At 45.8% G+C, this 72089-nt stretch overlaps 1 long non-coding RNA gene across 1 annotated transcript; it reads right to left on the reverse strand.

Moving 5' to 3' along the window:
• Positions 1-9149: 9149 nt before the first annotated feature.
• Positions 9150-49705, reverse strand: LOC141052572 (uncharacterized). The gene is made up of 4 exons (XR_012220841.1): positions 49577-49705; positions 23644-23757; positions 23044-23098; positions 9150-9727 (listed from the first exon to the last, which is right to left on the reverse strand). It is a non-coding gene; the product is annotated as an uncharacterized lncRNA (long non-coding RNA).
• Positions 49706-72089: the final 22384 nt, after the last annotated feature.

The following is a 72089-nucleotide window of genomic DNA, read 5'->3' on the forward strand; positions in this document are numbered from 1 at the left end:
CTGATGGAAGTAAAAAGGCCCAAGATTGACAATCTCCTTGAAGAAGATAAATAACAATCCCAACCCGCTGCTCCTCACTCTCAGATGAATGAGGACGAAGCTTAAAATACAGCATTCAAGCTTCACAGAACACCATGAATTTGTCCTGTCCCCCAGAAAACCTATCCGGGAGGGCCACCTTAGGTTGTGGTTCAGCCTGGCTGCCTGCCAGACCAACAGTCTGCTAAGAGACCCTAGATGGCAGGTGTGACTCATTAAACAACAGGCCTTGTAATTTTTTGGCAAGGACTATAATGGGATCCATATAAAATGTGGGGCCATTGAAAATGTCATGCTGTGACAGTCTTAGGTAGGGTAGGTGTGCCTTAAATTGACCCTGGAACTGGGACCCTAAGTATCCATGTCCCTGGGGCACTCTTGATGGCAGAGATCCCAGAGTCTCTGACCTCACTATGATCCAGTGGGATCGGAGGTCTGTCCTCTCCTCCACCCCATGGAGTCTGGGACATTACAGAAATGTAATTTGAACAAGACAGAAAAGACAAAACAGAGATACCTGAAATCTCTGTCATATAAAAGCACAAGCCAACAATAGGGAGGAGGATAGGGACAGGGAGGAGATAAACACACTCGTATTACAGAACACCTCCACAACAACTTCTCTCCAAACACATAGCTTAAGCACACAGCACAGGAAGACAAATCTCCAATAGCAACAACAAATTCCTATTCGGCACAGCATCTTCTAAGAGCAAGGAAACAGAGCTTTCAGGTTTAATGGAAAGAGTTAATTGCCAGATCAGAAGCAGCTGAAATGGAGCTACAAGTTTCTGACCAGCATAGAAAATGTCATTAACCATTTCAGCACCAAAGGAAACCAAGCTCAATTACTATGGGATCCAAACACATAGGTTAAATTTAAGATATACATTTTACAATAAGCAGTGATCTTCTACGACACATCTCCCAGATTGACTTGACACACTCGTGACAACAACCTGCACCCCCCCTGAAAAGTTGGGAAGGAAGCTAGGTCTCGTGAATGAGCATGTTTTTTGCTCTCCTGCAGCAGACCCAATTTCACCTGGACTACAGCCACGACCTCTGTGTGCATGCACCATCAGCAGCACATTCACTTTCCCTTCAGTTACGACATGCCTAGCGCATTTTAAAATATCTGTGCAGCTAAGAGCAGTATTATTACAGAATAGTGACTGTTTGATGTTTGAATTGTCCCTGAAATAATTTTTTTTTGTTTGTTGGAGCACATAAGTATGTAACACAATCAAAACGTGAAAAAATGTGTTATGTGATAATCCCTACTCCACCACTGAACCCAAAATTATTTTCAGATATGAGGGGTATTAGGAGAGAATAAAAGAATTCATATATTTATATGCTGTAGGCCATGTAGACACCTTGATAGTTTTTTGGTACTATCACTATAGGTATCTGTGATTTACGGTATAGATTGGTTACCTCTATAGTTTGAGCACCCTTAGGTGTATTAGACTATTCGCAATTAGAAATAGGCTCTTCATATTGAGCTTTAAAAAGCTTATGTACCCTTTCTTTTATTATGTATCAACATATTTTATCTGTATAAACTATTAAATCTTTTATTTCTCATGAACCTCAAGGTGTAGGATCCTCCAGAGTCTTGCAATTGTGCATAAACCATCTATTCGGTCATCCATAAACAGTGTTCACAAGCAGAAATGGTTGCAATGGGCCCAGACATACTTGAACGCTAATTATAAAACAGTCTTGCTTACTGATGAGTGCTGTGCAACCCTGGATGGTCCATATAGATTGAATAGTGGATGGTTGGTGGATGGCCATCATGTCCCTACAAACCTGCGACATCAGTAAAGAGCTGGTGGAGTCATGTTTTGGGCCATAATAATTGTGAGAAGATGTGAAAATGATCATGACAAAGTATATACACACGTTGTCAAAATTGTTGGTACTCATTTAATAACAGAAAAACCCACATTGGTCAAGAAATAACTTGGTTCTTACAAAAGTAATAATAAATCAAAAATCTATGAAAATGAACAAATGAAAGTAAGGCATTGCTTTTCAACCATGCTTCCACAAAATTTTATAAAAAATAAACACATGAAATAGGCCTGGACAGAAATGATGGCACCCATAACTTAATATTTGTTGCACAAACTTTTGAGGCAATCACTGCAATCAAATGATTCCTGTAACTGTCAGTGAGACTTCTGCACCTCTCAACAGGTATTTTGACCCACTCCTCAAGACCAAACTGCTCCAGTTGTCTCGTGTTTGAAGGTTGCCTTTTCCAGATGGCATGTTTCATCTCTTTCCAAAGTTTCTCAATAGGATTTAGGTCAGGGCTCATAGAACGCCACTTCAGAATAGTCCAATGTTTTCCTCTTAGCCATTCTTGGGTGACTTTAGCTGTGCGTTTTGGGTCATTATCCTGTTACAAGACCCATGACCTGTGACTGAGACCAAGCTTTCTGACACTGAGCAGCACATTTCTCTCTAGAATCCCTTGATAGTCCTGAGATTTCACTGTGCAATGGAGATTCTAGGCACCCTATGCCAGATGCAGCAAAGCAGCCCCAGAACATAACAGATCCATCTCCATGTTTCACAGTAGGGACAGTGTTCTTTTCTTGATATGCTTCAATTGGAGGCTTACCAGTTCATTGATGTATCTTCCTTGATCTGGGTTAACCCCTTCACCTTGAAGCCTGTTTTCACTTTCCTGACTAACCAGGCCAATTTTTAGAATTCTGACCAGTGTCATATTATGAGGGCATAACTCTACAACGCTTCAATGGATCCTGGTGATTCTGAAAATGTTTTCTCGGGACATACTGTACTTTATGATACTGGTAACATTTCTTTGATATGACTTGCGTTAATTTGTAAAAAAAAAAATGGACATTTCGAGAAAATTTAGAAAATTTTGAAATTTTTCTGCCCTTAAATTAGAGAGTCATATTGCACAAAATAGTTAATAATTAACATTTCCCACATGTCTACTTTACATCACAAATTTGGAAAAAAACATTTTTTTTGTTAGGAGTTATAAGGATTAAAAGTTAACCAGTGATTTCTAATTTTTACAACAAAATTTGCAAAACCATTTTTTAGGGACCACCTCACATTTGAAGTGACTTTGAGGGGCTTATATGGCAGAAAATACCCCGAAATGACACCATTCTAAAAATTACACACTTCAAGGTACTCAAAACCACATTCAAGAAGTTTATTAACACTTCAAGTGCTTCACGGGAATTTTTGGAATGTGGAAGAAAAAAAATAAACATTTACTTTTCTTTCACAAAAATTTTCCTTTAGACCTATTTTTTTTTTTACTTTTGCAAGGAAAACAGGAGAAATGGACCATACATTTTGTTGTGCAATTTCTCCTGAGCATGCTGATACCTCATATCAAATCTATTGTTTGGGTACAAGGCAGGGCTCGGAAAGGAAGGCGCGCCATTTCACTTTTTGAATGTAAAATTTGCTGACATAATTAGCAGTCGCAATGTCACGTTTGGAGAGCCCCTGATGTGCCTAAACAGTGGAAACCCCAAATAAATGGCAACATTTTGGAAATTAGACCATTTAGGGAACTTATCAGGATGTCTATTGAGCACTTTGAATCCCCAGGTGCTTCACAGAAGTTTATAATGTTATGCCATGAGAATAGAAAATCACATTTTTCCCAGATATATCTTTTTTAGCTCCAAATTTTGCATTTTCATAAGGGTAGCAAGAGAAATTGCTTCATACAATTTGTTGTGCAATTTCTCCTGAGTGCACAGATACCAAATATGTGGAGGAAAACAAATGTTTGGGTGCATGGTAGGCCTTGGAAGGAAGGAGCACCATTTGACTTTTTGAATGAAAAATATGCTGGAATAATTAGCGGATGCCATGTTGTGTTTGGAGAGACCCTGATGTGCCTACACAGTGGAAACCCCCAACAAGTGATATAATTTTGGAAACTAGACCCCTTATGGAACTTATCTAGATGTGTATTGAGCACCTTGAACCCACAGGTGCTTCACAGAAGTTTATAACATAGAGCCGTGGAAATAAAAAAATAACATTTTTCCTAAATAAATCTTTTTTAGTTCCATATTTTGCATTTTCATAAGGGTAGCAGGAGAAATTGATCCATACAATTTGTTGTGCAATTTCTCCTGAGTACACCGATACCCCATTTGAGGGGGAATACTACAGTTTGGGTGCACGACAGAGCTTGGAATGGAAGGAGCACTATTTGACTTTTTGAATGTAAAATTTACTGGAATAATTAGTAGATGCCATGTCGTGTTTGAAGAGCCCCTGATGTGCCTAAACAGTGGAGACCCCCCCAAGTGACACCATTTTGGAAACTAGACCCCTTTGGGACCTTATCTAGATGCATATAGAGCACCTTGAACTCCCAGGTGCTTCACAGAAGTTTATCCTATTATGTCGTGAAAATAAAAAAAGATCAAATTTTTCCCACAAAAATCTTCTTTTAGCTACACATTTTGCATTTTCACGAGGGTAAAAGGGGAAAATGGATCCCAAAGGTTGCCATACAATTTCTCCTGAGTTCACAAATACCCCTTCTGTGGTCAAAAACTACTTTTAAGACACAGTGTAAAGCTCAGAAGGGAAGAAATGTCACATTACAGTGCAGATTTTGCTGCACTTGTTTGAAGGTGCCATGTTACATTGGCAAAGCCCCTGTGGTGCAGGAACAGCAGTGCCCCCATAAGTGACCCCATTTTACACACTAAACCTCTCAATGAATTCATCTAGCTGTGCAGTGATTCTATTGACACCACAGGCGTGTCACAGACTTTACACCATTGGGCAGTGAGATAATAATTTACATTTTTACCACCAAGATTGTGTGTTAGCCCCAAGTTTTAAATTTTCATTCTGAGAAATGGGTAACAATGGCACCAAAACTTATCCCTCAATTTCTGCTCAATGTAGAAATAGCCCATAAGTGGATGTACAATACTGCTTAGCCATACGGAGAGACTCTGGTAGGAAGGACCACCGTTTGCCTTCTGAAGCGCAGATTTTCCTAGACTAGTTTGCGGATTACATATAAAGAGCCCCTAAGTGGTAGAAAAGCAGAATCACCCTCAAGTGACCCCATTTTGCAAATTATAACTCTTTGGGAATTTATCTTCAGACGTAGTGACAATTTTGACTCCATGGGTGTTTTCCAGAAACAAGCAGCTGTGGATGTTGCTGAGTGAAAATTGAAAACTGCCATTGTATTGAACAGTATGCTGTAGTGGGTTGCAGTCACCAGTATGTTATGCTTAGCCCGGGCTTCTGGAGACACGCACCTGTAAATTAGGCGGGCTCTCATCACTACAGAAATGCCAAACATGTGGGCGCTAAATGTTGTTTAGGCACACTCGGCCTCAGAAGGGAGGGTGGCATTTGGATTTGGGAGTGCCGAATTTGCTGAATTTCTTTTGGGGAGCATGAAGTCATTTAGCTTTTTCAGAGCCTCGGTGCTACCAGTAAAGTGGAAGCCCCCTATATTTCCATTAACAGATGATGGACCTGAGTGGGGACTTGCTTTTTTTGTGGATTCAGTTGAAGCATTTGTTGGGAACATTTTACATAACTTTAGGGATCATATTTATCTGGCAGTCTACGCTGAGCACTTACTTTGGGGTTTCCATCTAAATCTCTGAGTGACGTGAGAGATGAAACCCCCAAGGGATCCATTCACTATAATGAGATAGCAGATTTACTCTGGACTCTATCTGGCCTCTGTTCAGTGGTGTCCTTTTCAGAAGTGCACAAAACTGTGGCCGACAGCACTTTTATGCAATCCTAAAAAGATAGAAAAAGCCAGATCACAGGTCAAAAGGTGTCCACAGTGCCTACATCTGCCTCATTATAGGGAATCTTAAACCGGGTTCTGTCTGAATCATATATTTCAGAGATTTACACAGAATCCCTGGTGTAAGCACTCAGCACAGAGTGCAGGATAAATGTTAGCCAAGCCTTACTGCAGTCCTTGGGAGGCAGAATGAAAAAATCAACAGCAAGTAAACAACTGGTTTTACTTATCTTTTAAGCCATTCCTCGGGCGGTATAAGTGATTAGGCGACTTCATTTTTTGGGTCGGTGCAATTACAATTATACCAGATTTATATTGGGTTTTTATGTTTGGCTGCTGTCATACACTAAAAAATGATAATGATTTTTATTGCGAAAACTAGTTCTTGCATCATCATATTTTGAGAGCTATAATTTTCCCATATTTCGGTTGACAGAACCATGTTATGGCTTGTTTTTTGCGGGACGAGCTGACGTTTTTATTGGTACCGTTTTTGGGCACATTACATTTTTTGATCGCTTTCTATCCCGATTTTTGGGAGACAGAATGACAAAAACCAGCAATTCAGGAATTGCTCTTTTTTATACTGTTCCGTGTGTGGTAAAATTGATAAGACTGCTTTATTCTTTGGGTCAGTATGACTACAGCAATACCTCATTTATATTTTTTTTATGCTTTGGCACTTTTTAAACAATAAAAACTATTTTCTAGAAAAAAAATACTTATTTTTGCATCGTTTTTTTTGACAGCTATAACTTTTTTATTTTTCTGCTGATGGCGGCTTTCTTTTTGGGAGACAAGATGACGTTTTCAGCAGTACCATTTTTTATCTACATCCATCTTTTTAATTGTGTTTTATTGCATTTTCTGTTTGGCGGTATGATGACAAAGCATTGTTTTTTGCCTCGTGGGATCGTTTTATAAAGCAGGTATATTTACTGTTATTGTTTTTTTATTTAGATAAATGTATTCATTGGAAAAATATGTTTTTTTCTTTATTTTATAATTTAAAAAAAAATATTTTTACACATTCTATTTTTAAAAACTTTTTTACATTGTCCCAGGATGAGTCATCACTATGTAATGTCAGATAGCTGATCTGACACTTTGCACTGCACTGTATCAGATCAGCTATCTGACAGGCAGGGAAGGAGGCATGCCGACGCTTGCTCTCAGCAGGCACACGCATCTTGGTGCCGGGGGTCTCCATGGAGTCCATAAAGCCAAAGTAATTGCATCGCGTTGTTCTGATGGAATCGCACAGGTTTCTCCCTCCCTGAGCGATGCTTCTCTATGCCGTTGTCACTACTGACAGTGGCATCAGAGGGGTTAAATGCCCACGATCAATGCTAGCACCAATCATGGGCATTGCTGCGGGGTGTCAGGTGTCACATACAGCTGAAACCCGCACCCGATCGCTGTGGACTCAGCGTGAGGCTGCGCAATTGTTGTGCGGTACTAGTACTGCTGTTTGCGGGAATGCACTACCGCAGAGCAGTACTAGTATGGCGCAAGTCGGGAAGGGGTTAAGGGATCCTATTGACCAAACCATGAGCATGAATCCAACACTCACTGCAGTACTACAGCAATGTATTATTTATTCTGAAATGCTGTGAAATTTAAGAGAAAATAACATTTGAGAAGCTGGCCAGAGAATATGGGCCCAATTCATCAAAGCTTCCAGCATAGAATTCTGGCATAAAAGCTATGGAAAATTACAAAATATTGTGACTTTTATCATTTTCATGCCAATTTCTCACAGCTTCAACAAAAAAATCACGCAGCTGCGTTGACACAAACTAAATCTCCGAGCATGCCAAAATACTCGGAGGACACCCGAGCATGCTCGGGAAAACCCGAGCAATGTGTATACTCGCTCATCACTATTTAAGAAATTAGACAGTAACAGTTCAGCTCATATTAACCTTGTGTTTTCTGTAATTTTCCCAACACTTGAAACACATAGTTTCAAGTGAGAACATTAGGTATATAGTATCACCCAATACCACACAGTTTCTTTATCAGTGTTTAGTGGGAAATTGCATGTTTATAGTATTCACCCAATTAATGCATAGTTTCGTTATAAATGTTTAGTGAGAAATGTCATGTTTATAGTATGGTAGAACATTCGGAATCAAGAGAGCTTTTGGCATGGTTTATCCGGAGATGTATTTGTCCGGTTTTGATTGACATCTATAGAGCTTGCCACTCAGTACGAAGGATACAATATCGGACAAATAAAACCTGTCAGAGCTTGAGTAACATTTGGTTACACAGGCATTGTTTTTCCAAACAAGACATAAGCTGGGGAATATTTCAGGTAAGACTGAAGCCTGGTAACCTGTGGACTGGAGGGGACGCTCCTGGGTTCACAGTGTGGATATCCCAGGAATTTTTCTGTCTTCGCTGTTTGCTTCTCACAGCTGATGTTCCCGGACAGATGATGTGTACTATTCCTGGTGAAGTTTTTCCTGTGTAGTGTAAGTACATTACCTTTGTGATTTATATTACGCAAAAGTGTACGCAACATCACACTATTTCCTGTTTTTGTAATCATTTAAGTATTGCAATAAAATTAATCGCCTTCTTTAAAGCCGTATCTGACCCGTTTAAGTACTTGGCAAAACAGTCACTCATACAAGACCTAGCTAGTGCCTCACATAACGCACGTCATGATGCCAGGGTGCACACCACAATGGCATGGTGCGTAATGTCAGAGGCCTATTCTATGCTGTATGCCCCAGCCCAGCATGAACGAATGAAACATGTAAAGAGGATACGTGCAATAGGAAAAGGCAAAAGAAGAGACAGGGAGGACCAGACTATGGGATTCCGGTAGAGTAGCACAGATGAGTCGCGAGGTGAATTGTTTTCTATTTTTTTTCCATTTATGTTTAGAGCGTTTTTTTGCCTGATGAGACTCCAGAGAATAATAAAGAACAATTAATTTACATTGATAAACCGCAGTGTAACTTTCCCTATTAAATTCGATTGATTTTCTAAACTCAAATCACAGCAGATTTCAGCACCATTAAATGGTTACCATTTCTTGTAAGATTTGCTGATCACAGATTGAAGTGACAAACATTTATGACAATGAGAACAAAATAATGCCGATTTATGAATAATGAGAACAAAAGTGGGAGGTAAATAGGTTACTTTAAATTTGGTATTTCAACACACGTTATCTTTTCCACATTAGCCGTATTTATTGTATGCTATCGTATAATTAATTATTTCTGTTTCTTCTAACCTTCGTTAGCAAGAGGAAAAAGTCATCTGAAACATCGAGCAAATTGAACATATGCTCACATTGTCTGTTGTTTTTATTTAATACATTTTTAATGAATGACATGGCCACTGCTAAATACCACCTTAGCATACAGCTTTTACTAAGCTATATTATAATGCTGGGAAGTGTAGAGGAAACCATGTAAACGCTTTTCTTACTGCTAGTCCACAGATCATGCAGGGAAAACCTAAACCTAATCACCTCTATCACAAACAATAGAAGAACAATCCTTTCTGCTGCGTGCAGCTCTCTTCATTTAAATGTCTTTTGAGAGGTGAAAAGTTTAATCAGAAGAGACCGAATACTGCTGTGTATACGCTTTCTATATATATATTTTTTCTTCTTTCCTTACTGCGTGCCATCAAATAAATAGTAATTACTTTTTTTATTTCCACTGGTCTTGTGAATATATTTCTGTAGAATATATAAATACATTTTATTGTTTCATTTCTTTTGTTTCAAACGCTGACTGGCTGTCAAAGTAAGCGCTCCAGATTCCTGTGTGCTGGTATCTACGGGCTTTTTCTTGCCAAGCTGCCAGTCTGGGGCGTCACACCTTACTGCCTTTAAAGATTGCCCTGCAGAGATAGAGGGAAATGGCAATTTTTACATGATGCAGTCTGGCGGCCCTAGAGATTTGAAGTCAGAACTGGTGCCAAGTTTTACCCAGGAGAACAAGCAGAGGCAAAGCATAAAGCCTGGGCCGAAGCAAAAAATGAAAACTAGGAGTCAGGATGAAAGGTATAGTGAAAACATAGGACTGGCTTCCAGTGGCTGCTAATGGTTATTCACATGGCCTATATGAAAACTATGTCCTAAAGAAAGTCAACGAGATGGGGTGCCTTTTTTTCCTTCCATTCCTTTTTTTTGTGCCCTAAATTGTAGTAGACTGCAGAATGTAAATGAGACAATTATTACACCAATGCTCATCAAGCTGTGCTGGAAAGACTTCAATAGCCTGATGAATATGCATGCAAATTTGTTAATTAAGTTAATTATTCTGCTGAAAATTCATTTGTCTTCCAAGGACATTTTCCCAATGATTTTAACATGCTTGTGCCATTAGTCATGCTCCATGCTATTTAACATTACTTTTTGTCCACTTTTTATCTTTATTTATTACATACAAATACAATATTGCATACAACATGACCAGGTTGCATTTTGTTTTTCGGTTTTTTTTTTTATCTGTAGGTACTCATGCTTAAAAAAAGCAAAATATTCAGAATTTTAAGACTGCTTTATTCAATGACAACCCAAATATGTCATTATTGTGCAAGCAGTACATATGTATAATGCAGAAAGAAATGAACTACAGCAAAAGATATTTTGTATTTTTTCTGAATGTTATTTTAAAAAACGTAACTGCTAACCTTTGTGTAATGGTTTGCCTAGTTCAAGATATATTATTGTCATCATTATTAGTGCTGCTTTTATAAGGCATCATAGTCATAATCAAAAAATAGAAAATAGAGCATAATTAAACAGTGTCGGACTGAGTTGCTAAGGGCCCACCAGTAACATTGACTTTGGGGGCCCCACTTTTCACCTGCATACAAATATTACAGTACCCTCATTCACAAATGTCCTATATCTCTATATAATAATAAACTAGGTAGTTTAGTTAATGAATGATGAGATGCTGTGAATAAAGTGAATTATGCCAAGTACTGCCCATACAGTGGAGTTGGGGGCCCAGATCTGCACAGGAGCCCACAGAAGGATTGTCACCCTATGGGCCAGTCCGAGTTTGTATGTAAACCAGGCCCAGTCTGTGGCTACTGCCCACACAGGGCTATTGACAATTCTCCCTAGATATAAAAGCTCATTTAGGAAAGGCTGTCAATCCTGTGAAAGCAGGATATCTAGGAACATTTAGGACTCCATCACTAACTGTTTTTTTTTAGCTTGTTTACATTTTCTCAGAAAAAGAGCATGCATTTTAAGGCTTTCCATAGAATTTTACAATCTTCTCGGGGGGCATTTTATTAGTTTGAGAACTGTGCGTAAACATATGGCAATTAGTGATGGTTTTTGGCATTAGTGGATTTTTTTATGAGGTATGCTCTTTTTCTTTTTTGATATTATACACAGGCTTCCTGATAACACTAAGATAGCGCTAGAACAAAACCATATGTATTAAGTGATAACAAATAAACAAAAAAGTCACAAAAATCTCCATATTGTCCTGTAAATGTGGCGCCCCCAGGAGTATGGTCGCCACAGTGGTATTACCTTCTTCCTAGGTAGTGTGATGTCATGCTTGGAAGCAATGAAGGATCTCTCTATCAGGTAAATCAACACACAGCACAGTTCCCACTCCAGGCCAGCAGAGGGAGCTCTGAACCAAAGGTGGGGGAGGAGCTGCTCTCTGGGGGACAGGAAGGGGAAGTTTAGTAGTTCGTGTGAGGAGGGCGAAGTGTGTGGATGAGAGGAGAAGAGCTGGAGGATTGAGTTCATGCTCACTTCTAGCGTGACGCATGGTTCTGGATTCCGGCATCCGAGGTTGTATAGATACTGATGTTCCTGCAGCAGAAACTGGAGGAATAGGAAGCTGTAAATGCTCTGTTCCCACATAAGACTCGGAGGCAAAACAGCAACGTGTGAGCCAGAAGAAGGAGGCTACAGCTGTCTGCCATATGAGGGGGTTCTAAAAGAGAGCAAGCAAGAGATACTTCAGTGTAACTCAGTACTGCATGTACCTCAGATAAGAGGTAGAAAGGAGACTACACAACCCATCTGCATAGAGAGATTCCTGAGTTGCTTCCAGGCTGGCCAACTCCTGCTCCATCTGTAATCTGGATCCTGGACTGCACTTGCAAAGTAAAGGTAAAGGAAACTGCACCATGTTGTGTCATTGCCTTCTTCCTGCAACCCATTCAGCACTGCTACATCTCTGTGCCTAACACGGCACCCTCTTCCTCAACACCTATTCTCACTGCCCTGGGACTACAGCTCTACCTGTGGGGAGCTATTACATCTTGTTGCCTTATACCATCTGTCCCAGAGGATCTGCCTGCAGCGTCGGCTTAACCCCTTCATTGCCAAGCACCACAGGTGGTGTCACGTATCATCCACTTATAAACTTTAACCAGCCACGCTTAACCCCTTTTACATGGACGCCCAGGGCCACGGACTGGGTCACCACTTCTGTGACACTTCCCCCTGAGATACCGGCCCGGTACTGAGTACCCCACTGCCCTGGCGGGCGATACATTTTGGCGTCATGAACAGGATTTAAGAAGCCCGGTGTCGCCAGGTCCTGTGTGCCAGAGATTGTGCGTGTGACATAGGCCTATTGCACCATTGCCGCCATTACCCCGCGCGCGGGAAGCCAAAGGGGTGGGCCATCATGGGCAGAGTCAGCCAGAGAGCGTGAAAAGTGAAGTGCTGCACGGGAAGAGACCAGCGATCAGGAAGTGAGAAGCAGAGGCCTGCAGTCCCGGCGTCCCCCGATCATCCAGCCTGCGGAGCAGCAACCGGTAAGCCAGCGCAACACAGGGCATGGTCAACGATAACAAAGGGGGGAGGAGAATGTCAGAGGCAAGAGAAGATGCAGCGGTGAACGCCACCACACCCCCCACAGTGCCGCAAGATGCAGGGGCCACCGCAGCTGTGGCTCCAATGGCACTGCAGAATCCAGCGGCCAGCACCGCTTCCAGAGCGCAGCAGGAACAAGCACCCATCACAGCAGTCCCCATAATGCCGTTGTCCATGCCATATTTACCAGGAGCAACATGGTTACCGCAGTACTCAGGTGAGTCACATACCCTGAAGGAATTTAAAGAGAGACTGTGCAGTCTGCTTGAGGTGTATCCTCTGTCTGAAAGCCAGAAAGTGAACATCCTTGTTGGGCAGCTAACTGGTGCAGCGCAAAGGGAAGTAAAAGCCTGACAGGACACTGATAAAGAGACTATTAAAAAGATTCTGGCTAAATTAAGAAGCACCTTTTACACCAGCACTGCAGCTGAAACAAAAATGAGATTCTTTGGGTGTAAGCAGAGAGTGCAGGACAGTATAGGGGACTACGCTCTTAACCTGCAGGAGGCGCTGCGAGTCATAAAGCAGCTTGACCCAGACAGTGTGAAAGATGGAGACAGACTGTTAAAGGAGCAATTTATTGAGGGACTCCTATCCAGTACCCACAGAGTACAGCTGCGCATCATAGCCCTACAGAACCCTGACCTAGACTTTGCAGACTTCAAAGACAGGGCTACCCGGGTGCTGCATGAACCAAATGTCAGTCATCCAGCGCCCCCTTGGTGCCCAGCGATCACATACCACCAAGAAGCAGCATCTTTCCCTCCCAGTCCTGTGGAGGCTGATGCACAGATGCTGGATAATGATCCATCTACAGAACTGCACCTTCAGGTCCAAGAGCTGGTCAAAAAGTATGGCTACACTTGCCAAAACCAGAATGGACGTCCCATCTGTCGATGCTGCTGCAAGGCAGGCCACATCGCAAGATTCTGCCACCCTGGAGCAGAGGGCCAACCCCCAGGAGTAGGACCACAAGGCCCAAAGAACTGGCGAGCCAAGTATGTTGGAGGGTGACCGGTCCTCCCAGTGGTGACGCACGGCATCCCCATGAACGCGTTGCTGGACACTGGCTCTCAGGTGACAACTATGCCATATATCCTTTACAAGCGGTATTGGGCTGACTCTGAACTTACTCATGGCCCAAGTGATGAACTGACAGTAGTTGCCAGCAATGGTCAGTCTTTGCCGCAAGTAGGATGTAAAGAGATAACCATTGAAGTGGGGCAAGTAGAGTTAAAATCTCAAGGTCTGATAGTTGTAGACATTGATCGACGAGAATGTAACCCAATGATGACCCTAGGTACTAATGTGATTGAAAATTGTCTTGTCGAGGTTATTGTTTTATTGCAACAGGTAGCCAAGACTGCTCGTTCCAGTGAACAACGCGTCCTGCAGAAGGAGATCAAGGCCCATGCAAAGACAGCTGGTAGAACTGTCTGGCGGAGAAATTGGCAGCGTCAAAGTGAGTGATTCTTTCCCCATTGCGATACCCCCTAGATGTGAAATGTTAACTTGGTGTCAGGCAGCTATCGGCCTCAGAGGAAAAGATTACCAAGCATTGGTAGAGCCAGTGTACTCTGATAGCCGGCCCACTGTCCTGACAGCCAGAGGGGTAGTTGATGTCCACAAAGGGAGAGTACCTGTACGCCTCTTGAATGGTGGGGAAGAGGAAGCCACAATACCTCGGTATGCCACAGTTGCTAAGCTGCTTACTGTCAGTAATAACGCAATACAGGCAGCAGAGCCCTTGGTCTCGTCCGACCAGGTAGGGGACAATGGCTCTGTAAAGCAGCTGGAGGAGTGGTGTCAGCAACTGCAGGTGGGAACCGACTCCACCCCTTCATACCAAAAGAATGGGGTTTACCGAGTGACTTAGGAGTATTAGCGGGTATTCAGTAAACACCCCCTAGACTTTGGGAAGGCAAAAGGAGTTCAACACCATATCCCCACTGGAGATCATCCACCCATTAAAGAAAGGTACCGACCTATACCCCCAACACAATATCAATATGCCAAAAGTATGTTGCGGGAAATGAAGGAGACTGGGGTGATCAGAGACAGTTGTAGCCCCTGGGCAGCTCCAATAGTCTTTGTGAAAAAGAAAGATGGTACCATGAGAATGTGTGTTGATTACAGAAAAATTAACAGCATTACACATAAGGATGCCTACCCATTACCCAGAATTGAAGAGTCATTAGCTGCACTTAAAACTGCTAACTATTTTTCCACCTTGGATCTCACTAGTGGGTATTGGCAGGTTCCCGTGGCAGAGGCAGACAAGGAGAAAACAGCGTTTACTACACCAATGGGTCTCTGCGAGTTCAACTACATGCCGTTCGGACTCTGCACTGCCCCTGGGACATTTCAACGGCTAATGGAGTGCTGTCTTGGACACAGAACTTCGAGACAGTTCTGTTATACTTGATGATGTCATTGTTTTCTCCAAAGACTTACGAAGACCATCTGAAGCACCTGGCTGAGGTGTTTGAAGCCTTGCCCAACTTTGGCCTCAAAGTGAAGCCATCCAAATGCCACCTCCTGAAGCCCAAAGTACAGTACCTTGGTCATGTAGTGAGTGCAGAAGGTGTGGCACCGGATCCTGACAAAGTCACTGTCATCCGGGACTGGCAGAAGCCCAGCAACCTCCATTAGGTACGTCAATTCCTCGGGTTGGTAGGCTACTACCGAAGGTTCATCAAGGGCTTCACTGCCCAAGAAGGCCAGAAAGAAGAGTCCTACATTTGAATGGAATGAGTAACTGTAGAGGTCCCTCACTCGACTGAAGATGGCTCTCACAGGAGATCAAGTTCTGGCCTACCCAGATTATGACCAACCATTTGTTTTGCATACTGATGCCAGCAAACGAGGGACTGGGAGCAGTACTGTCACAGGTACAGAATGGCAAAGAAAGAGTGATCTCCTACGCCAGCAGGAAGCTTCGTCCCACTGAAAGGAACCCTGACAACTACAGTTCTTTCAAACTGGAGTTCCTCGCCATAGTCTGGGCTGTGACTGAATGATTCAAATATTACCTAGCTTCAGCCAAGTTTACCATCTTCGCTGATAACAACCCGTTGACTCACTTGGAAACTGCCAAACTAGGTGCACTGGAGCATCGATGGATGGCCCGGCTGTCTAACTATGAATTCACCATCAAGTACCGAGCGGGGCACAAGAATGCCAATGCTGATGCGCTGTCAAGAATGCCTAATCCGCCAGATGCAGAAGACCCTGAGGCACTCGAAGAAATAGAGTTACCTGCCTTCCACCGGCCAATTGCGGCCCAACGTGCCCAAGGAGTGAGAAACAGACGGTCTATCATGAAAGAGGCCACCCTAAATCCATTGCCTCGTCATGACTGGGCAGAACGCAGGATAGCGACCCCGCAGTCCATTTGGTAAAGGAGCTACTGTCACAAGCTGACTCACGCCCAGGTCCAGATGCTCCTGAAGAAACCCAGCAGTTGTGGAAGGAAAGAGGCAGGCTGTTCCTCTATGAGGGAAAGCTGTGCTGGAGGAGTATCAATGCCCCCACTCATGAGTTGGTCTGGCAAGTGGTAGTCCCAAAGAGGGAGGCATCAATGATCTTGGAAGCATACCACAATGGAGCTGGACACTTTGGATGGAAGAAGTTGGAGGCCTTGCTCCAGGAGAGATTCTACTGGGCTGGTATGAGGAATGCCATTGAATATTGGTGCCGGGAGTGTGGACAATGTAACCTGCGCAGGAAGGACCGCAACAGCCGGCGAGCTCATTTGCAGCCAATAATAACCAAACAACCACTTGAGTTGGTCGCTCTGGACCATGTGAAGCTGGTCCCAAGTCGTCCAGGCTACGTTTATGCTCTTACCATCATTGACCACTACTCGAGATTCCTGGTAGTCGTGCCTGTCAAGGATCAAACAGCCAGGACAGCAGCCAGAGCATTCCAACAGCACTTTTGTCGACCACACGGATATCCTGAGCGAGTGCTTACAGATCAAGGTCCAGCCTTTGAGGCGGAAGCGTTCCAGGAGTTCTGTAACTTGTACGGTTTCAAGAAGATCAGGACAAGACCATACCATCCACAGACCAATGGCATGTGTGAAAAGATGAATCAGGTGGTGATCGACCTACTGAAGACCTTGCCTTTGGAAAAGAGGAATCTGTGGCTAGAGAAGTTGCCAGATCTGGTAGACCTCTACTATCACATTCCTGTGAATTCCACCAACAGCACTCCAGCCTACCTAATGAGAGCGAGGCCTGACAAGCTGCCTATTGATTTGGATATGGGAGTCCTGACACCTGAAGTGACATCACCAGATGATGACTGGGATATGGAGCGGCAGCAACAGAACCAAAGAATGCAAGAGTGTGTAGAAAAGAGTCTAGCTCAGGCGAGACAAAAACAGGAGAAGAACTACAATCAACATGCACCTGCATTCCCCTTGTCACCAGGAGAACAAGTCCTAAAGAGGAAAAGGAGGATGCATAAATTGAATGACCAATGGGAAGCTGAACCCTACACCGTCTTACCATCAAATTTCAACAACACCAAAGTGTGCCTTATCAGTAAGGATGGAGGAGAAACTTCATCAGCAGTATCGAGGGATCATCTGAAACTGTGCCCTGACCAGCTAAAGGAAAGGATGGAGAACAAAACGACCTTCAACCCATAGAAGAGAAAGAAAAGGTCAGCACTGTACTCGGAGAATTTCCTGCAAACTGGACAAGAATGGATCAAGCCATCGTAGATCCTGTCCTAATCTTTCCCCAGCCTACTGCAACTGAAGTAGCAGAAACTCAAGACAACCCTGAAAATCATGAATTTCAGGCAGCGGATGCCACAGAAGCAGTGGAGCCAGAGAATCCTCTCCCTGCCAGTGGTGAATCTGTCATGCCCACAGTGAGTCTAAGAGTTCGTAGATGGCTACTACCCAGTTTACTAAAAGCAGTAACAGGCCCACTAAACCTAAAGAGGCCATTAGACGTACCCATGCTACGCAGATCTACCCGTAGTACAAAAGGTGAGATCCCAGTTAGATATAGAGAGAAAAGTGCAAATAGAAAATGTAAACTGTTCCTGTAAATATGCAACTTTTCAAGCTTATGTGCCTACAGAGACTCTGTAAGAACTTTTTGAATATCTTATTTTGTTTTGATGGACAATTCAGCCACAGGACTATGTGTGGCCAAAACAATCCTTGTACATAGTTTACCAACTGCTCAGGAAATGGACCATGGACATTGACGCATGGACTAATCATCAAAAAGGACTATTTTTGAGCTTTGGTTTTTGTAATTTTTCATTTTTTAAATCCTGTTACATTTACAATTGTTCATGTGTTAATGTTTTGCATGTTTTCTTCAGTCCGGGAGTACTGAATTGCACTAGGGGGGAATGTGGCGCCCCCAGGAGTATGGTCGCCACAGTGGCATTACCTTCCTCCTAGGGAGTGTGATGTCATGCTTGGAAGCAATAAAGGGTCTCTCCATCACGTACATACAACACTCAGCACAGTTCCCACTCCAGGCCAGCAGAGGGAGCTCTGAACCAAAAACTGGGGGAAGAGCTGCTCTCTGGGGGCCAGGAAGGGGAAGTTTAGTAGTTCGTGTGAGGAGGGCGAAGTAACTGGATGAGAGGAGAAGAGCTGGAGGATTGAGCAGAGTTCAGGCTCACTTCTAGCGTGGCGCATGGTTCCACATTCCGGCATCCGAGGTTGTATAGATACTGATGTTCCTGCAGCAGAAACCGGAGGAATAGGAAGCTGTAAATGCTCTGCGCCCACATAAGACTCGGAGGCACAACAGCAACGTGTGAGTCAGAAGAAGGAGGCTACAGCTGTCTGCTATACGAGGGGGTTCTAAAGAGAGCAAGCAAGAGGAACTTCAGTGTAACTCAGTATTGCATGTACCTCAGATAAGCGCTAGAAAGGAGACTACACAACCCGTCTGCATAGAGAGATTCCTGAGTTGCTTCCAGGCTGGCCAGCTCCTGTTCCATCCGTAATCTGGATCCTGGACTGCACTTGTAAAGCAAAGTAAAGGTAAAGGAAACTGCACCATGTTGTGTCATTGCCTTCTTCCTGCAACCCATTCAGCACTGCCATATCTCTGTGCCTAACACTGCACCTTCTTCCTCAACACCTATTCTCACTGCCCTGGGACTACAGCTCTACCTGTGGGAAGCTATTACATCTTGCTGCCTTATACCATCAGTCCCAGAGGATCTGCCTGCAGCGTCGGCTTAACCCTTTCATTGCCGAGCACCACAGGTGGCATCATGTATCATCCACTTATAAACTTTAACCAGCCATGCTTAACCCCTTTTACATGGACTCCCAGGGCCACGGACCGGGTCACCGCTACTGTGACACTTCCCCCTGAGATACCGGCCCGGTACCGAGTACCCCACTGCCCTGGCAGGAGATCCATATACCTTTTAAGATGCAGAAAACTAGATTGTATGGTGTCCTTACACCATAAAATATATAGAAGCATAAAGTTAGGTGAGAAACACAGGATTTATCTTGCAAAATTGCGGACAGCAAATTTGCTGTAGATTGCAACGCCAACCATGTACAGCAGATGAGATGACATTTTTCTACATGGGAATTGACCTGTGGAAAGGAGCATAAAATCCATAGCATATCAATTTATTTTGTGGAGTTTCACGGAGTTGTCTTTTCAGTGTAGTGGTATGAGAGTGTTACAGGCTTTCAATAAAGAGATTACATGCATGGAGTTTAATTGACAATGCTCTGTGGAAAAAAATCTCTAAAAAAGGAAGAACATCATCTAGCTACTGTCAGGTATAGCAGGTTTTGAGGAGGATTTTTTTTTATTTGTCAAATGTGGGTCCATCTTATATTCCGAATCTAGATTACCAGGGGAATGGCAGCATGGGGTCACAGGATGCAGAGTCGCCGCAACAGAAAGCCGGCATCAGCAGGAGTGGGGCAATGCTGCAGACCCTGGGCTGGGAGGAGGGAGTGTTCCAATGGTGTTATTTAAGAAAATACAGACAGGAGTAGAGTTCCCGCTCTGCACATTGCTCTCCCGGTGAATGACCGCAGGAGGCAACGCATGCTGAGATTGAAATCTCAGTTCGTCATTGACAAACAAGAAAAATGATACCAGTCTAATGTCTGACCTGCCATTGCTGAGAGAGACAGAGCTTTGAAGCCACAAACAAATTAGCCTGCAAGTGCATCAAAACACAACCTATGCACTTTCAGGCTTGTGTGTTGCTTCAAAGTTTAATACCTCAGTGACTGCGATTCAGATATAAGTCAGGTATTATTTATTTGTATTACTGTTCTGTGACCTATATAAGCATACAGAGTCTTTTAAAAGATAAGGCACCCCTGTTCAATTACTGTTGAATATGAAATGATCTCTAAAACGGCTAAAGATAAAGATGACACCTTTCCTTTGTATTTCAGGCAACAAAATATGTATTGACATTTTTTACATTTTAAAAATTACAAAAAGGAAGATGGCCCAATCCAAAGTTTGGGCAACCTTTAACATTTGTGTGCTTCAATAACTTTGACTTAGTCTTCAGACCTTAAATAGCCTGTTAGGGTTTGTTCACTATCATGGCTAAGAAAGACCAGATGATACAAATTTCCCAGCTTTATAAAAATAACCCAGCCTCCTCTAAGACTAAGTGCACACGTTGCAGAAAATTTCTGCTCAAAAACCTGAATCCCTTCCCAGAAACCGCACCTATTTTTCCCGCTGCGGTTTTTGCGCATTTTTTGTAAGGTTTTGGTGCGTTTTTGATGTGTTTTTTTCCGCAGCGGTTTCAAACCGCATGGAAGAAGCTAAAACCGCGGAAAAATCCACAAAATTAATTAGCATGCTGCGGTTTTTACCGCGATGAGTTTTTTTCGCGGTAAAAAACGCATCAATGTGCACAAAAAGTGCAAAATGCATAGAAATGACTGGCAAGCTTATTTTTAGCGGTTTTATAGTGAAAACCACTGTAAAAACCGCTAAAAAAACGCTGTATGTGAATACAGCCTAACATTGAACCAAAAATCAGCAGCAATATTTGCTTCTAAGCAGCTGCCTAGCACTCTAAAAATGATAATGGTGGAGGCCCTGAAAGCAGGAGAAGGCTATAAGACGATAACAAAGTATTTTAATCTTGCCATTTCCTCAGTTTTAAGTGTAATTAAAGTGAACCTGTCAGCAGGATTGTGCTCAGTAAACTACAGATACTGTCAGGTTGACACAGTTGCACTGATTAAAATGATGCCTTGGTTGATGAAATCTGTCTTGTGGTTGTTTGATTTTCATTTGTAGTTTTCAGTTCATGACATTATGATGCTTCAGGGCGGGCCTGTGGGCGTGGCTTTATGTGGGGCTCTGCTTACATATCCATGTTTATGGGCTTATGACAAATGACTGTAACCCATGATCCCTCAGTTGTGGTCATGTAAAAGTTTGTTTCCTCCTGCACATGTCTAAGAGTTTGAACTCAATCATCTCCACTCTGCTGACCACGGAAATGCTGCCTTTCTGCCTAATCGATATAGATGGTTACCGAAAGTTGATGGTCGTCGCAGTTCCCAAGTACCAGTTGCTCAGTCACCATTACTTTTCTAAGAAAGCTGTGCCTGCTCTACACCAGCATGTTGCAGATTATATCTCCCATTTCCTTGACTAAATATATGGCTGCCAGGGTGCATTTCACCACAGACACTTGGACGAGTAACCATGGCCAAGGGCGTTACATCTCACTGACTGAGCACTGGGTGACTTTGGTGGCTGTGGGGGCAGGCTTTGCTCTACAAGTCTTGTAATCCCTAAGGCTTGCAGGACAAAACTCTATATTTCACACTTCCTCCACTGCTTCTTCCTCCTCCTTTAACTCCTCTTGGGCCTCCACCTGCACCCTGAACCTCTGCCTTAATGACACACGCGTTTCAACAGTGCAGAGAAAATCACCACCACCTCCGCATTGTGCAGCCAGGCTTACTGCAATCAGGCAGTGCTAAAATTGATATGTCTTGGAGATCACAGTTATACAGCTGAAGAATTGTGGACAATTCTCCAGGCTGAGTTTGAGTAATGGCTGTCTATGCTGAAACTGCATCCAGGGAAGGCAGTGTCCAATAATGGTGCGAACTTGGTGGCAGCCCTACGGCGAGGAAAGCTCACATATGTGCTTTGCATGGCTCACGTTCTAAACCTGGTGGTACAGTGTTTTTTCCACCACTATCAGGGATCTGGGTGAGCTGCTGCAGAAAGCAGGGAAGCTGTGTGCTCACTTCCGCCATTCGCATACTCAGGTCATCGACTTGCATCGATACAGAGGTCTTTGTCCATGTCAATTAACTGGTTGATATGGAATGTGCAGACACAGTGGAATTCCACTCTGCACATGTTGCAGTGACTGTGGCAGCAGCAATGAGCCCTGACACAGTAAGTCATGTCGTATAGCCTGGGCCAATGCAGTAAGGACGTGGTGCATATCACGTTTACGGTGTGAGCACAGATTAAGGACCTGTGCACCCTTCTGCAGAGTTTAAAATTGTATATTAAGATGGTTGGTGCTGACAAAGCCATCATGAGCATCACTATTCTGGTCATCTATATGCTGGAGCAGACTTTGAATAGCCTTTGGGAGGAGTTGGTGGATCCAGAGAAAGCGGAGGAAGCGGAAGGGATAACATTGTTTCTAAGTTCCAGACTGTCTTCTCATAGGTGGGTGACAAGGGAGGGTGGATTACTGTGATCAAGTGGGGCTGGTGATAACAGACAAACTGTTAATGAAGATGCAAGATCTAAGGAAAAAATGGAGGAGGAAGAGATTATGGTCGAGCTACTGTCAGGAGGTGAAGAGGATAATCATCCCCTCTCTGTTGTTGGTAGTTGGCATGAGGGAAACAAGCATCAGTGTTACTTAGCCACCAACACAGCATGAGCTTGGACTTCATGGAAGAACTCGACAAAGGTGTGCCTTCTTGCTGCACTGCAACATGATCCCCGTATATCTATGATATAAAATAGTGCTGACTACTTGGTTGCCACTTTGTTAGATCCATGTTATACGACCAAATTTTGTCAGATTATTCCCGCACTGGAAAGGGACAGCAGCTGCAGTATTATAAGTGGAAGAAACAATTTTTGTGAGTTTTTTGTCACTTTTTTTTTTATACCAGCTTGCAGGGGTGTACATAGAAATCATGGGACCCCATAGCAAAAGTCTGAATGCCCCCCCCCCCCAAAAAAAAAGGAAGAAAAAAAAAAAATCAACAGGTGCTCTTAACTCCAGGCATGCATGTTTTAGGTCAAACAATTAATTTTATAGCTAGTCTTTGATTTTCTTCTCATTTGAGTAAAAGAAAAAGTAAAACACTTACATCCAATTTGATGTATTCCTTGTAAAAGTCAAAATGGAAGATTAAGCAGGACAACCTGAAACAGCAAAACAGATATAAAATAATTACTTTACATAACAAGTGTACCTACAAAAAAACTGCCTAAATCAATAGTATAAGTGAATGTAAGAAACTTTGTAATATCTTCTCAGGAATATAACGTATAGTTTCATTCTATTCTTATGAGTCAATTTTTCCCCTCCCCGTCTCAAACTCATTTACTCTTAATAAACTGTTCAAATCAGTCTTGATCAGCACAATGATTTCACAAATTAGGAGGGAGAGGAGGAGCAAAGCCAGGAGGAAGCACAAAAAAAATATTCTCCTGCAGGTTTATTAGCTTATACCAAAGCTGAATTCCCAGCTACAATGCTCAGTACTGCTATATAATTTCCTTCATACCTCTGTTCTACCCAAGGAAGAGCTAAAATAATTTTTGTATGGGAGACACTAGTTCAAAGCCAATTGCAAATCGTGCCTGTAGGGTGAAAATTAACAGTGTAACAACCTTAAAATGAAAAATAGATCTTTTTTTTATTTTTAAACAGGAAATGTATGTTATATTGAACTCAGAATACTTACAGTAATGGCTGGTGAATTCCCCAATGCAAATGAGACTTTGTATCCAAAAATCAAACTTTAAACTTATTTTTAAACGATCCAGAAACAAAACTTTCAAGCAGTAGTTATTCCAACCTATAATAGAATTGACAGATTAGTATTTGACATTGTATTTTTTTCACCACTTGTGTGTACAGTGATGGTATACCCTATGACCACAAACCTCTTAATTGACAAAGCTTTTATTTTAGACCTAAAGCAAATATTTTTCAACTTTAAATCAATATTCCGGAAATTTTTATTTTTTGCAGGCTGGGTATTTATGCTTTTCTGTACTTCACAGCCAACTATTAATATTTTATGTAAAAATATGTTTAGTAAATCACATCTGCAGATTAATACCATGAAGAGATCCATATGGATGAATGGGTTTGTGTTTAAAGATCATATTTGTCACAATTTGCACATGCAACAAAAGGCATGTTAAAACTACAGTTGGCAACTTATGTTACATATGACATGGCAAAATAGTGAAAAAGATAATGCATGAACATGATGATAGGGTCTTACTACAGCTGTACACATCTCGGGCAAGGATATGTTAGTAAATAGCTTAAACCAGGGAATCTCCAACTTTTTCTACTCGAATCTTATGTGACTGGATAAAAAAAATGAATGGACTTTAACATCAATAGCAAAAGTCCATGCAAAAAATGAAACACTCAATTTTTTTTCTCCATTCATCCCTGTATAACATTAAAGGGAATCTGTTAGCAAGTTTTTGCTGCCTCATCTGACTGATAGCAGCATGATATAGGCAAAGAGACTCTGAAACCAAGGATGTATCACTTAGATTACTGGGTGCAGCTGTTCTGACACAATCTGATCTTTTAGATTTAGCAATACAGCAGAGCTGAGAAAGCTATGTCACAGCAATGATAAGCTCCTGGTGCTAAAACAATTATTACAGTTAAACAAAATATGGAGATTGATAAAGGAATCCCTGTGTTTTAACCCAAACTCATGCGGTCTTCAGATTACATACCAAAAACTTGCTGACAAATTCCCTTTAAGTAAATACAGGTCAAACACATGTACTTGCTTAAAATCTGACTGTACATGATCTATTAAAGTCACCCATTTCTATAAAACGTTTCCAACTTGCAGACTCACGCCATGTAATATGTTTTAGAATTGACGTCTATGGGCCTTGCTTTCTGCAAATGTGTCAATAATACCGTCTATGTCCAGTTTTTTTGCCCTTGCATTTTCTATGCTTAGGATTGCAAGGCCAGAAAGTCTTTGCTCAGACATTGCGCTTCTCAAATAATTTTTAATCAACTTCAGCTTTGAGAAGGACCTTTCTGCAGAAGCCACAGTGACAGGTAGTGTCAAGAACAAAAGAAAAGCTATGCACACATCTGGTAAATTAGATGACAGCGCATTGTTCTCCACTATTAGCAAATCTGCAAGTTCTTTCACCGACAGAGACTTCTGTACTTCATTTTTAAGTGCTGATCTAAAGCTAAGAAGTTGTCCTGGAAAAGCTGTGGATAGATCTTTTTCATATTTTTGCTGCAATCTTGACGCTCCTTCAAACAACGCCTCATCTGATACAGAAGCTAAAACCGCTGGTTGAATTACATAAAATCTCTCAACAACCTCATTCATTCCTTTGCATCTGTTTCTCAGCTGATTTAGAATTATATCTAAGCAGTTGTAAAAAACATTTACTTTGAACCTCTGTTCTGGATTTTCCAATCTCTCGTCAACACAAATTTCATCAAAATGAATTTATATTTTTGGGATTCGTTTTTCAGCAAATTGCAGTTGAATTTTCCAAGTACTTGCCAAGGAAACAGCAGTTTCTTTGGCCATTTCAAAATTGTTTCTATAGTCTGAAAGATCCTCAGACACATTTTTAATTAAATGTGTTGCTTTAGATAAATCCATGATTTGAGCTTGGAGCATTAGAGACACAGCATTAATACACTGGTATACTTTAGTCTGAAGCACAATCAAGAAAACAAATTGAAATGACTCCTGTTGTGAGCTCATTTTCGGGTTTGCCTCTAGCTTCTGTTGAGGGTTATGGAGCTGGCTATGCTGACAGAGGAGTAGTGAGTTCTCTATCTGGACTCCCTCTGTTGGTGAAGGGAGATAATGAAGCTGATCTAAATGGCAGACACCGGCCACCTGAGGAAGAGGACTGCGTTTGGACATCAGGAGTTTCTGATTGGATTTAAGGCAGCCGACTCCCTAGTTTCTTGCTGGTGATTTTTCCTGACTGTGGCTTCTGGTTTCCAGTTTGGTTCCTGCCTTCCTAAAGCTAAGTTTTCTCTGCTATTGTTCATATGAGTTTTTGTCTGGTTTACTTAGCTTTTGTGTTCAGCCAGCCCTGGCTGGGACTGGGCTGAATCCCCATTTTGTCTCTGATCAGTTGATCTCTTTTTCTCTGTCTTCAGAATATACCTGAGTGCTGATATAGTGATTTGAAGTCTAGCGACTTCAGGGCCTTTTTCTATCAGACGTGTTGGACATTTTTTTAGGCAGGGTTTTTTGCGTGATTGCAGACAGCAGCTTTTCTTTCCTGTCCTTTCTAGTTAGTGAGGGCCCCATCGTTTGCTCAGCCTATCTTTCTATCTGTGTCTGTGTTTTCATCTTGTTTCACTGACAATACATGTTGGGGGCTGTCTATTGCTTTGGGGTCTGCTCTGGGGCAGTTTAGATTTTCCCTTTCTTTCTTTCTTTAGGCTTATTTAGTTCTCCAGCCGTGACGAGGTGTCTAGGACCACCATAGGCACGCTCCATGGCTACTGCTAGTTGTTGTGGATAGGATCAGGGGTCTGCAATCCGCTAGTTACCAACCTCTCCGGTTTTCTGGGCTTAGCTTGCTTTTTGTTTTTTCCTCCTTGGTGACTCATTCATAACAGACTCCATTTTCTTTTTGAGTCTCATTGCCTCATCTCTTTCACTCTTTTTGGATGACACAAGAATGAGTTTTAACAATGCTTTCAAAACATCTGGAAAGCGAAAATGTAGGGCAAGTAATGCTTCATATCGTGAAGACCAACGGGTTGGACACAATTTTTTTCAAAGTCACAGAAGACTGGCTTGTGAATGAAGATAGCATTTCCCAACGCCTGACGCTTTCCCCAAAAAACTTATAGACATTTTGAAGAACATTGCCAAAGCTGGAAATTTCAGTAATTTCTGAAACAGCATCCTGAAGCACTAAATTCAAATTATGCACTGCACAATGAACATAGAGTGCATTTCCTTCTCTTTGTAAAATTCGAGACTGCACGCCAGTATAGATACCACTCATTGTGGCATCTCCATCATAGCCCTGACCACGGTACTTATCTAATGAAAGACCATAGCTCTCAACGCATGCTAGAATATCTTTTTCTATACCAGCAGCACTTTGGTCAGACCCTACACTTGGCGTAGTCGGTGGGATGCAGTCTCCAAGCATGGACAGTGGTGGCCCAGATCAGGGCAGGGCTGTAAACTCTCTAACTAATGAGGGTCCCCGTACCAGCATTTCATTGGGGGCCATACTGAACAACCTGCCTAGATTTTCCAGCTCCAATACTATGTTATGTTATGCACCCAATGACCCCTGACTTGGAAGCCAAAGTGGCACTCATGGCCCTAGACGGGGAGGTGTGTAGGTCAGTGATGTTGAAACCTCCGGGGCACCGCAACACTTTTGAAAAAATGTTACAGATAGTGGAACAGACCCACGGGGATCCCACTAATGTGGGAGCGTTAAGGACCGGTCTGTTTAGTCGGATGCCGGCAGAAGCGGAGACGATCACTCAGTACATGAATGTCCTCCAAGAATTACATATGGCTATTGAAAGAAAAGACAGGGTAGGGGTTTGACCTGTTGACATTACCCTACGTGACCTACTGGTGACTGGACTGCGAGATCCACTAATAAAGCAGGCATTACGGGAGCAGATCAGAATGAACCCCAAATAGACTTTTCAGAAGTGAGAAGTCAGGCACGGGTTCGAGAGCAAGAACAGGGAATAGCGTTCCCCGTGGGGAAGGTCCGAGGTGTGGAGGCCTCCTCGAACGCAGTGGAGGAACCTCAGTGGGTGGAGCAGGTGAAGCGAGAATTGAAAAATATTAAGGGCGAGTTGGCCGCAGTAAAGAGAAGAACCGAAACTGGGACTGGATGACCTAGCTTTAACCCCAGCCCCTGGGGGTCATGCTCCCCGCGGGGTGGTCAGTCTGTGCCAGCCCGGTGTTATGAGTGTGGAGAACCAGGTCACTTCGCCCGAGAGTGTCCATGGTGTGGGAGATTCCCACCCCGGCAGCCATTAAACTAAAGGGATCTGGGCTGGGGGGACGCCGCTCAGAGCCGAAAACCACAACTAGGGGTCGTGGCAATCCCGAAGATTTGGTAGCAAAATGTCCGGTGGTTTGGGCAGAAGTGGAGGGACCGGCTGTCCGGTACCTGGTGGACACGGGGTCACAAGTAACCACTATGCCCGTAATGTATATTCAATAGGACTTCCCGGAAGCAGCAAGGCCTCAGTGGGGGCCCGTGATCAGACTAGTAGCTGCCAACCAACTGCCGGTCCCAGTTGCTGGGGTGGTGTTAGTGCAAGTGACACTGTACGGTAAATCCCTTGGTCGCAGGGGGGTGGTACTGACTCAAGGAGAAGCTGATAAGCAACACCCCGTCACCCTAGGCATGAATGTTCTACGAGAGTTCGGCAACCTACTGCTCAATGACCCTACACAGAGGATTCTGAAGCAGTGGGGTTCTCGCACAGCCCAGGGACAGGTATTCCAGCAGCTGGTGCGGGGAGCACGGGTACATCAGGACCGTCAGGAAGGCGAGGCTCTGGGTAAGATAATCACACCAGCGACTCCCCTGCTTGTGTTACCTCCTGGACAGACAGTGGTGGCCCTGCCAATTCGAGCCCCGATACCTTTGGAGGGTGTGGAGGTGCAGGTGGAGCCGTGTCACTCAGAGCGCTTACCTCCTGGCATACTGGTGGCCCATTCCCTGGCTATGGTGCAAAAAGGAACCGTCCTGGTATGGTGCGTTAACCTTGAAGACCGAGACACCGTTCTGAAAGCACGGACTGTACTGGCCAAACTAGTAAGGCCTTTAGAAGAAGTGCTGCCAGCTCCTGTGGTTCAATTACGAGTACACCCCGAGGAACCTTGGGAAGTAACAATGCGAACCTTACAGGTCCACGAAGTCTCAGCACAAGAGAAGGGCCGAAATATTTTGGAGCAAATGCGGGACGATCTTTCTGGATTAACTGCAGCCCAACTCTCACAGATAAAAACATTGCTTGGACAGTACCATGAAATATTTGCTAGTCATGAGGACGATTTTGGGTGTACCATCACCATCACTCATGAAATCCCCACAGCAGGAGCGACCCTATCCGGGAACGATATCGACAGATTCCGCCACAACTCTATCAGGAGGTGAAAACTTTGCTGGCCCAAATGCTGCGAAAAGGGGTGATATGGGAGAGTCAAAGCCCCTGGGTGGCCCCAATCGTGTTGGTCCGGAAGAAAGATGGTACACTACGATTCTGTGTGGATTATCGTAAACTGAATGCCTGCACTATTATAGACTCATATCCACTGCCCCACATAGAAGAATCCCTGTCTGCCTTGGGAAAAGCAACATATTTTTCAACCCTGGACTTGGCCAGTGAGTACTGGCAGGTGCCCATGTCAGAAGAAGATAGAGCCAAGATGGCGTTCATATTGCCCATGGGACTGTTTGAGTTTAATCGGATGCCGTTTGGGCTGGCCAACGCCCCCGGGACCTTTCAGTGATTGATGGAGCGGTGTCTGGGAGATCTTAATTTTGAGGCTACGTTGATCTATCTGGACGACATCATCATCTATGCCGCCACCTTTGAGGACCACCTGAAGCGGTTGGGACAGGTACTCAGCCGGTTGCAAAAGTACGGGTTGAAGGTGAAGCCTCAGAAATGCCACCTATTTCGCTCTCAGATTGAGTATCTGGGTCAGAGGGAGTGAGGCCATCCCGGGAGAAGGTTGCTGCTACCCCCGAGACGGTGAAAGATGTGCGGGCTTTTCTGGGGTTAGCCGGATATTACCATCGCATCGTATAGAATTTTGCATGTCGAGCTCGAGCCCTGCATGACCTACTGAAGGGGGCTCCGGCTGGGGCCAATGGGCGAAAAATCCAGTGGCAACAACCTCAGGAAGAGGCCTTCCGAGACCTCAAGGCAGCGCTCTCGGATGCCCCAGTGTTGGCTTAAGTGGATTTCTCTCAGCCGTTCATCTTGCACACTGACGGGAGTCTTCACGGGCTGGGGGCTGTGTTGTCACAGGTTCAGGATGGCCGGGAGAGGGTGATCACATATGGAAGTCCCTCACTCCATGACTCCGAGTCTGACAATTACAGCTTCTTTAAGCTTGAGCTCCTCGCAGTGGTGTGGGCTATGACGGAGAGATTCGCAGAATACCTAGCGGGCTCCGAGGTGGTAGTGCGAACTGACAACAATCCGCTGGCTCATTTGGAAAATGCCAAATTGGAGGCTCTGGAACAGCGATGGGTGGCCCGGATGGTGAAGTACAATTATAAGATTATCTACAAAAGAGGGGCCGAGAATGTCCATGCAGACACCCTCTCCAGGATTCGACATACAACTCCAGGACAGAATCAAGACGAAGAATTGGAAGGAGAGGAAATACCGTTCGCTCTCACTGCTGCCGTTTTTACAACTGACAATAAAGACCCCAAGGGGCATATTGGAACAATCCCGGGATAAGTGGATACAACAGTAACAAGAAGACGAAGAGGTTGGCCTCCTCAGGACATGGGTCGCCGCTGGGCAATTACCCACTGACTCTCAACGGCAAAACTTGACTCAAGACCTGTTGCTTAAGCTGCGACAATGGGAGAGGTTGGTTCTCCGAAAGGGATTATTGTATTGTAAAATAACATCACAAACAACCTCGATGACGGTTTGGCAGGTGGTTACGCCAGGAGCCCAACTTCGCGTACTGGCTCGGGAGGCTCACAAAAAAGGGGCCCATTTCGGAACAAAAAAAAAAACTTTGCAATGGCTGCAACAGAAAGCTTACCACCCGCGCTTGCCGGCTGTTGTGGACGAAATTTGCCGGACTTGCCGCTTGTGTGAATTAGCCAAACCACCCACTTAGCGAGCCGCAACACAGACTATTGTGACCTCAGCGCCCCTTGAGCTCCTGACGGTGGATTATCTGACCATTGGGCCCGCATTTCAGGGATACGAACACTGTCTCGTTATGGTAGGTCATTTCACCAAGTTCGCTGTGGTCACCCCAGTCGGGATCAGACCGCAGAGTCAGCTGGCTCCGCAATCTGTAGAAACTTTATACAAGTATACGGCTGTCCTCAACGGATACATTTTGATCAGGGAGCATGTTTTTTGGGAAAAGTCAAGGAAGAACTACATCACATCTATGGAATTGACAAATCCTGGACCACATCGTATCACCCGCAGGTGAATGGGGCTTGTGAATGATTTAATCGGACATTGATTCAAATGTTGTGCACTCTGGAGAGTGACAAGAAAGCCCGTTTGCCTGAATATATTTCTGAATTAGTTTGGGTCTATAAAAATAGGGTACATCGAGTGACTGGCTATACCCCCTATTCCCTGTTGTTCGGACGAGAAGGAAAAGGGATCACAGAGGTGGAGTTAGACCCCGAAGAGCCTCAGCCTTGGACTGGAGTATCGTCTTGGGTCCAAAATCATCGACACCAGCTGCAAAGTCTTCACCGAATTGTACACACCAAGCTCCGAGACTGGGAGCACCCAGGGATGAATGCAACCCCACCTCCTCACCTCCAAAGCGGGGACCAAGTGCTTGTACTAGATCAACGCCCCCAGAACAATCTGGAGCCACGTTGGGAAGAAAGTCCTTATCGGGTCTTACGCCGTATCCATCCAGACGGACCAGTGTACGAAATACGACCTGAGGAGTAGAGTTGAGCGAAACGGGTCGAAAAATTTCAAAAGTCGCCGACTTTTGGCAAAGTCGGGTTTCATGAAACGAAACCCGACCCTAGGATGAGGTCGGCCACGAGGTCGGCGACTTACGCGCCAAAGTCGCGTTTCAAAAGTTTGTTTTGCGCTCTTTTTAGCCAATCAGGATCCACGGACACTGTGGGCAATGTGATGACATAGGCAGGGGTCACCAACATCTTTCAGAAGGGCATGCAAGTGATTGGCTTGCTTTGGTGGGCATCACAGGGGTTATAAAAGGGCGTGCACGCCGACCGCCATCTTACTTCTGCCGATCTTAGCATAGGGAGAGGTTGCTGCTGCTGATTCTTTAGGGAGAGCGTTAGGCAGGGAAGAAGAAAAAAAAACTGCTTCTGCTGCTAGCGATTTTGCCTGTACAACACACCAGTCACTGTGTGTGCAGTGCAAGGGGAGGCTATATTGTGGTGGATCAGCGGTGTTGGTTGTTAGGCTGCCTTCTAAGGCTTCCTGACAGCTGCATTGCTGTTTACCCACTGCTCTGCAAACTGCTTTTTTAAGAGCAATCCCAATTTTTTTTTTGTCCTGCTGAGGTACTGAGCGTGCATTTTTTCACACCATACAGCGGTGTACGCTCCTCACACAGTACCGTGTAACGGCTGTTATCACAGCCACAGTGAAGCTATCTGTGTGTCACTCTGTGAGAATAAGTCGAGGACATGTTCCGTTCTTACAGACCTGCACCTACTAGTTTTGTCTAGCTTTAAAACAGTTAAATATATTTGCTGTTTGATCACATTCAAAACTATAGAGAGACAGCGTGTGTCAGTCCGTATACTTAAAAAACACGGAGCTTGACAATTTTACGTACACCGGACAGCCGTGTACATGCACGCTCCTCTCAGTACCGTGTAACGGCTGTTATCACGGCCACAGTGAAGCTGTGTGTCACTGTGGAAGGATAAGTGGAGGACTTGTTCCGTTCTTACAGACCTACACTCTAGGGAGATTCCTATTCTGCCCAATTCTACATACACCTTGTAGTTTGTGATACACTAGCCAATTTCTGCCTGTGACATAGCACTCTGATATTCAGTGGGCCTCACACAATCCAAAAGTGTCCAGTGTCCACTAATGTGTGCAGAAATTCAATATCTCCCTTATCCTGTAGTCACTTTTTTCACACCTGTGCCATCGAGCCTGTGACATAGCGCTCTGATATTCAGTGGGCCTCACACAATCCAAAAGTGTCCAGTGTCCACTAGTGTGTGCAGAAATTCAAAATCTCTGTGATCCTGTAGTCACTTTTTTCACACCTGTGCCATCGAGCCTGTGACATAGCGCTCTGATATTCAGTGGGCCTCACACAATCCAAAAGTGTCCAGTGTCCACAAGTGTGTGCAGAAATTCAAAATCTCCCCTGTCCTATAGACACCTTGCACCTTGTTTTACATTACTATATAGTTTGTTGGATTTTGTCTACATTTCTACAAAAAATGAGGAAGGCTGGTGGAAGAGGCCGTGGAATTGGGTGGGGGTGAGCAAAATAGGACCGAATGCAGGAGGTGTTGAGCCTGCGTCATCGTCTGGCTCCATAAGGCTTCGAAGGCTTAGTTTTCTAGGAGTTGGAAAACCGCTTTTAAAGCCAGAGCATCAGGAAAAAGTTTTGTCTTACATTGCTGACTCAGCCTCCAGCTCTATCGCCTCCTCTTCTGAAGTTGTAAAAAGTAAAAGCACTGAGTCGTCATTGGAGGCTCATGTTCATGAACCACACCTTTCCTTGTGTCCTTCACACCAACCAAGATTGAAGGATGACGCAGGCCATACTACTGATTACTCCATGGAGCTGTTTTCACATACCATGCCTGGATTATCAAGTGAAATGGTGAATTACCCAGGCCAAGATGAATCTGACATGGAGTGCACTGATGCACAGCCGCTGATAGATGATTCTGCTGGTACATTCACTCAGAGCACTACATTGTCCTCGCAGTGTACAGAGCCAGATTCTGACCCTGATGAGACTCAGGTGCCCCTTCCCGCACACTATACCACCATACACGGTGACACAGAGGAAGGTGCACATGACATTGAAGAGGAGGTGATGGATGACCCAGTTGTTGACCCAGATTGGCATCCATTGGGGGAAGAGGGTGCTGCTTCCAATAGCTCAGATGAGGAGCATCCACAGCAGACATCGACATCGCAACAGCTGTTATCTGGCAGGCCCGGAGCACTCCAAAGACAGGTTCCAAACATCAAAAGAGTTGCTGGACAGCTTGTCCAGAGGGTCAAAAGATCACAGCGTGCTAGGCCGCAAAATGTCTGCCAAAGTAGGAAGAGTGCAGTGTGGCACTTTTTTGAACAAAATCCTCATGATCAGGCCAAGGTTATCTGTAAGAAGTGCGCAAAGACCTTTAGCCGAGGGAAAAATCTGAAAAATTTGAATACCAGTTGCATGCTTAGACATTTAACCATCATGCACTTGCAAGCGTGGACACAACACCAAACCTCAAGTGCCACATGTGCAACTGATCACAAAGAAGGTAGTCAGCAACGCTACATTGTTTCCCCCACTGTAAGCCCACCGGTTAGCACAGCAGCAAATGTTGAGGTGTCGTTGCAAGGCCACAGCAGTCAGGGAATCCCACTGTTATATCAACGAAATACTGAATCTAGGCCATCAGAAAGAACACCAACTCCATCACCATCATCAACCCTCTCTCAGTCCGCCCTGTCCACCGCTACTTCCACCATATGCATCTCTCAAGTCCGGCTCACCCTCCCAGACACTATGAGTAGGTCAAGAAAGTACTCAGTCTCTCATCCGCGTACACTGGGTTTGAACGCCCACATTGCCAAACTAATCTCGTTTGAGATGATGCCCATTCGGTTGGTGGAAAGCACAGCTTTCCGCGAACTCATGGCCTATGCAGTACCACACTATGACCTACCCAGTCGCCACTTCTTCTCTCGCAAAGCCATCCCAGCCCTCCACCATCATGTAAAAGACCGCATTGTCCATGCACTCAAGCAGTCAGTGAGTGGAAAGGTGCACCTCACAACTGATGCATGGTCCAGTCGGCATGGCCAGGGCCGTTACATGTCCATCACTGCGCACTGGGTTAATGTGGTGGATGCAGGGTCCACAGGGGACAGAGGAGGTGGGACAGTGCTGCCTAGCCCACGGTATAGGAAACAGTTGGCTGTAGGCGTTCCACCCTCCTCCTCCTCCTCCTCCAGAAGCGAAAGCTCGTCCACAGAGCGCAGTCGTACGAGCACTCCATCTGCAGCTGCCACTGTTGCACACGAGGTGTCCCCCTATCGAGCAGCTAGTGGAAAGCGTCAGCAGGCTGTGTTGCAGATAATGTGTTCGGGCGACAGACACACCGCCGGGGTGCTGGCCGAGTACTTGAAGCGACAAACTGAGTCATGGCTGGGCAGTGTACATCTTGAGGCAGGCAAGGTAGTTAGTGATAACGGCCGTAATTTTGTGGCAGCCATAGCCCTTTCAAAACTCAGCCACATACCTTGCTTGGCTCACACCTTGAACCTGGTGGTGCAGTGCTTCCTCAAAAATTATCCGGAGTTAACAGCCCTGCTCCAGAAGGTGCGAAAACTGTGCGCGCACATCCGCCGGTCGCCTGTACACTCCGTTCGTATGCAGAAGCTGCAGCGATTGCTCCACCTTCCCAACCACCGCCTCATTATCGACATTGTAACAAGTTGGAACTCCACCCTGCACATGGTGGAGCGCCTGTGCGAGCAGAGGCATGCCATATTGCATTTGTGGGAGGATACACGGCCAGGCACTTTGAGAGCAGACATGGAGTTGACAGGTGTGCAGTGGTCTAAGCTGAAAGACCTCTGTAAAGTCCTTCAGTGTTTTGAGGAATGCACATGGCTGGTAAGCGCAGACGACGCCATCCTAAGCATGAGCATCCTACTTATGCGTCTGCTCATGCAAACTTTGATGCACCTTAAGGAGCAGGCATCTGCAGCCAATGTTGATGAGGAGGAAGAGGAGGAGGGAATCCTTGATGACATTCAGCCATTGTCTGCTCAGGGACCTCTCCTGGACGAGGTGGAGGAAGAAGAGGAGGAGGAGGATGATGATGGGGATGATTACTTAGGGGAGGAGGATGCATCTCGTGGGGCAAGTGAAAATGTTGGCGTGGCAAGGTCTGGTACAGGGTTTGTGCGTGACTGGAGGGATGTGGATTTGCCAGAAAGTGCTCCTCCAACCAGCACTCGCAGTGCATCATTGACACCGGGAACATTGGCCCACATGTCAGATTATGCCTTGCAGATCCTAAAAAGGGACCCCCGCATTGCCAAAATGATGAACGATGACGACTACTGGTTGGCCAGCATCCTGGATCCACGCTATAAAGGCAAATTACAAAACATCATGCCACAGGAGAACCTTGACCTAATATTGGCTAATAAACAAGCAACTCTGGTAAATAGGTTGCTTGAGGCATTCCCAGCACACAGCAGCGGTGATGGTTCTCACACGAGCCGTACGGGCCGGGGGCAGCTTGGCAGAGGTGTTCATGGTGCACACAGCAGAAGTGGCGTTGGAGACAGGGGTTTCATGACAATGTTGTGGACTGATTTTTCAAGTGCCGCTCACACAACTGGTAATACTGCATCGATGGAAAGTGACAGGAGACAGCAGTTGTCAACTATGGTTACAAACTACTTTTCCTCCCATATCGATGTTCTCCCACACAGGTGATTCCCCTTTGACTATTGGGCCGCTAAACTGGACACCTGGCCTGAATTGGCCCAATATGCCTTACAGGAGCTCGCTTGCCCAGCTGCAAGTGTGCTATCGGAAAGAGTCTTCAGTGCAGCTGGATCAATCCTGACAGAAAAAAGGACCCGTCTGTCAACCCAAAATGTGGATGTTCTAACCTTCATTAAAATGAACCATGCATGGGTTTCCAAGGATTTTGTCCCACCTTCCCCTGATGACACATAGGGTGACAGAAAAATGGCTTGCTTTGATCCACCTCTTCCTGGGACTTGACCTATTTTGCCTTTTGCATCAGCTGAATGTCCAACATCAACATATGCCACTTTCTAAAACTCCCTAACTGAGCTGCCTCCCCCCCCATGGCCGGGGTCACCACCTAGCGCACGACACCATGCGAGTGCCATTGCCCTGGACAGGTGGGTAGGCCGACTCTTGGGCGCGGGCACTGGCACAGGGTCCCTCATAGTGCAATCAAGTGTCTCTGACGGTGGTGGTGCACACCCGCCGTCAGACACACCGCCGTACTATGAGGGGCCCAGTGCCAGTACCGACGCCCACGAGTGGGCCCCCTTGCTTGGGCAGGGCAACAGCATTTGCAATCTTTACCTCTCTCTGCTCCTCCGCTGTGTAGTCTGGGCCGTCAAATCCATACTGTGCCTGACACCGTCTGAGCCTGCCTCCTGATGTATAGACATATATTTTGAATGTGTACGCTATCCATACATGTTATCAGGGGATACGGTACCCTTTCTCACCTTTGTGCAATCACGTGCAATCCATACTGGGCTAACACCGCCTGAGCCTGCCTCCTGATGTATAGACATATATTTTGAATGTGTACGCTATCCATACATGTTATCCGGGGATACGGTACCCTTTCTCACCTTTGTGCAATCACGTGTAATCCATACTGGGCGTGAGAACGGCTGGCGAGCTGTTAAGCAAGCTACAGCACCTGTGGTTTGCACACGTAAGTTTTTCATTTTTTCAGGAATGATGGTTAGGCCTAATTCCGGAACTGCGGTTGACCTGCACTTACTGGGAAATCATCTTTCGCGGGTAATAATTGTAATCAGTGATCCCCATCACTAACGTTGTTCAGCGGGTTATCTGCACCTGTAAGCGACAAACGCTGGCCTTTTCAGTGTAGTGCACATGCAGCCACGGACATGTAAGGGCATGACACACCAGTTATTGGCCAATCTCATGTGCCAGAGCCTCACGTGTCCCTCTAGTAAGCCGGACTCGGACCGCGGGGCATGACGGAGTCTCGTTCGTTAACAGAATTAAGCTTGCAATGTGTGCATCTTTTCTGTAGCTGGCATGGTTGAGGTTTCCCAGGTGGAGTCGAATTTAACCGTAGGCTCCACTCCTGGTGGTGCCCTTCTGGACATTCCTTTAAGGTTCAGCTTTGCAACCATACTGCCCACGTAAAACAAACACTTTGCCTTCATGAACGCTGTTTGGAGGGTCATGACTCGTGGGAATAACGCCGCCCAATCAGTTAACCTGCTAGAGAGATCCTTCGTTGCTCCCAAGCATGACATCACACTCCCTAGGAGGAAGGTAATGCCACTGTGGCGACTGTACTCCTGTGGGCGACACAAGTGCACTGATGCCCAGCCACTGCTCGATGAATCTGCTGGTACATTGACCCAGACCACTACATTCCCCTCGCACGCTACACGGCCTGAATCTGACCCTGATGAAACTCAGGTTACCATTCCCATATACAGTTCCATCTTACACGGTGACAAAGAGGAAGCTGCAGATGAAAGTGCAGGTTCGGCCCACCCGCCATCAGTCACACCACCGTACTATCAGGGGCCCTGTGCCAGTGCCGTCGCCAACGAGTGGGCCCCCCCTGCTTGCTCAGGATCACAGCACTTGCAAGGTTGAAATACTGTGCAGTGAGATGGAAGATGGGAACGACGAGGAGTCCAGACTAGTACAGGGATTCCCTAGCGAGGAGACTTATTTGATTGTTTTCAATGTTGGGACAGCAATTTTTGGGGAGCACTATACTCTGGAGAATGATAGATGGGGCCCACCATACACTGGAACATTCCAAAGGTGGACATCAGACACTGGAGCAGCATTTACAGGGCCCATTATACACTAGAGCATTAGAAATGGGGCCCATTATGTTTGGAGCATTATTTGGGCCCATAAGACAGTGGAGCTTCATCCATGGGGACCAACATATACTGTAGCATTATGTGGAGCTCATCATATACTGTTTCAAACATTATATGGGACCAATGATTCTGTATGGAGAAATAGATGGGCCTCGTCATGAGATGTAAAAAGTGAAGTATTTTTCATTGTACTATACCGCTATTTCTCTGCCGTATCGGAGCATGATGAGTTGTGGTATGTGTTAAAGGGGCACTCTTTCACCCAGGGCACATGAAAACCTGCAGCCAGCCCTCCCCCCCACAACTTTAGCCAAATAACCCCCATTTTTCAGTGCGTAACTTGTATTATGAAGTTCTTTAAGGTTGACCAGCTTAAGTAAGAAGAATTGATGCTTTTGGCATTCAAATGAGCACTGTAGGTGTGTTTCCTGTCCTCCTCTCACTGCCGACTTTTATTCCCCATTGACTTACATTGGGTTTTGTGTTTCGGGACGACCCCGACTTTTCCCTAAAATCTGCCGATCTTGCTCGACCCGACTTTTGGAAAAGTCGGGTTTCACGAAACGAAACTCGGCCCTAAAAAACCAAAAGTCGCTCAACTCTACTGAGGAGGATGAAACACTGCCCACCCGTATTGTGCATCGTAATATGTTACGCCCATGTACTTCCTCCAACCCAAAGCAACCGGAGCCTACCCCGTCGACATCCGTACCGTCTTCCGTATGTTGGGACCCGGACGACGATGAAGATTGTCTCCCAGGACACAGAGGCCCTCCACTCAGTAATGAATCATCTGACACAATTAGCCCGCCTGCACCAATCAGCCCAACGATGTTCACCACCCCAGACGACTCTACCCCAGTTGAACTTAGACGCTCCGAGCGGTCAACAGCCAGTAAACCCCCTGAACGATATGAACAAGACCAGTTTGTATGGCAACGAACATTGATACCTCCGCAGATTCATTTCAATAGACTAAGGCCCTCGCCCGAGGACTGGCGAGCTTACGGGGTGGTGGAATGTGGGGAGGAGGACCCCATATAGTGATTGGGCTGGAACCAAGGGGACCGCCATCAGGGTTCCTGAAGGAATCACACCAGGGGGATGACAAAGGGAGGGACACAACAAAGCGTGTCAGGGCAACAGGGGGTGGGGCTAGGATAAAAGGAGCAGGGGGCACGCTCAGGTGTCAGTTGACAGAGAACGAGACAACAGGCAGGAAGCCGTGTTAGACAGAGAGGACCAAGGGAGCGGATGGTATGTTCTGGAGAGACCAACAGGGGTCTGTGAAAGGAAAGCTGCGCACTCACCGACAAGTGACACATGAGAGACTTTCACCGGCAGCCGCTCCCCTCATACGGTCGCATACAGCCGCCCCCGCTGTTTCCCTTCCTGCTGTGACAAGTCCGCAACCTCCAGTGACCGCTGCGACTAGAGACCGTTCCGTTACAGCGGTCAGGACACTGCCCCCCTGCCTTCTCCCACAGTTGCTGCCCTGTCATCACCGGCCCCTGGGGACGCGAACTTGCTACAGGCGTCCGGTTTGCTAAGGGACCCTGAGCAGAGGTTGGTGAATGGTTATATTTAGAGACTGCATCATAACTTTGCGGTGAGACGAGAGCCGCAAGGAGACACCTGTTGTGCCCATAGGCACTATTTCTTCAGGGCCTACTGTGCCTCACCGTCATCGATTCTTCAGGGCCTGTTGTACCCCACCGTCATCGTTTCTTCAGGGCCTGTTGCGCCCCACCGGCATCGTTTCTTCAGGGCCTGTTGCGCCCCACCGGCATCGTTTCTTCAGGGCCTGTTGCGCCCCACCGGCATCGTTTCTTCAGGGCCTGTTGCGCCCCACCGGCATCGTTTCTTCAGGGCCTGCTGCGCCCCACCGGCATCGTTTCTTCAAGGGCCTGTTGAGCCCAGCTCCATCCTGGAATATTGAGGCGTCAAGGCAGCCGCATCAGCGACCTGTACGTGGCCACGCCTTTGATCCTGACAGACCCCTGGAAGGATAAGTTTACTATAGGAGATAAGGACCCCCAGTTTGGTCATACATGGCCTATAGCACCCGGGCCAACCGGGTTAGTCGCATTACCCATAAGAAAGTGTTGTTAGGTTTGTTGAGTCCCGGCGTGGACTGGTTGCTGTTAATACTTTTTGTTTGCTCAATATAGCCCCAGCAGCTACAGTTTATAAAAGTTATTTCCACAAACCACACTCAGTCTCGTGTCTCGTCACTGCATCCTGCGAACCTGCTCAGACCCTACACATGCACAGCTTGGAAGCCAAGAAAACTTTCCACTATAGAGACTTTGTGGCTCTCAGATTTGTATCTCTCTCTTCAGACACATATCTGATAATCTGACTCATCCGGTCCACTTTTGCAATGTCTTGTGTAGTGTCCATAATCAATGAATAAAAATGAGCTTTACTAACGTCTAATAAAATCTCATTTTTAACTTGGTTGGATAGTATGCCAATTAATTCATTTTGAATTCGGGGACTAAGATATTTTGCTGTGCCTTCAGGTAACTGTAGCAACTGCTTAAGAAGAGGATCATACTCCGCTGGTAACTCTATGATTGCAAGAAAGTTACCACTGTTGCTTTTCACAATTTTTTCTCTATGACCGCTAAAGGCAATATTTGCCATTGCCATTGATAAAGTGACATTAGCTATTCTTTTTAAAACTTGTCCCCAGAATTGTTTTTCTTTACGAATTTGATTTTCACTCTCTTGGTCAATTGTTTAATTCCTTCGCCACTGATTATAGACAACACAAGCTTCAATGTGAGTGTGTGCACTTTCATGAACCTGTATCTTGTTAGATAATCCTTTCCAATTGCTTATACCTTTGGCCCAAGCTGGAGATATGCCCAATTTTTGGCGGTCACCAAATAACCAACAGGGTTCACAGTATGCTGCATTTGATTTTGGAGAGTAATAGAGCCAAGTAATGGGAAATTTAAGGCATATAGAATATTAAATGATGAGAATACATATAAAGTGGTCACAATGGATATTTATAAGAGTGCGGTAACTGAATATAATAAATTAATTACAACTGGAAAAAAGGAGGGGATTTTAAATAAACATGAATATAATTTTCTGACTATGAAAAATCCCCCTAGGGCTTTTTTCTATCATCTTCCTAAGATTCATAAGGATCAAAACAACCCCCCAGGGAGGCCCATCATTTCTGGCATAGGTTCTCTCACGTCAGGATTGGCAGCGTATGTAGATAATATAATGTATTTCCATGTGATGTCTGTGAAAAGTTTTCTTAGGGATTCTGATCAGCTGATTCATTTGATGAAGGATATAGTGTGGAAAGATTCATACATGTTTCTGACTATAGATGTTGCATCCCTCTATTCAAATATTAGACATGATCTAGGATTGTATTGTTTTGGGAGACATGTGAAAGAAGATGCCCATTTACCATTGAATCAGAAAGCCATTTTAATGGATAGCATGAAGTTTATACTACACAATAATTTTTTTGACTTTCAGGGAAAACTATATCACCAACAAGTCGGAACCGCAATGGGTTCGAAAGTAGCGCCAACTTTCGCTAACCTATTTATGGCCATTTTTGAATTCATTTATATAGAAAATTCCATTTTTTCAGAGCATATTATATTTTTTAAACGGTACATAGATGACCTGATGATAGTCTTTGATAATAAATGTAATAACATAGAACAATTTCTGGAGAGCATTCAGAGGAATGATTGGGGTCTCACCTTTTCATGGGTATATAATATGGAGAGTATAGATTATTTGGATCTGACCATTTTCCATTCAGAAGGGAAGATTTTTACTAAAACTTTTTTTAAGAAGTGTGATGCAAATAGTCTGTTAGATTTTAATAGTGGCCATTATTATAAATGGTTAATCAATGTCCCGAAGAATCAGTATAAAAGGATTAAGAAAAATTGTAGTTTAGAGTCAGATTTTGTATCACAAGCCAAGGAATTGAAAAATAGGTTTATTGAGAAAGACTACCCAAAAAAACTGCTAGAAAAAGCATATAATGAGTGCGCAGGTTTGGAACAGATGGACCTGGTAAGTCCTAAGAAAAAAGAAAAAGAGAATGATAGTTTCTCCTTAAACTTTAACTAATTTTACTAAACAAAATAAAAAAATTAGGAATATTTTACATCATCATTGGTCTGTTCTTCTTAATGATCCAGTGTTGGGGAGTATGCTACCGAATAAACCAGGACTAATCTTTAAAAGTTCCTCTACTCTTAGAAATATACTGGCCCCCAGTCGCCTGAAAAAAGAAAAAATTAGGGATGAACAGTGCAAAGAACCAGGAGTCTTTAAATGTAATACCGCTCGGTGTCTGTGTTGTGGCATGATTATGCATAATATGACCACATTCAGGTCAATTCAGAATAATAAGGTGTATGATCATCTGCCTGAAATATAAGGAAAGTAAAAGTATAATATGTTAAATGAAGGGTTAATACTGAAAGGAAATTATAAGTGCGGTTATATAAGATATTTGTGAATGTTGTTCTGCTAATTGATATGATGTACCAAGAATTTTAGATTTTTATTGAGTATAATCATAATTTTATTATAATGTTTTACATTTTTTCTAGTGTGAAGTTTTACATATGTGTGTTTTTATAGAAGAAGTGTGTTTTATAGATGAATTTTAGTGATTTTACATTATGTTGATAGTTATGTGTGAATTTTTTTAAGTGCAATGAGCACCTACCTCACTTCCTGGGGGAGTTAGTATATAAGGAGAATGGAATGTGATGCCAGTGTAACTTTGCTCCTGAGGAAGTGTACACTGTGTACACGAAACGCGTAGAGTTTATGGAATAAAAAGAAAGTTATAATCACTGCTTGGTCCTTGGATTAACTCCTTGTGAACTTTGGACTGGAACAGCGCGATCCTGAAAGCCGGACTTCTCTCCTTCCTATATATGCAATTAAAGTGTAGTCGACACACACACTTCATAAAATTAGTGTTTCTTACACCTGTAACCAGCTGTTCAGGAATAAGCACACTAAGGCCCCCCTTTGTACTTTTCTGCCTATCTTTCTCAGTCTAGCAAGATGAAGAAGGCAGGGAGTAAGACTCGTGGCCGTGGAGTTTCAGCAGGGAGAGGACGTGGGGATTCTGCAGGGAGAGGACATGGGGATTCTGCAGGGAGAGGACATGGGGATTCTGTGCCTGCTGTGGGCACCAGTGAGTCAGCATCCCCCAGTTTTAGCAGGCAGCAGTCCTTTATGCGCAGCTTTGTAGGACCTCACCGTACCCCACTGCTGCGGGAGGAACAAATTGAAGCCGTTGTCAGATGGATGGCAGCTAACGCATCGACTTCAATTACTTCCACATCCTCTCAGGGCCAGAGCACCGAAGAGAAACCATCTGTCTCTTCACCACCTGCCAAAGTGCCCAGGCAGTCAGAGAGCCCTGGACAGGAGCCATCACAGTCTCTACTTCTGTTCTCGGAATCTGTTGGTTTGGAAAGAGGGGGCCAGCCAAGCAGCATTCCAGAATGTGAAGAAGAGGGAGTATGCAGTGATGCGCAACTTCTTTGACCCTCTGAATCTGAAGAGGCGGGTGGGCCAGTGCCTATGGTCAGCACACCTCAGTACGCATCAGATGATGACGAGACTCAGGTGCCACTTTCTGGTGCGTACGGTGCTGGAGAGACAACCCAGGAGAAGCAGGTGTTTGAAGAGGGGAGTGTAAATGATGAGGTCCTTCACCCATCATGGCGTGAGGAACAGGAAGGTGGTGGGAGCAGCTCTGAGGAAGAGATTCCCCGAATGGCCAAAACAGGAGGGAGAGGGAGGGGGCAGACTTGGTTGCCTGTAGCCTCCACTTCGGCACCCGTTAGGAGCATTCCACTTTCAAAAGGCAAAATGGGCGCTCCCAAGACTTGCAGTGCGTGGTCCTTTTTTGACACAGTTGCAGATGACATTTGCTTTGTCAAATGCAAGCTGTGTCATCAGGGAGTCAAAAGAGGGAAAAATGTCAGCAACCACAATACCACTAATATGTAGAAACATGTGCGGACCAAGCACGAGGTGGAGTTACACAGACACACTGAAGACGTAGGCCAACGTACAGCACCACCTACCACCTCTTCAGCTCGTGTTGGGGCCCCTTCCTCCAGCTCACACACAGCTGGTTCGGCTTCCTCACAGGATCGCCAAGGAAGAACCTCTGGCACTGTTGTCTGGAGACCCTGTGACATTCCACCCACAGCACCACGTTTCAAGTCATCCTCACACTCCCAGGCCACTCGACAGCCATCGGTAGCACAGGCATGGGAGAAAAGGCCGCCATACTCGGCAAACCATCCCCGAGCACAGGCTCTGAATGCTGGAATTGCCAAATAACTGGCCCTTGAAATGCTCTCATTCAGGCTGGTGGAGACTGACACCTTCCGGGACTTCATGGCATTGGCAGTCCCACGATACACCATGCCCAGCCGCTTTTATTTCAGCAGGCAAGCCGTCCCTGCCCTGCAGAAACATGTGGAGGCAAACATAAAACATGCTCTACTAAACGCCGTCAGTAGCAAGGTCCACCTGACCACCGATGCGTGGACCAGTAACCATGGACAGGGACGATACCTTTCCCTCACTGCCCATTGGGTCAATGTTGTGGAGTCAGGTACAGATCTGGAGAGTGGCGCTCTACGTGTTCTGCCAACTCCACGGATTGCAAGAATCCAGTCTGTACACATTGTCTCCTCCTCCTACTCAAGTTCCTCTGAAACAGCGCTGCAGGAGCCTGTTATGACCGATATGAGCACAGCCGTGGCCAAACGTCAACAGGCCATACTCAAATTAATTTCTTTGGGGAATCGAAGCCACACAGCACAGGAGCTCTGGAATGCCATCAAGCAGGAGAGCGATGTGTGGTTTCTGCCAGCGAATCTTCAGCCGGGCTTGGTAGTGTGTGACAATGGCCGAAATCTGGTGGCAGCTCTTGGCCTTGGCAACCTCACTCACATCCCATGTCTGGCACATGTGCTTAACTTGGTCGTGCAGAGCTTTCTGAGAGACTATCAGGATCTTGATGGACTGCGGCACAAGGTCCGCATAGAGTGCGCTCACTTGCGTCGTTCCAGCATGGCAAGATTGCGCCTTGCTGCTCTGCAGCGCCGATTATGCCTTCCGGAACATTGCATCATATGTGACCTACCCACCAGGTGGAATTCAACGTTACATATGTTGGAGCGGTTGTGTGAGCAGCAGGCAGCAGTCATGGAGTACCAGCTGCATCAGGTGCAAACAAGTCGCAATGTGCGCCGGTCACACTTCAACACCACGGAGTGGGCATCTATGAAGGACATCTGCCTCGTTTTGGGTGCCTTTGATGATTCCACACGGATGGCGAGTGCAGATGATGCACTAGTCAGCATGACTGTCCCCCTTATCTGCCTGCTTCAAAAAACACTGCAAGCACTAAGGGATGAGGTTTTGGAAGAGGTGGAGGATGAGGAGTCCCAAATGCCATCTGCCTCTGGACAGTCTGCGCTACGTGCTTCCTCACAAAGGCCTAGGCAGGGGACACTTTGTGAGGAGGATGAGGAGGAGCCCATGGAGGAGGAAGACATCTCTCCACAGGAGGGAGGTACACAAAGCTCTAGTCAGTATGTACAGCGAGGGTGGGGTGATGCAGAGCAGGCAGAGATCACACCTCAAGCAGGGGACAGCGGTTCTTTGGCAGTTGGGAGTCTGCAGCACATGGTTGACTTCATGCTGCAGTGCCTGAGAAACGACCGCCGCATCGCCCGCATTCTCAACACGGCTGATTATTGGGTGTACACCCTCCTAGATCCTCGCTACCGGGACAACTTGCAAACCCTCATACCAACGTTGAACCGGGAGCGTAAACTGAGAGAGTACCAAGACACACTGGTGCAGTCCATCATGTTTTCCATTCCACCCGACAGCAGTGGTGCTAGTGCTTTACAAAGCACCTCTGTGCGTCCAGCCAGTGGAGGAAACTCGGCACAAAGAGGGAGCAGAGGCAGTGCCTCAGCACAAGGCAAGACCACTATGGCCCAAATGTGGCAAAGTTTTGTGTGTCCGCCACAATTGTCTACACCATCACTGACGGCTCCAGTCAGCAGGAGGCAACGTTTCTGTCAGACGGTGACAGACTACATGTCTTGCCCTGTCAGTGCACTCCCAGATGGCTCTTCCCCATTCAAGTTTTGGGTCTCTAAGCTGGATACATGGCCAGAGCTTAGCCAGTATGCATTGGAGGTGCTGGCTTGTCCTGCTGCCAGTGTATTATCGGAACGCGTCTTTAGTGCTGCAGGTGGTGTACTAACAGACCGTCGCGCGCGACTTTCTTCTGATAACGTCGACCGGCTTACTTTTCTGAAAATGAACAAGGCCTGGATCTCCCCAGAATTTGCCAGTCCTCTTCCCGACTAAATAATTGGTTTAAGTGGCATCTGCATAATCCACACTTGTTCCAGTGTTAGTTGGCCTCAGTCTCGTCAGTTGATCCACTGATATGTGTCCGGCAAGGTCTCCTGCTCTGTCCACATTCCCATTACTAGTAGTGTGAATGAGGACAGAGCAGGAGACCTTGCCGGACACACATTGGGGGATCAACTGACGGGACTGAGGCCAAGTAACACAGGAACAAGTGTGGATTGTGCTGACGCCACTTCAGAGCTGTCACTGGCGGGGTTGGAGGCCAGGGGAAATACTAGAGACAAATCCTGTTGTAAATCTTTTGTGACAGGCTGAACGGAAGGTGTAATCTTCAAACTTTTATAGATAAGAACTACAGGAGGGAAGAAGAAAAAGAAAAAGAAGATGCTGCTGAAGATGATGGAGAAAGTGTGGGAGAAGTAAAAAAGAAGGTGAAGAGCATGGAAGTAGTGAAACATACATATCTGACAAAAAATTAAAGACTTTAACATAGTCAATATCTTTGTAACTACGAACGTCTTTAAAAAAAAAAAAAATTCCTGCTATTCCATTTGATTGGGCTAAACCTCTATGGCTTTAATGTCTCCTCCACCTCCCACAATACATTCTACTTTATTATTAGTTGCTTTTCTTCATGTAGAATTAGGCTAAGTTCACACGTACCGGAACTCTCGCGGAAATTACCGCGAGAATTCCGGAATTCCAGTCCGCGGGAAAAATCGCATTTTAAATCCCCGCGATTTTCCCGCGGAAAAACTAGCATTTTGCAAGCGTTATTAGCTTGCAGAATGCTAGCGTTTTCCAAGCGATCTGTAGCATCGCTTGGAGAACTGATTGACAGGTTGGTCACACTCGTCAAACATAGTGTTTGACGAGTGTGACCAACATTTTACTACTGAGGCTGCATATGCGGCATCAGTAGTAAAAGATAGAGTGTGAAAAAAATAAAAAATGGTGTTATTCTTACCCTCCAACGTCCCGCGCAGCCGTTCCCAGTAATCCTTTGCGAAAATGCCCGCGATGACGTCCGTTCTCGCGGGATCGCGATGTCTCGCGGTCATTCGCGATGACGTCGCACGAATGACCGCGAGACTTCGCGATCCCGCGAGAACGGACGCCATCGCGTGCATTTTCGCAAAGGATTACTGGGAATGAGAGCATGGAGGCTGCGCGGGGACGTCGGAGGGTGAGAATAACAATATTTTTTATTTTTAAATTCTATTTTTTACAGGGATATGGTACCCAGAGCCTGGAGGACAGTCTCCTCTCCTACGGACCGTGGGTACCATCCGCAATTGTTCTGCTTACTTTCCGCATGGTGTGCACAGCCACATACGGGAAGTAAGCGGAACAATGCATTCCTATGGGTGCGGGATCGCCGCGATTCCGCAAATTAATGAGCATGCTGTGGTTTTTACCGCGAAGCGATTCCGCCGCGGTAAAAACCGCAGCATTAGCACAGCATTGCGGAATCCCATAGGAATGCATGGGATGCTTATTTTTCGCGTTTTCGTGGCAAAATCGCACGGTTAAAACTGCCGCGGAAACGCGAAAAAAACGCCACGTGTGAACTCAGCCTTAACCGACAGGGAAAGAAAGGGGTTTTTTTAATTCCGATATTTCTGTTCCATTGACTTGAATTGGACTTCCGGGATCGGAATCGGCGATACCCGATACTTTTTTTTGATCGGCCGATCCATTCCGATACGATATTTTTCACTATCGGGTGGTATCGCTCAACACTAGTCTTGAACACGTAGTCTTATCTGGTGGAAAATACGAAGTTATGATGTAATATTATTTATTTCAGGTTATTCTAAAATCACACATCTACAAAAGCATTACCAACAAAGCGTACACATAGAAATGTAACTTGGGATGATCCCTGAGCAGTGTGACTGCCTGCAACCATCCTGGAATACATAGGGTCACTTTTTGTAGAGAGCTGGATTTACACTGCAGGATTCCTAGAACTGCTTATTGCCCAATAATCAGTGTGTAAACAGACAGTCGATCACCCAAACAATGAACAAAACAATTCTTGACTAAAATGATTTTCAATCTGGCTTAAAAATAATCCCACTCAGTGACACATTATTCTTTGTAACCAGTATGTGCTGCTGTGAACAATAATAATCTATGCACAAAAAACAATCTATACTGATCATCCTGTGAGCATAAAGGTACTGTCACACTTAGCGATGCACCAGCGATCCCGACCAGCGATATGACGTGGTCAGGATCGCTGGTGCATCGCTAAGTGGTCGCTAGTGAGCTGCCACACAGGCAGATCTCACCAGCGACATCGCAGTGGTCAGCGGTCGCTACTTACCTGTCAGACGAGGTGATCCTGACGTCCTCCCACCCGCGTCCACACGTCGCTCATCGGCGCCACAGGAAGCCCAGCAGGAAGGTGATGACGAGAAACGGTCCAGGACGTTCTCGCATGATCAGTGATAACCAGCTGGGGAGCGGTCGGAGGTAAGTATCACACCCTCCACAGTGCGTGCAGCCGGGCCCCCCTCCCTAAGGTGCAAAGTGCAGCCAGAGCCATTGTAAATGTCAAGTTCCAGGCTGCCAGCACAGTGAGGGGAAACATTTAACAAAAAAAATCCACCCCCAGCCGGGCTCACCGTCTTGTGTGTGTGTCCCTCTCCCTGAGTGAGAGAGGCTCATGAATGCTTCCTGCTTCCTGCAATGCATGTGTGCTGCTCTCTGGCTGCCAGGAGGCGTGGCGTTCTTATGCAAATCCAGCCAGAGACTTCAGCCAACTGCTGACAAGGAAAGGAAAGGGGAGCTTCAAGGGGCCGGGGGGTATACGGCAGCCGGTGCTTACATTTAATTAAAGGAGATAGTACTGTGTCAGCACAGCTGCCAAACCGCAGTGGCCATTGCGGGCCCCCTTACCCATCCGGGCCCCCTCATCTGTCTGGGCCCCATAGCAGCTGTGTGGCGTGGTCTGCTACTATTAACGGTACGCCGCTGCCAGCTTGTGCCCTAGCACAACAGAGTCCAAGTCTGACACGTGGTGAATAAATAGAAAGGATGGTGCAGGAGTATCTAGAAAGGAATATCAATACCATCAGGAAGGGTTTGGACACTTTCAAATTTTGATCTTCAAAAATGGATGAGTGGACAAAGCTCACCTCACATGACTTGGAGGTATAAACCCAGCCGTCTGTCCCTTGTAAGTGTAGACCTCCTAACTTTCAGTAAGATGAACAAGTCATTGATCTCCAAAGACTTTTGCACCCCAATCTCAGACTGCACAGTCTAGATCAGAGGTCTCAAACACGCTGCGCGATGGCCGCATGCGGCCCCTGAGGCAGTCATCTGCGGTCCGCGATGCACCACATGTCTCATCCCCTGAGGCAGATAGAAGGGGAAGGCAGTGGCACGCATTCAGGAGCGTGCGATGGCTGTGTGTTCTGTGTGCACAGGACCTGTGATGAGGTCACAGGAGGGGGAAGAGTCAAGGGTCAAATGATCAGGGGGCCTCAGTGTATGCAGGACGCTGCTGTCTGCGTGGGTTGTCATGGTGCTGGATGAAGGTAAAGTTTATTTGTGGGGTCAGGAGGGGTTTACAGGGTGGATGTAACAGAGCCATATGTGTACGAGGTGTACAGAGCGGAGCCGTATGTGTACAAGGTGTACATAGAAGAGCTGTGTGTGTACAAGGTGTATGGAGCAGAGCCGTGTGTGTACGAGGTGTATGGGGCAGAGCCGTGTGTGTACGAGGTGTACGGAGCAGAGCCGTGTGTACGACGTGTACGGAGCAGAGCCGTGTGTACGAGGTGTACGGAGAGGAGCCGTGTGTGTACAAGGTGTACATAGAAGAGCCGTGTGTGTACAAAGTGTATGGAGCAGAGCCGTGTGTGTACGAGGTGTAGGGGGCAGAGCCGTGTGTGTACGAGGTGTACGGAGCAGAGCCGTGTGTACGACGTGTACGGAGCAGAGCCATGTGTACGAGGTGTACGGAGAGGAGCCGTGTGTGTACAAGGTGTACGGAGAGGAGCCGTGTGTGTACGAGTTGTACGGAGCAGAGCCACATGTGTACAAGGTGTACGGAGCAGAGCCGTGTGTGTACGAGATGTACAGAGCGGAGCCGTGTGTGTACGAGGACCAAGGTGTAGGCAGCAGAGCCATGTGTGTACGAGGTGTATGGAGTGGACCCTTGTGTGTACAAGGTGTACGTAGAAGAGCCGTGTGTACAAGGTGTATGGGGCAGAGCCGTGTGTGTATGAGGTGTATGGGGCAGAGCCGTGTGTGTACGAGGTGTACGGAGCAGAGCCGTGTGTATGACGTGTATGGAGCAGAGCCGCGTGTGTACGAGGTGTACGGAGAGGAGCCGTGTGTGTGCGAGGTGTACGGAGCAGAGCCGTGTGTGTGCGAGGTGTACGGAGCAGAGCCGTGTGTACGACGTGTACGGAGCAGAGCCGAGTGTACGAGGTGTACGGAGAGGAGTGTGTGTACAAGGTGTACATAGAAGAGCCGTGTGTGTACAAGATGTATGGAGCAGAGCCGTGTGTGTACGAGGTGTATAGGGCAGAGCAGTGTGTGTACGAGTTGTACGGAGCAGAGCCGTGTGTGTGCGAGGTGTACGGAGCAGAGCCGTGTGTACGACGTGTACAGAGCAGAGCCGTGTGTACGAGGTGTACGGAGAGGAGCCGTGTGTGTACAAGGTGTACGGAGAGGAGCCGTGTGTGTACAAGGTGTACGGAGCAGAGCCGTGTATGTACGAGGTGTACGGAGCAGAGCCACATGTGTACGAGGTGTACGGAGCAGAGCCGTGTGTGTACGAGATGTACAGAGTGGAGCCTTGTGTGTACGAGGACCATGGTGTAGGCAGCGGAGCCATGTGTGTATGAGGTGTACGGAGCGGAGCCATGTGTGTACAAGGTGTACGTAGAAGAGCCGTGTGTGTACAAGGTGTATGGAGCAGAGCCGTGTGTGTATGAGGTGTATGGGGCAGAGCCGTGTGTGTACGAGGTGTACGGAGCAGAGCCATGTGTGTACCAGGTGTACGGAGCAGAGCCGTGTGTACGACGTGTACGGAGCAGAGCCGCGTGTGTACGAGGTGTACGGAGAGGAGCCGTGTGTGTACAAGGTGTACGGAGAGGAGCCGTGTGTGTACGAGGTGTACGGAGCAGAGCCGCTTGTGTACGAGGTGTACAGAGCAGAGCCGTGTGTGTACGAGATGTACGGAGCAGAGCCGTGTGTACATGTACGGAGCAGATCCGCATGTGTACGAGGTGTACGGAGAGGAGCCGTGTGTGTACAAGGTGTACGGAGAGGAGCCGTGTGTGTATGAGGTGTACGGAGCAGAGCCGTGTATGTACGAGGTGTACGGAGCAGAGCCACATGTGTACGAGGTGTACGGAGCAGAGCCGTGTGTGTACGAGATGTACGGAGTGGAGCCGTGTGTGTACGAGGACCATGGTGTAGGCAGCGGAGCCATGTGTGTATGAGGTGTACGGAGCGGAGCCATGTGTGTACAAGGTGTACGTAGAAGAGCCGTGTGTGTACAAGGTGTATGGAGCAGAGCCGTGTGTGTATGAGGTGTATGGGGCAGAGCCGTGTGTGTACGAAGTGTACGGAGCAGAGCCGTGTGTGTACCAGGTGTACAGAGCAGAGCCGTGTGTACGACGTGTACGGAGCAGAGCCGCGTGTGTACGAGGTGTACGGAGAGGAGCCGTGTGTGTACAAGGTGTACGGAGAGGAGCCGTGTGTGTACGAGGTGTACGGAGCAGAGCCGCTTGTGTACGAGGTGTACAGAGCAGAGCCGTGTGTGTACGAGATGTACGGAGCGGAGCCGTGTGTGTATGAGGACCAAGGTGTAGGCAGCGGAGCCGTGTGTGTACGAGGTGTATGGAGCAGAGCCGTGTGTGTACAAGGTGTAAGTAGAAGAGCCATATGTGTACAAGGTGTATGGAGAAGAGCCGTGTGTGTACGAGGTGTATGGGGCAGAGCCATGTGTGTACGAGGTGTACGGAGCAGAGCCGTGTGTGTACGAGGTGTACGGAGCCACATGTGTATGAGGTGTGTGGAGCAGAGCCACATGTGTACAAGGTGTGTGGATTGGAGCCACGTGTGTACGAAGTGTGCTGAGTGGAGATGTGCGTGTATTTTGGCATGGGGGCCCCATTTGAAAGTTCGCACCAGGGTCCATAACTTTGTAGTTACTCCACTGCTCACGCTAGAAGAGAGGAGGTTTGCGCCGCTCCATAGTGGCTGTGGCCCTGCGTGATAACATCCCTCTGGTGCTGTGTAATGATATCATGCCAGCGCGCAGAGAGAGGAGGCGTGATTTTCCCCCATTGCTGGATTTTGCAGGTGACTGTGGCTGTGCGTGTACAGCGAGATGATAGCGCCGTCTCACATGCAGAGCCAACACTATCATCCACTGAGGTAAGCTGTACATCACAGCTGACAACCTATTTGAACGGCCACGATCGGTTTTAGCACCGATCGTGGCCGTTTAACCTCTTAGATGCCGCTATCAATTGTGACTGTGCTAAGTTTGAAAGGAATGCGGCCCGCCAGCTTAATTTTTTTTTATGTGCAGCCCATATACTCTGCCGAGTTTGAGACCTCTGGTCTAGACGATGTTGCATTTTTTAGAGTGCTGCATTAATCTCACGTAACCGCACTCTGTGATATCTTTAGTGTGGCTCCTATCCCTACTGTTTCTCCTGCTGTTGCTGCAGATGTTATCACAAATTTGTGGAAATGTGAGCAGTCATGATTGGTCTCCATCTGCTGGGTTAGTCCTTATGATACTATTTCTACTCTTGCGAAATTGATGCCACTTCAGTGCTGCCAGGTCCTGATTTTTTGAAATGTGAACTCTCCTGGTAGGGAGTCCATGTGATAGGTTGGCTGTAGTGAAAGAGACATCGTTCTCCATTATACTATTTCTACTCTGGTGAAATTGATGTCACTTTGGTTGTGTCTGCAATAATTTTTGAAAATGTGGAGAGTACTGATTGGGTCTCTCCATGTGCTGGGTTTGCTGTAGTGAAAGAGATATTGTTCTCTATTATACGATTTCTACTCTGGTGAAACTGATGCCATTTCAGTGTTGTCAGGCTCTAATTTTTGGAAATGTCAACACTCCTGGATGGGTGTCCATGTGATGGGTTGTCTGTATTGGAAGAGATGTAGATCACTATTATACTATTTCTACTCTTGTGAAATTGCGTTTTAATTTGAAGTTCAATTCAAAGCTGTAAATGCTGCCCCACACCCCGATACCTCATTCATGGCTGTCCCTCGATTGATTTGTTTTGGCAGCTTTTGGGCCCATTTGAAGTGTTGTGCATGCGTTTGTTTTTGCCTCCCATTGACTTGAATGGCATTCAGCTATGTTTGGTAAATCAGCAAATATAGCAAATTTGGCGATCGTAATTCAAACCGAACACTGAAATATTCGCTCAGCTCTACTTATTATCCATTGTATCATGCTACAGTGCAGGAGCCGGAGCCTGCTTGTTAAATGCAAAATTCTATACCCCGAAGCACCACAATCTCACTAACTGTAAACTACAAATGAATATTAAACAACAACCACAAGACAGATTTCATCAACCCAGTAGTCATTTTAATCAGTATAATAGTGCCAGCCTAACAGTATCTGTAGTTTAATGAACACAATCCCGCTAACAAATTCATTTTAAAGGGAATCTGTCACCTCCTGGTACATATTTAACCTAATACTATGGGCATACAGGTGATAGTATTGTTAAAATAGTACTACTTGTATGCCTAGCTGCTGTCCTGTTGCTGACAAATAGACTTTAATCTTATAAGGCAATTAGTTCTACCTGGCTCCTGGGCGTGTGGTGCCAGGAAGAAAACTCTGCCTCCAGTGTTAATTTGCATACCACCCCCCTCCCATGCATTTCATAGTGCCATGTGATGTGCAGTTGTGACACCAAAATACCTCACCTGCGCCCCACAGTTGCTAATGCATACCTTTTTCTTCCAGGCACTACATGCCTGGAGCCTGGAAGAACTAATTAACATAAACTATTAAAAGTCTATTTCTCAGAGACAAGACAGAAGCTATGAGGCATAAAGGACTATTTTAACAATTCTATCACCTGTATGCCCATAGTAATAGGTTATATGTGTCCCAGGAACAGCGGATATCAAGATAAGGTCTAGAAGACCAAGCAAAATTTCAGTGAGAGCTGCTCCATAGGATTGCTAGAGAAGCAAATCAGAACCATTGTTTAACTGCAAAAAACCTTCAGAAAGATTTAGCAGTCTCTGGAGTTGTGGTACATTGTTACATTGTTCTACTGTTCAGAGAAACCTACACAATAATGGCCTTCATGAAAAAGTCATCAGAAGAAAACCTCTCCTTCATACTCATCACAAAATCCAGCATCAGAAGAATGCAAAAGAGCATCTAAACAAGCCAGATGCATTTTGGAAACAATTCTTGAGGATCGATTGATGTGGAGAAAATAGGGCACACAATTTCAGGAAAAGAACATCTTGCCAACCATTAAGCATGATCAATCATGCTTTGGGGTTGAACTGCAGCCAATATCATGGGAAACATTATATGGGGATGGGGAGAGGGAAGAATGGTTTCAATGAAATTCCAACAAGTTCTTGATGGAAACATAAGACCAACTGTAACAAAGTTGGTTAAAAAGAGGATGGTTTCTACAAATGAATAATGATCCTAAACACATGTCAAAATCCACAATAGAGTACGTGAAAAAATAAACATTTTACAATGGCGCTCACAGTCCCCTGATCTGGACATTATAGAAAATCTGTGGAAAGACCTCAAAATAGCAGTTTCATTCAAGACATCACAGGGATCTCAAAGAAATGGAAGAATTTTCCAATGAAGAATATATGAAAATCCTTAAAGCAAGAATTGAAAGAGTATTGGCTGGCTACTAGTGTTGAGCATTCCGATACCACAAGTATCGGGTATCGGCCGATATTCACGATATCGGAATTCCGATACTGAGTTCTGATACTTTTAGCATATCGAATACCGGAATCGGAAGTTCCCATAATCAGCCAGTTTGATTTGATTCAGCCAATGAGGAATCCTAAGAAGTGTGGGCACATCCTGTTAGGCATGTAGGCATGTTAACTAATGGCATGGCTGTGATTGGCTGCTGAAATGATGTCATGATGCACTATAAAAGCCACCGCCGCGATTTAGGGTTCACTCTGCTGTGAATTCAGTTAGGGACAGGTTGCTGTTCAAGACTCTGAGGGACAGTTAGAGATAGCGATTTTCCAAATAATATTGTGCTTTACACAGGTTACATTATCAATCAGTGTAGCTTTCTTTTGCCTTGCAGCGCTGTTCACAGATGTCTGCAAGGTCTGTGTGAGTGCAGCTCATGCTGTAGTGTGTCCTGCAGCCACCTCTGGTTTAGTGTGCATCCATCCGTATCCACATACATTGGTTGCAAACACTATAGGAGTAGACAGCGGAGCCTTTCTGCAGCCTTTCAGTGCTAGTGCCCAGTTATCTGCACTGTTCACGGCTGTCTGAGAGCAGCTCACGTTGTAGTGTGTCCTGCAGCCACCTCTGGTTGTAGGTCGCTCAGCGTGCGTCACTGCCTCATACATAGTCCTTTTTTTGTCTTATTGCAGCTCATTTTTCCTGATTTTTTTGCTCCTATTAGTGTGCTTCCATCCGTATCCATCTACATTGGTTGGTTTCAAATGCTATATAGGAGGAGATAGAGGAGCCTTTTTTCTGGCTTGTGCCCTGCAGTTGCAGCCAGATTAGTATTAGCCTATTTTTTGGAGCCTCATCTATTGCATTGTAGGTTACCTTCCTGCATTGTAATAGCTCCAAAAAGTTTGTGATACTATTGCTTTCACTTCTTTGGTCACATCCTTTTTGGTTTTTTGAAAAAAAAACCACGTAAATAAAGTTCACCAAACACTCCACTTGACAGTTGTGTAGGCCACATTAGCTCATATTAAAGTGAAGTCCACACACTTTATAAAATTAGTGTTTCTTATACCTGTTAGCAGCTGTTCAGGAATAAGCACACTAAGCCCCCCTTTGTACTTTTCTGCCTATCTTTATCAGTCTACCAAGATGAAGAAGGCAGGGAATAAGGCACGTGGTCGTGGGCGTGGAGTTGCAGCAGGGAGAGGATGTGGGGATTCAGCAGGTAAAGGACGTGGGGATTCTGTGCCTGCTGCGGGCACCAGTGACTCAGCATCCCCCCGTTTTACCAGGCAACTGTCCTTTATGCGCAGCTTAGTAGGACCTCGACATACCCCACTGCTGCGGTACGAACAAATTGAAGCCGTTGTCGGATGGATGGCAGCTAATGCATCGACTTCAATGACTTCCACATCCTTTCAGGGCCAGAGCACTGAAGAGCAACCATCTGTCTCTTCACCACCTGCCAAATTGCCCAGGCAGTCAGAGAGCCCTGTACAGGAGTCATCTCATTCTCTACTTCTGTTCTCTGAATCTGTTGGCTTGGAAAGAGGGTGCCAGCCAAGCAGCATTCTAGAATGTGAAGAGGGAGTATGCAGTGATGCGCAACTGCTTTGTCCCTCTGAATCTGAAGAGGCGGGTGGGCCAGTGCCTATGGTCAGCACACCTCAGTACACATCAGATGATGAGACTCAGGTGCCACTTTCTGGTGCGTACGATGCTGCCGAGACTACCCAGGAGAAGCAGGTGTTTGAAGAGGGGAGTGTAGATGATGAGGTCCTTGACCCATCATGGCATGAGGAACAGGAAGGTGGTGGGAGCAGCTCTGAGTCAGAGATTCCCCGAACGGCCAAAACAGGAGGGAGAGGGAGGGGGCAGACTTGGTTGCCTGTAGCCTCCACTTCGGCACCCGTTAGGAGCATTCCTCTTCCAAAAGCCAAAACGGGCGCTCCCAGGACTTGCAGTGCATGGTCCTTTTTTGACACAGTTGCAGATGACATTTGCTTTGCCAAATGCAAGCTGTGTCATCAGAAAGTCAAAAGAGGGAAAAGTGCCAGCAGCCTCAATACCACAAATATGTGGAAACATGTGCGGCTCAAGCATGTGGTGGAGTTGCAAAGATGCATTGAAGACGTAGACTAACCTACACCACCACCTACCACCTCTTCAGCTCATGTTGTAGCCTCTTCCTCCAGCTCACACACAGCTGGTTCTGCTTCCTCACAGGATCGCCATGGAAGAAGCTCTGGCACTGTTGTCCAGAGACCCAGTGACATTCCACCCACAGCACCGCATTCCCTGTCATCCTCACACTCCCAGACCACTCTACAGCGATCGGTAGCACAGGCAAGGGAGAAAAGGCGGGCATACTCGGCAAACCATCCACGAGCACAGGCTCTGAATGCTGGCATTGCCAAACTACTGGCCATTGAAATGCTCTCATTCAGGCTGGTGGAGAATGACACCTTCCGTAAATTCATGGCATTGGCAGTCCCACAATTCACCGTGCTCAGCCGCTTTTATTTCAGCAGGCAAGCCGGCCCTGCCCTGCAAAAGCATGTAGAGGGAAAAATTAAACATGCGCTACTAACCGCCGTCAGTAGCAAGGTCCACCTGACCACCAATGCGTGGACCAGTAACCATGGACAGGGACGATACCTTTCCCTCACTGCCCATTGGGTCAATGTTGTGGAGCCGGGTACAGATCTTGAGAGTGACGCTGTACGTGTTCTGCCAACTCCAAGGATTGCAGGAATCCAGTCTGTACACATTGACTCCTCCTCATAATCCAGTTCCTCAGAATCAGTGCTGCAGGAGCCTGTTACGACCGATATGAGCACAGCCATGGCCAAACATCAAAAGGCCATACTGAAATTAATTTCTTTGGTGAATCGAAGCCACACAGCGCAGGAGCTCTGGAATGCCATCAAGCAGAAGAGCGACGTGTGGTTTGTGCCAGGGAATCTCCAGCCAGGCTTGGTAGTGTGTGACAATGGCCCAAATCTGGTGGCAGCCCTGGGCCTAGGCAACCTCACACACATCCCATGTCTGGCACATGTGCTCAACTTCGTTGTGCAGAGCTTTCTGAGGGACTATCTGGATCTTGATGCACTGCTGCACAAGGTCCGCATAGAGTGCGCTCACTTGCGGCGTTCCAGCATGGCAAGATCGCGTATTGCAGCTCTGCAGCACTGATTCCGCCTTCCGGAACATCGCATCATATGTGACCTACCCACGAGGTGGAATTGAACGTTACATATGTTGGAGCGTTTGTGTGAGCCGCAGGCAGCAGTCATGGAGTACCAGCTGCATCAGGCGCAAACAAGTCGCACTGTGCCCTGGTCACACTTCAGCACCACTGAGTGGGCCTCTATGAAGGACATCTGCCTTGTTTTGCGTGCCTTCGATGATTCCACGCGGATGGCGAGTGCAGATGATGCACTAGTCAGCATGATTGACCCCCTTATCTGCCTGCTTCAAAAAACACTGCAAGCACTAAGGGAGGAGGTTTTGGAAGAGGTGGAGGATGAGGAGTCACAAATGCCATCTGCTTCTGGACAGTATACGCAATGTGGTTCCTCACAAAGGCCTAGGCAGGGGACACTTTGTGAGGAGGATGAGGAGGAGTCAATGGAGGAGGAAGACTTCTCTCCAGAGGAGGGAGGAACATAATGCTCTAGTATTCAGTATGAACAGCGAGGGTGGGGTGATGCAGAGCAGGCAGAGATGACGCCTCAAACAGGGGACAGCGTTTCTTGGGCAGTTGGAAGTCTGCAGCACATGGTTGATTTCATGCTGCAGTGCCTGAGAAACGACCGCCGCATCGCCCACATTCTCAACACGGCTGATTATTGGGTGTACACCCTCCTAGATCCTCCCTACTGGGACAACTTACAAAGCCTCATAACACCGTTTAACCGGGAGCGTAAAATGCGGGAGTACCAAGACACACTGGTGCATTCCATCATGTTCTCCATTCCACCTGAGAGCAGTGCTGTTAGTGCTTTACAAAGCAGCTCTGTGCGTCTAGGCAGTGGAGGAAGCTCTGCACAAAGAGGGAGCAGAGGCAGCACCTCAGCACAAGGCAAGACCAGTATGGCCTAAATGTGGCAAAGTTTTGTGTGCCCGCCACAAATGTCTACACCATCACAGACGGCTCCAGTCAGCAGGAGGCAATGTTTCCGTCAGATGGTGACAGACTACATGTCTTGCCCTGTCAGTGTACTCCCAGACGGCTCTTCCCCCTTCAAGTTTTGGGTCTCTAAGCTGGATACATGGCCAGAGCTCAGCCAGTATGCATTGGTGGTGCTGGCTTGCCCTGCTGCCAGTGTATTATCGGAACACGTCTTTAGTGCCACAGGTGGTGTACTAACAGACTCTCGCACGCGACTATCCTCCGATAATGTTGACCAGCTTACTTTTCTGAAAATGAACAAGGCCTGGATCTCGCTTCTGCTACCCATCCGGGTTCCAGTACCGTCAGCTGGTTCTCGGCAGTGCCTTTGGCTGAGGTGCCTCCTTCTCGGTATCCGAGTTCCAGCAATGTCTGCTGGTCCTTGGTAGTGCTTTCTAGCACAGGTACCTCCTGCTTAGTAACCGTTTTCCAGCACCATCAGCAGGTCCACGGTTGTGCCATTGGCTCTTGTTCCTTCTGCTGCCCCTCTGGGTTCCAGCACCGTCAGGTGGTCCTCGCTAGTTCCATTAGCTCTTGCAGCTTCTGCAATCCATCCGGGTTCCAGCACCGTCAGCTGGTTCTCGGCAGTGCCTTTGGCTTAGGTGCCTCCTTCTCGGTATCCAAGTTCCAGCAACGTCTGCTGGTCCTTGGTAGTGCTTTCTAGCACAGGTACCTCCTGCTTAGTAACCCTGTTCCAGCACCGTCAGCTGGTCCACGGTTGTGCCATTGGCTCTTGTTCCTTCTGCTACTCATCCGGGTTTGAGTACAGTCTGCTGGTTCTCGGCAGTTCCTCAGCCTCCTTGTACCTTCTGCTACTTTTCCAAGTTCAAAGTTTTGGAAATGATTTTTGGTTATCACTCTGGATCTCCCTGACGACGACCCTGAAGACCACCCCGAAGAAGACGACGACCACGAAAACAATGACCCTGAAGACGACGACCCGGAAGACCACCCAGAAGAAGACCAAAAAGATGACCCTGAAGAAGATGACCAAGAGGACAAAGAACATGAAGACAACCACCAAGATACAGAACAACAAGAGACAGAAGACCAAGTAGCAGGAGAACAAAAAGCAGAAGAACCAAAAGCAGAAGAACATTAAGCATAAGACTAAAAATCAAAGCAAAAGATATTATCTAAATTATAAGCAGAAGAAGACTAAGCTGTCTATGGGGGTGAGTCCGTTCCTCCTTGTGGTGCCCCTGGAAAATGCCTGCTGCTGCAGGCCAAACTGAACGCGGACAAATCCTGTTGTAAATCTTTTGTGACAGGCAGAACGGAAGGTGTAATCTTCAAACTTTTATAGATAACAACTACAGGAATGCCTGTCACAAATAAGAATATGATGAAGAAGAAGAATAGGAAGAAGATGAAGAAGTAGAATATGAAGAAGAATAATAGTTGAATAAGAAGAATATGAAGAATGTGAAAAAAAGAATAATAGGAAGAAGGTGAAGAAGAAGATGAATAAGGAGAAGAAGTTGATAAAAAAGATGCTGCTACTGAGGATCATGAGGGAGAAAGTGTGGGAGAAGTAAAAAAGAAGGTGAAGAGCATGGAAGTAGTGAGACATACATATCTGACAAAATATATAAAAGGTTAACATAGTCAATATCTTTGTAACTCCGAACGTCTTTAAAAAAAAAAAAATATTCCTGCTATTCCATTTGATTGGGCTAAACCTCTATGCCTTTAATGTCTCCTCCACCTCCCCTAATATATTCTACATTATTCTTAGCTGTTTTTCTTCATGTAGAATTAACCTACAAGGAAAGAAAGGGTTTTTTTTAATTCCAATATTTCTGTCCCATTGACTTGCATTGGTTTCCGGTATCGGAATCGGCGATACCCGATACTTTTTGGGTATCGGTCCGATCCAATTCGATCCGATATTTCACGATATCGGATGGTAACGCTCAACACTACTGGCTACAAAAAGCATTTATAAGCTGTGTTGCTTGCAAAAGTGGGCACTACTAGGTAATAACCATGCAGGGTGCCCAAACTTTGCATCAGACCATTTTCTTTTTTGCAATTTTTAAAATGTTAATAAAGACAATGTATACTTTTTTTGCCTAACATGCAAAGAAAAGGTGTCATCTTTAACTTTATCCCTTTGCGACAGGGTCACTTCCAATATATGTAAGGGGGAGATATGTATCACGAAGATTGCTATCTTCCATTGTGTGAAACTTAGAAGTTTCTGGCATGTTATGTGCTGAGGAGTTAATTGGCCATGACAGTGTTGCATTTTTTGTGAGTAGTTGTAAGAGATGGGCGGGATGACCACTCACCACATCTCCACCTCAAGGGTATGTTTCGGCAAGTTAAATTTCCGACCACTGAGTTTTTTCGCTATGTATTTGGGGGCAAATAAGTCTCTAGAGAAACATTTATGGGCATCTGTGCTGGACTCTGTTTATTGTACCCTGAGTGGGGGGGTTTCCACAGTCACATGGATTATGATGTATGTTATCTTTTTGTTTCCATTACCACAGTTAGTATTTCGAATGCGGGTAACATTCCAGGAACACGTGTAGCTGTTACAAATAACCTACAGTGGGGAAAAAAGTATTTAGTCAGTCAGCAATAGTGCAAGTTCCACCACTTAAAAAGATGAGAGGCGTCTGTAATTTACATCATAGGTAGACCTCAACTATGGGAGACAAACTGAGAAAAAAAAATCCAGAAAATCACATTGTCTGTTTTTTTTTCATTTTACTTGCATATTATGGTGGAAAATAAGTATTTGGTCAGAAACAAGCAATCAAGATTTCTGGCTCTCACAGACCTGTAACTTCTTCTTTAAGAGTCTCCTCTTTCTTCCACTCATTACCTGTAGTAATGGCACCTGTTTAAACTTGTTATCAGTATAAAAAGACACCTGTGCACACCCTCAAACAGTCTGACTCCAAACTCCACTATGGTGAAGACCAAAGAGCTGTCAAAGGACACCAGAAACAAAATTGTAGCCCTGCACCAAGCTGGGAAGACTGAATCTGCAATAGCCAACCAGCTTGGAGTGAAGAAATCAACTGTGGGAGCAATAATTAGAAAATGGAAGACATACAAGACCACTGATAATCTCCCTCGATCTGGTGCTCCACGCAAAATCCCACCCCGTGAGGTCAGAAGGATCACAAGAACGGTGAGCAAAAATCCCAGAACCACGCGGGGGGACCTAGTGAATGAACTGCAGAGAGCTGGGACCAATGTAACAAGGCCTACCATAAGTAACACACTACGCCACCATGGACTCAGATCCTGCAGTGCCAGACGTGTCCCACTGCTTAAGCCTGTACATGTCCGGGCCCGTCTGAAGTTTGCTAGAGAGCATTTGGATGATCCAGAGGAGTTTTGGGAGAATGTCCTATGGTCTGATGAAACCAAACTGGAACTGTTTGGTAGAAACACAACTTGTCGTGTTTGGAGGAAAAAGAATACTGAGTTGCATCCATCAGACACCATACCTACTGTAAAGCATTGTGGTGGAAACATCATGCTTTGGGGCTGTTTCTCTGCAAAGGGGCCAGGACGACTGATCCGGGTACATGAAAGAATGAATGGGGCCATGTATCGTGAGATTTTGAGTGCAAACCTCCTTCCATCAGCAAGGGCATTGAAGATGAAATGTGGCTGGGTCTTTCAACATGACAATGATCCAAAGCACACCGCCAGGGCAACGAAGGAGTGGCTTCGTAAGAAGCATTTAAAGGTCCTGGAGTGGCCTAGCCAGTCTCCAGATCTCAACCCTATAGAAAACCTTTGGAGGGAGTTGAAAGTCCGTGTTGCCAAGCGAAAAGCCAAAAACATCACTGCTCTAGAGGAGATCTGCATGGAGGAATGGGCCAACATACCAACAACAGTGTGTGGCAACCTTGTGAAGACTTACAGAAAACGTTTGACCTCTGTCATTGCCAACAAAGTATATATCACAAAGTATTGAGATGAAATTTTGTTTCTGACCAAATACTTATTTTCCACCATAATATGCAAATAAAATGAAAAAAAAACAGACAATGTGATTTTCTGGATTTTTTTTTCTCAGTTTGTCTCCCATAGTTGAGGTCTACCTATGATGTAAATTACAGACGCCTCTCATCTTTTTAAGTGGTGGAACTTGCACTATTGCTGACTGACTAAATACTTTTTTTCCCCACTGTACATACCTTGGTGAAGTTGGCAGTGAGCCAGGAAGAAAAGTCAGACAGCATGGAGGACCTGATTAAGCACCTTGTAAAAGCCCAGAAGGAGACAAGTATGCTTCTTATGCAACATAATCAGCAGCACCAGCAGCAGCTTCAACAACAGCCGCAGCCACAACAAGACCAGCACCAACAATAGCAGCAGCAGAGTGAGTTGCTCGTAGAGCATCCAGAAGATGGTAATACGGGTCATGTAGAAGATGACCCCGGGGGATGATATGAAAACTTTTCTCACTGTTTACCAGAGAGAGGCTGATTGTGAGAGACTCCCATCAGAGCAGTGGGCAGAGGTGCTGGTGCCATATTTGACAGATGAACCCCAAAAAACGTATTATGACTTAGCACTACAGAATACCAAGAAAATATGCAAAGTTAAAAATCTTGGCATGAATGGGAGTAACTATGTCATTCTGATCCCCCACAAGTCCACCACTGGGCATATGCCAGCGCCACCCCCCTTGCTCGCAGATGTTTAACTAGCTACATCTGGTCCAGAAGTGGTTGCAGCCACAGTGTTCCACTGCTGCTCAGATGGTTGAGCATGTGGTGATGTAAAGATTCATCCACTAAGCCAGTGCAAACCTGGGTTGTCTAGGGTGAAAGTGAACAAATTGGATGGCCTAGTGGAGAGGTATTGGGTTGTCAAGAAATCTCTAGGAAACAGTGTATCATCACTTCCTCACACTGGAATACCAAATGGGGGCTTGCTCACCATGGAGAGAGTCTAGAGCACCAAACGGGGACATCTAAATTCCACTGAAGATGTCCCAAAGACTGTTGTTAAGGATGTTCTCTGTTGGTGATGTCACAATCCTGGACACTTAGCCACCCGGTGTCATAAGTCCCCTGAACTGATGGAATGCAAAGTATGGTGATGTTCATATTATGCGTATCTGGCCTGCAGTGTAGACTGTCAACCCAGAGAGGCTGTAGGCATGTGCCGTGTCAGTTAATGGGGTACTTGTAATTAGACTTTTAGACTTGGGAAGTTTGGTGACCCTGATTAGTGTTACAGTTTCTCACCAGTTGATCCCTGACAAATTTGTGGCTTTCACTGCATGCAAGGAAACACCAAACACCAAAGTGGCCAGAGTGACCATGAGAACAGGTTGTGGTACCTAGTCCCATGAGGTCGGGGTAGTTAAAGGCTTGAAACATCCAGCCATATTGGAGCGGGAACATCCAGCCATATTAGAGCGGGATTTTTCCTTATTTTGGGACTTAGGGCAAGCATCATGGACAAAATCAGGCCCCTCAGGAAGAGACCCTGTTGAAATCAAAGGTGAATGATTTCCCATTGAGTGTCCTTGCCGGCAATGAGGACGAGATGGTGACTGAATAGAACTTATTTTAAAGTGGGTGTTTGACATTGTGGCAATCAGTAACAGGGTTGCTCAACAGCCGGGGGCAGACACCAAGTTCCCACACTTTCCCACACTTTGCAATTAATGAGGAGTTATTGTATTGACTAAACTGAGAAGAGGGGAAGTAATGAAGCAGCTGTTGGTGCGAGGTCCCTATTGGAGGAGAGATTTAAACATGGCCCATTTGCATGTTTTGGGTGAATATCTGAGTGTAGAAAAAGCTCAGGAGAGGAGCTCGTATGCTAAAGTGAGATTCTAAATTATTGTAGTTCCTGTCCCACCTGCCAGGTAATTGATCCCTCTTCCAATCTCTGTAGTCCATTAGTCCTGATACCTGCTATAAAGGTCCAATAAAAGAGAATTGCAATGAACTTAGTTGGTCCCTGTGTAACAATTATGTGGGTACTATGGAATTTGATTGCATGGGATGAAACGAATCTGAGACCAACGCTGAGGCAAACGAGTGTAATTAACAAAGTAAGAAGTGGGAACAAAACTAACAGAGTTCTTCCTGCAATTGTAACGAAGTGCACAGCACAATATTGAAATGTTCAACCAACTGAATAGTGGGGCGCGGCCACTAATACGAACCAGTCCAGAAGTATTATGATGCAGGAGTGCACAAGGCACTTAAACATGGAAGTCCAGCAATAATATGAGTGTGAATGCACCCAGTACTTAAACGTGGAAGCCCAGCAATATTATGATTAATAAAAAATCACACAGCACTTAAACGTGGAAGTCCAGCAAAAGACAAGTAGAGCGTTAGCAGGAGAAGGTCTCTAAATGTACCTTTTGGGCTGAAAAGTCCCTCCAAGTCCAGCACTGTAGCCCAACAGACACAGACCAGGAAGAAATAATGGTGTCAGAATCTCTTACTGATCACAGCAGTTCCAGAGGCAAGTAGCTCCACACTAGAGGTCCAGACAATAGGTAATCTCGGTCAGGATCAAGGAGTAGCACAGAGGACTGAAAGCAGCAGAATGTGGAGAGGTAGAGCATCGAGTAATGAGCAGCAGCAGTAGCAAGAAGTCCAGAAGAAACAGGCAGAAGCTGAGGATCCAAAAGCGACAAAATACTCAGGCAAGGAGAATCTCCTGACCCAGACTAAAATAGCAGGACAGACAGTAAGTTCAAGGGCAGAGTGAAGTAACAGATTCCATCTCAGACAAGTGCAAAACAGACTCCAAGGAACATTCGGAACCCTTACATTACTCCCACCTTAGAAGTGGCCTCATGACGATCCAGGCCCAGGTTTCCCAGGAAATTTCCGATGGAACAAATAAATTTTTTTACAATTTAATGGACCCCACATAATGGTCCATACAAAAAAAAATAAATGATTAAATACTCACCTCTTAACAATTCCCCCGCAGCTCTGGTCTCCTCAACGTTTTCTGACCCTCTGCTCTACTCAGCACAAAGAGTGCACTGTAGTGATATGATACAATCACACATAATATCAACTGTAAAATGGAAAATATTGCATATTATGCCTACAATCCATGTAGGTTAATCTACATTGAAATGAACAACCCGTCAATTGCTGGGTACATACTCTTGAACACGTCCGAGATATTATGAATGCGTTATCGGTCAAAGACATTGAAACCCTCAAGACAATCCCAAAACATTTTAGGATACACCATCAGAGCAACCTGAATCTCTTTAGGGTATGAGGAATAGATCGTGTCCAACTTGTTATTGGGGGGGGGGGGTAACTACAAAAAAGAGCTTTTAAAGAGGGAAGATAAATCTTCTTGATACTATTGCCCTGATGGGTCTTAATAAATATGTGAGCTTCAAACCCTTTTTAGTAGAGTGTATTTTAATGTTTATTTTTTTTTTGTTTTTTTTTCTGTACTGTTGTCATATTGAGGCCTATATACCAAATAATAAGAATTTGCAGTTTTACATTTACTTACCTGATTTTTGTTCCTCCAGAATATTGATGCTTTGGTTGAAGCCTTGATATTATATGTGATTGAGATTCAGCCTCCATCCTTTGGCATAAACAACATAAGAAATTAATGGATAACTAGCTAATATAATTGTCAACCTGTAGGCCGCTATGAATGCTACTCCTCACATGGTCACGGTATAAACTTCTATCTCTTGATGAACAATATAAGATACCGTACTAACAACAATTGTTGCATGTACATTCTATATTAATGTTATTGCCGCATTAGTCATATGATATTTATTTTGCACTATTAATTCATATATAAAGGTTAGAGTTGAGCGAAACGGGTCGAACAATTTCAAAAGTCGCCGACTTTTGGCAAAGTCGGATTTCATGAAACGAAACCCGACCCTAGGATGAGGTCGGCCACGAGGTCGGCGACTTACGAGCCAAAGTCGCGTTTCAAAAGTTTGTTTAGCACTCTTTTTCAGCCAATCAGGATCCAAGGACACTGTGGGCAACGTGATGACATAGGCAGGGGTCGCCACCATCTTTCAGAAGGGCATGCAAGTGATTGGCTTGCTTTGGTGGGTGTCACAGGGGTTATAAAAGGGCGTGCACGCCGACCGCCATCTTACTTCTGCCGATCTTAGCATAGGGAGAGGTTGCTGATTCTGTAGGGAGAGCGTTAGGCAGGGAAGAAGACAAAAAAACTGCTTCTGCTGCTAGCGATTTTGCCTGTGCAACACACCAGTCACTGTGTGTGCAGTGCAAGGGGAGGCTATATTGTGGTGGATCAGCGGTGTTGGTTGTTAGGCTGCCTTCTAAGGCTTCCTGACAGCTGCATTGCTGTTTCCCCACTGCTCTGCAAACTGCTTTTTTAAAAGCAATCCCAATTTTTTTTTTGTCCTGCTAAGGTACTGAGCGTGCATTTATTCACACCATACAGCGGTGTATGCTCCTCACACAGTACCGTGTAACGGCTGTTATCACAGCCACAGTGAAGCTATCTGTGTGTCACTGTGGAAGGATAAGTGGAGAACTTTTTCCGTTCTTACAGACTTACACTCTAGGGAGATTCCTATTCTGCCCAATTCTACAATTCACTTTTTTCACACCTGTGCCATCGAGCCTGTGACATAGCGCTCTGATATTCAGTGGGCCTCACACAATCCAAAAGTGTCCAGTGTCCACAAGTGTCTGCAGAAATTCAAAATCTCCCTTATCCTGTAGTCACTTTTTTCACACCTGCTGCATCGAGCCTGTGACATAGCGCTCTGATATTCATTGGGCCTCACACAATCCAAAAGTGTCCAGTGTCTGCAGAAATTCAAAATCTCCCTTATCCTGTAGTCACTTTTTTCACACCTGCTGCATCGAGCCTGTGACATAGCGCTCTGATATTCATTGGGCCTCACACAATCCAAAAGTGTCCAGTGTCCACAAGTGTCTGCAGAAATTCAAAATCTCCCTTATCCTGTAGTCACTTTTTTCACACCTGTGCCATCGAGCCTGTGACATAGCGCTGTGATATTCAGTGGGCCTCACACAATCCAAGTGTCCAGTGTCCACAAGTGTCTGCAGAAATTCAAAATCTCCCTTATCCTGTAGTCACTTTTTTCACACCTGTGCCATCGAGCCTGTGACATAGCGCTGTGATATTCAGTGTGCCTCACACAATCCAAGTGTCCAGTGTCCACAAGTGTCTGCAGAAATTCAAAATCTCCCAGAAATTCAAAATCTCCCTTATCCTGTAGTCACTTTTTTCACACCTGTGCCATCGAGCCTGTGACATAGCGCTGTGATATTCAGTGGGCCTCACACAATCCAAGTGTCCAGTGTCCACAAGTGTCTGCAGAAATTCAAAATCTCCCTTATCCTGTAGTCACTTTTTTCACACCTGTGCCATCGTGCCTGTGACATAGCGCTGTGATATTCAGTGGGCCTCACACAATCCAAGTGTCCAGTGTCCACAAGTGTCTGCAGAAATTCAAAATCTCCCAGAAATTCAAAATCTCCCTTATCCTGTAGTCACTTTTTTCACACCTGTGCCATCGAGCCTGTGACATAGCGCTGTGATATTCAGTGTGACTCACACAATCCAAAAGTGTCCAGTGTCCACAAGTGTCTGCAGAAATTCAAAATCTCCCTTATCCTGTAGTCACTTTTTTCACACCTGTGCCATCGAGCCTGAGACATAGCGCTGTGATATTCAGTGGGCCTCACACAATCCAAGTGTCCAGTGTCCACAAGTGTCTGCAGAAATTCAAAATCTCCCTTATCCTGTAGTCACTTTTTTCACACCTGTGCCATCGAGCCTGTGACATAGCGCTGTGATATTCAGTGGGCCTCACACAATCCAAGTGTCCAGTGTCCACAAGTGTCTGCAGAAATTCAAAATCTCCCAGAAATTCAAAATCTCCCTTATCCTGTAGTCACTTTTTTCACACCTGTGCCATCGAGCCTGTGACATAGCGCTGTAATATTCAGTGGGCCTCACACAATCCAAGTGTCCAGTGTCCACAAGTGTCTGCCGAAATTCAAAATCTCCCAGAAATTCAAAATCTCCCTTATCCTGTAGTCACTTTTTTCACACCTGCTGCATCGAGCCTGTGACATAGCGCTCTGATATTCATTGGGCCTCACACAATCCAAAAGTGTCCAGTGTCCACAAGTGTCTGCAGAAATTCAAAATCTCCCTTATCCTGTAGTCACTTTTTCACACCTGTGCCATCGAGCCTGTGACATAGCGCTGTGATATTCAGTGGGCCTCACACAATCCAAGTGTCCAGTGTCCACAAGTGTCTGCAGAAATTCAAAATCTCCCTTATCCTGTAGTCACTTTTTTCACACCTGTGCCATCGAGCCTGTGACATAGCGCTGTGATATTCAGTGGGCCTCACACAATCCAAGTGTCCAGTGTCCACAAGTGTCTGCAGAAATTCAAAATCTCCCAGAAATTCAAAATCTCCCTTATCCTGTAGTCACTTTTTTCACACCTGTGCCATCGAGCCTGTGACATAGCGCTGTGATATTCAGTGGGCCTCACACAATCCAAGTGTCCAGTGTCCACAAGTGTCTGCCGAAATTCAAAATCTCCCAGAAATTCAAAATCTCCCTTATCCTGTAGTCACTTTTTTCACACCTGCTGCATCGAGCCTGTGACATAGCGCTCTGATATTCATTGGGCATCACACAATCCAAAAGTGTCCAGTGTCCACAAGTGTCTGTAGAAATTCAAAATCTCCCTTATCCTGTAGTCACTTTTTTCACACCTGTGCCATCGAGCCTGTGACATAGCGCTGTGATATTCAGTGGGCCTCACACAATCCAAGTGTCCAGTGTCCACAAGTGTCTGCAGAAATTCAAAATCTCCCAGAAATTCAAAATCTCCCTTATCCTGTAGTCACTTTTTTCACACCTGTGCCATCGAGCCTGTGACATAGCGCTGTGATATTCAGTGGGCCTCACACAATCCAAGTGTCCAGTGTCTACAAGTGTCTGCAGAAATTCAAACTCTCCCTTATCCTGTAGTCACTTTTTTCACACCTGTGCCATCGAGCCTGTGACATAGCGCTGTGATATTCAGTGGGCCTCACACAATCCAAGTGTCCAGTGTCCACAAGTGTCTGCAGAAAATCTAAATCTCCCCTGTCCTATAGACACCTTGTACCTTGTTTTACATTACTATATAGTTTGTAGGATTTTGTCTACATTTCTACCAAAAATGAGGAAGGCTGGTGGAAGAGGCCATGGAATTGGGCGGGGGTTGGCAGCTGGTAATGATGGTGTTGGTGGTGGATCTGATGGTAGTGGCAAAAGCAAAATAGGACCGAATGCAGGAGGTGTTGAGCCTGCGTCATCGTCTGGCTCCATAAGGCTTCGAAGGCTTAGTTTTCTAGGAGTTGGCAAACCGCTTTTAACGCCAGAGCATCAGGAAAAAGTTTTGTCTTGGAGGCTCATGTTCATGAACCACACCTTTCCTTGTGTCCTTCACCACAACCAAGATTGAAGGATGACGCAGGCCATACTACTGATTACTCCATGGAGCTGTTTTCACATACCATGCCTGGATTATCAAGTGAAATGGTGAATTACCCAGGCCAAGATGAATCTGACATGGAGTGCACTGATGCACAGCCGCTGATAGATGATTCTGCTGGTACATTCACTCAGAGCACTACATTGTCCTCGCAGTGTAGAGAGCCAGATTCTGACCCTGATGAGACTCAGGTGCCCCTTCCCGCACACTATACCACCATACACAGTGACAGAGGAAGGTGCACATGACATTGAAGAGGAGGTGATGGATGACCCAGTTGTTGACCCAGATTGGCATCCATTGGGGGAAGAGGGTGCTGCTTCCAATAGCTCAGATGAGGAGCATCCACAGCAGACATCAACATCGCAACAGCTGTTATCTGGCAGGCCCGGAGAACTCCAAAGACAGGTTCCAAAAATCTAAAGAGTTGCTGGACAGCTTGTCCAGAGGGTCAAAACATCACAGCGTGCTAGGCCGCAAAATGTCTGCCAAAGTAGGAAGAGTGCAGTGTGGC

Source organism: Dendrobates tinctorius, unplaced genomic scaffold, assembly GCF_039654945.1.
Source record: "Dendrobates tinctorius isolate UK_male_01 unplaced genomic scaffold, ASM3965494v1 ptg000162l, whole genome shotgun sequence".
NCBI lineage: Eukaryota > Metazoa > Chordata > Amphibia > Anura > Dendrobatidae > Dendrobates > Dendrobates tinctorius.